Source organism: Lepidochelys kempii, chromosome 2, assembly GCF_965140285.1.
Source record: "Lepidochelys kempii isolate rLepKem1 chromosome 2, rLepKem1.hap1, whole genome shotgun sequence".
In the NCBI taxonomy this organism is placed as follows: domain Eukaryota; kingdom Metazoa; phylum Chordata; order Testudines; family Cheloniidae; genus Lepidochelys; species Lepidochelys kempii.
The window spans coordinates 227,080,291-227,152,379 of record NC_136381.1 but is presented as its reverse complement, the minus strand read 5'-3'; positions in this window follow the sequence as shown (position 1 = coordinate 227,152,379).

Here is a 72,089-nt window from a genome sequence, read left to right as displayed (position 1 = left end):
CCACTCAGCCATCAAAAGAAACACAAAACAAAACTCAGCAAGAACTTTGGCAAATGAGCCTTGCTAAAAACTGGGTGGAGGTTGGTGACACTAGAGGGATTTTCCAGTTGCTAAGAAACCCCAAGCCAGAAAGAGATTTGGAGGGGTTTTAGGTTCCCTAGTGACAGTTTTGCATAACTCCACTGTGCTCTTGCTGATGAGAGGGAGGACAGCTCATGTGCTTGCCCCTGAAAGAAGAAAGGAGACAAACATGGGGCTGGTTTGAAGAAGAGGGAAATGCAGCCACTAACAGCTGTTGGTAGCTATTGAAACAGAAACCATGTTTGAATGATTTCCCATAGTTTCTAAACAGAGAGTAAGTCAAGTTCTTGCTGATGTTGATTTGCAGTACAATAGTCCTTAGAGGACTCAGTGATTCCAGCATATAATTTTACATAGGAAACCACCCTGCCCACTCTCCCACATGCTCTATTTATATATTTTCTTTTGATTATTTCTTCACATTTAATGTTTAAGGACTCCTACCCTGTGCTGTCAGTGCTTTTTGCCAAACTACAAATGCATATTACCTTAGGAAACAGTCTCAATAAAACACCACCTATCCTTTTAAAAAAAAATACAGTAAAGCTGACTGACTTTTACAGGTGCTCAATACCCTGTGATAACAAAGAAATCCATTAATCTCTTGGCTCATCCACCCTAAATGTCTGAGAGAAAAAAAGGATGATCTTTGCATCATACATGAAAGATTAACAAATTCTGGTTCTGTCTGACCAAGGAAGGAAGCTACTTCCAAAACCAAGGCCATCTCCTGGAGAATGCCCTGCCAAAAAGACCTTCCCAGTGAGTGGGTTCCAGCTTTGGTGCATATGCTGAGTGCAATTGTGATTAAAAAAGGTGGCGAGCCTTTTGGTGCACTAGATCCATGTACAAACAATGCTTTTGACCCAGAAAGATCCCAAAGGCCTTTTCAAACTGTTATGTACTCTATGAAATATGCAAATGGGGCCCAATTCTGATCACAGTTATGCCAACATAGATACAGAGGAGTCAGTGGATTTATTCTAGATTTACACTATCCCAGGGCAGCGGTTCTTCACCCTGGATTCTTCTCTGCAACGGTCCTCATAGCCTCCTGTGGCAAGTTCAGCACCAAGGGCTTTCTTTACAGTGTTCTAGACAAGTCCTTGTGCCTCCACAACATGAGGCTTTTACCTTCTCCCAAGGCACAGGGTGAGAAGGGAGAGATCTCACTTCCCTGTAATCCTGAGCTTCTTTGCTCCTTCCTTCTGGCCTTCCCCCTCTTCTTCCTGCCTCTCATTTAACTGTCCTCAGCTGAGGAGCTGAATCACCTTGTGAATTGGTTAATTATCTCCTCAGTTTCACCCAGGTGGGGATACTTGCCAAGTTTACAGAACAGTGAGTCAACCTTACACTGCTGAGGTCTGATCTACACTAGACTGGTTTAACTACGTTGGTCAGGGGTGTGAAAAATCCACATCCCTAAGCTGTGCTGCTATGCCGACCCAAGTCTCCACATAGACAGTGCTAGGTCAATAGAAGAATTATTCTGTCCACCAAGCTACTGCCTCTCAGGGAGGTGGATTACCTATGCCAGTGGGAAAACCCTTTCTCTCAGCACAGGTAGTGTCTACACTGAAATGCTACAGGAGCGCTGAGCACTGTAGCATTTTTAGTGTAGACAAGCCCTCAGTATCACATACACTGACTTCAGTGAGAACAGAATCTGGCCCATCAAATATAGTGCATGAACTGTATATATTTTATATACTTAGTACATGTGTTTAACGATACATATTGCTTTGTCTAAAAATGTCTACACTTCATATACACAAGGAAATGCATTTGTAATGTTGGTTTAAAATTAAATCCATCTAATTTTAATTTACTATAAATGTATCACTGTGGTGAAAAACAAGCCATTCAATATATAAAAAGCAATGTAACAGCCTAAAATACTGTGGGGTTTAAAGCAGGATCCTCTTTATCCTGAAAGAAATAATTTAAAGAAACAGCACAGCAATTATCAAAAATTGAACAGACAAATAAAAATGTATAAGAAGTTGTAAGAGAAAAGGAAAGAGATGGTGGTGTAGTCTAACGGCATTGCTCATTTCAGCAGTGTGTTAGCAGGGAATAAGATCAAGATTTTTCCAAGGCCAAAAAGTAGCAAACTCAAAGAAGGACAATAAATAGCAGTAGCATTTGGTGTCACCTTTTGCAGGCAGCTGTTGATATTAATTTGTTTATGGCCCTGAAATATCATGGCTACCGGTATCTCATAGAAATGCCCTAGAGTCTCTGGTGAAGAATGTAGATTGGCTAGATCTGGCTATTATAGGCCAGGCAATCAGCCAGCCTGACACAGGGATGTCATTCTTTGAAATACTCCTGTCAGGGGCAGTGCTTATAGATATGTCTCAAAAGCTATACAGTATGTTATTCTGAAAAAGTAGATCTAGGCAATTGGCCTTCACTTGCTTATGAGGCTCTTTGTGATTCTATTAAGTTAGTCTGGAAAGTAATTTGTTTCTTCTCTTATTGCTCTATCAACGATGTTGTCCAGAAGTCTCTTATAAAAGCACATTTTAATCTGTATTTAAGATCCATTGTGACCTTTTGAATTCTGTGAATGAATCCCATAGAATAGATTCTATTTGCAGTCAAGGTGTCAGTGAAGTCTCCTGCCCTACCCCTTTCCTTTCAGTATCTTTTGGCTTGGAGTAATACCATCTCTGTAGAGCTTAGGTAAATATGTCCTGATTTTCTCCAACAGCACATTTCCTTTTCCCCAGTATATTCCAAAATGAGAAAAATTCCTCATCTTTCCTGTTACTAATATTTAGTATTAAGATCAATAGGAAAAACAAGGAATACTCTCATTCATTTCTCTGCTTTGGGGTTTTACCCAAACTAGTAAGTGGTTCTGTCAACACCTACCCTGTAACCAGGGGTGCTTCTGTGCTGTGCAGCTTTGGCTCAGAGCCCTGACACCAGCAGCCTGCTCACAGCACGATGGCAACCCTGGCTGCCACCAGCCTGGTTACTGCTTGCAGGGAGTAACAGCCAACAGCCCTATCAATCCCGAGTCTCCTCGGAACCATCTCCCCTACAGCGTCCAGTCCCTCTAGTTGGATACTCACAGAAGTTCCTAAGTTTGCTGCCTCCAAAGAGACAGAACACACAGCAGCCTGTGAGTTTAGCTGAAAACTTTGCCCTTCAGTAAATATACAACACTGGCTTTGTAATAAAACAAGAGAGATTTATGTGATAACAAGATAGACAAGTTACAAGTAAAACAAAACAAAACTCACTTTCTAGTCACTAAAACTTAATTTCAGCAAGTTACAATCTTTGTCTAAGCAGGTTTCTCACTTGCATTAATGCCAGCAACTCTTGCCTTCCAGGACTCAGCATTTCAAAGGCTTGAAGGATGTATTGCCCTATCATTCCCTCAGTGATGGATGCCAAAATGGCCTTCTGCCATTGCTTATATTTCCTAAAGTCTGTTGTGTCTGTTTCAAGAGCAATGATGGCTTCTTGGGGGTTCAGGCTCCATCCCCTGTTGTGATTGTTAAGCGCGTTTCCCCATCATTCATTTAGCTTAATGGCTTTGTTTCTCTTACACGTAGATATACTTTTCACTGTCCTCTGAGGTATTACCTGACTCAAGTTACTTCGGAGACGCAAGAAAACGGGCAAAACAACATTCCTTTGTCTAGGACCGGTTGAGGTTATGCACTGCTGGCAAAATATCTTTTAAGAACAGATTTCCAGCACACATCTATAATTCTTTATACACCACCCGTGCACACATCATACGATAACATTAATGACTTGCATAATATTGGTTCACATATGACACCTTACATGACACCTTTTAGAGAAAGATTATGACAGCAGCATATTGGGGCAATGAATGCGTCAGGCCTAACGAGAGTTATGGTATGGGGTGCCCTCTGCCACTTGGCACGGAGGGACTCCTTTGGTCACACTGCCCCCCTTAGTCATCTCATTGGAGTTGCTGTTATGGCAGCTGAACTCATGACAACGAGACTCATCCTCTTCAGAAAGCAGACAATGGACGTTGGGAAGTATCACCAGAGACCTTTTGTACAAAGCAAAAGTCAGAGATTAGTCCCCTCAAGTGGGGGGCAGGGGAATACAAGGCTGAGGAGAAGCAGTGCTGTAGTTTGGGAGTGGCAGCCGGGGGGCTCTGAGTTGCATGGAGAGCTCACCCAGAACTCTAAGCTTATCCTCCACAAACTCCAGTCCCTGCTGTGGAGACTGGTCTGGCAGGGGGAAAAAAGATGCTTGGATGTATTTTGTTCGGGAGATAGAATTTCACAATCCATGTAGAGTATTAACCCATAATAAGGCCTTATTATGCATGTAACGTGGCGGGACTCACCCCTGCAGTGCCTCCTGCTGGTCATCCTTGGGAATTAGCTCTTCCAGCCTCCGGAGCGCCTTCTGCAGGCCGGTGTCCCGCTCGCCGCTGGTCCCCGTGTCCCTCCCAGACCACCATACCCCTTTACCCGGGCTGCTGCCCCCTGCAGTACCCCACAGATTTGGGTCTCCCCTCCCCAGGGAACCTCCACCCTCTATCCCCACCTCGCCTCAGTCTATGGCCAGTGCCAATTCTCAACTAGCCCCCGTTCCCTGGGGTCGACTGAATGTGAATGCCACTCACTATAAACAAGGGCGGTTTGGATCTGTTGCCTCTGCCTACCCCTTGGGCTACCCTCTACAACCCCAGTACCTATTTGGCCTTCTACTAGGCCTGCAGCCTGGGGGGTTTCCGGGCCAGAGCTCCCCAACTCCTCTGGCCTTCCCCCAGCCCATTTCCACCTCAGGTACTATGGTATGCTCCCCAGCAGCCAGGCCTATCTCCCTCTACAGATGGAGGGAACTCTCTCAGTGCCTGGCCCTAAGCCCTTTTATAAGGGCCAGCTGTGGTCTGCTTGGGGCGTAGACACAGCTGAGGTTGCCTCCTAATCAGTCCAGCTTTTCCCCTGCCCCAGCCCTCTCCCAGAGCTGTTTTAAGCCCTTCCAGGCAGGAGTAGGTGACCACCCCGCTACACCCCACCCCCTCTAAACCTCCATCCCTGGGGGTAGAGGGGCCTCTTGGCATGGGCTCCTCGAAATTAGCCCTCCAGGGTCACCCCTCCAGGCTCACACACTTTTTCTCTGAGGCCTCCCAGGCTCGGGCCATCTCCCAGGCCTGGGCTTCTGCCTTCTGCTACAATGCAGTATGCTGAGTGCCCCTCCCAAGATCCATTTAAGTCAATGGAAGTTATGAGAGGGGGTGTTCAGCACCTGGCAAGAGACACTTGACACTTTTCAATATTAGACTCCTAGATCCCTTCTGCATGGTGCACAAATCAGGGACAAAGCCATAGACTGTAAGCTCTGTGGAGTAGGGGCTGTCTCTTTGTTATAAGTTTCCATAATGCCCAGTGCAATTGGGCTGGGGCCTCTATATGCTACAACAATACAAATATTAACGAAAGAACATGTACACAGTGTTGCTGTAATCGTGTTGGTCCCAGGATATTAGTGCAAGGTGGGTGAGATAATATCTTTCATTGGACCAACTTCTGATAGTGAGAAAGACAAACCTTCGAGCTACACAGAGCTCTTCTGCAGGTCACCTGAAGAACTGAAGAAGAGCTCCGTGTAAGCTTGAAAGCTGGTCTCCCTCACCATCAGAAGGTGGTCCAATTAAACATATTACATTACCCAACTAACAGACATGACAGTCTATGATTTATTAAACTGAATCCTCTAAAAGTCCATCTGGTATTATTTGAAAACAATGGCTTAGATCCACTGAAGTTGATGCAAGTCTGCTGATTCCAGCTGAGGTTCTTTCCCAGTGCATTGATTTTACTTTTCCTGTCTGCAGTCGCTTGCACACAGAGAAAGCCAAGTTGCTGAATACCAATCTGTGTGTAAAAAAGATAAGTATTACACATGCATTGCCAGATTGTAAAGCCTATAGGAGCATAAATAGCTTATGGATATCGTCCTTTCTGGAAATGATTAAACATTTGGAATATCAAACAGGACTGAGAATCAGTTGAACTCTCCACACTCAAAAAGCTTTATCTTAACTTTGTCTACTGGTAATTCAGTTCTTATTTGTATTGTTTTTTCCAATCACACTATGGAAGAAATGTGCTGAAACTTCAACCCCTATATCATATGTAGCTTAAGAGGAAGCTGGGTGCTGTCGAACAGTGGCCATACAAAAGAATAGGACTTCTTCCAAGGTTTTCCTTTTTCAATCCCAATGAGTTGGTTTGATCAGACATTCTTTTTTAATGCATGTCTTCCTTTAAGGGACTGAAAAGGTTATGACTATTCAGACATTCAGTCCTGGTTCACTCTAAAGCTGAATAAATAAGTAAGTATAGCGTTTTATTATCGCCTTTTCTATCATCCTCATCACCTTACCTGATCACTCTTGTTACAGTGTGTATGGTAACACCCATTGTTTCATGTTCTCTGTGTATATAAAATCTCCCCACTGTATTTTCCACTGCATGCATCTGATGAAGTGAGCTGTAGCTCACGAAAGCTTATGCGCTAATAAATTTGTTAGTCTCTAAGGTGCCACAAGTACTCCTTTTCTTTTTGCGGATACAGACTAACACGACTGCTACTCTGAAACCTCTCATTATCTTTGAAATTAAAACAGATATGAAAAACAGACATTTCAAGGACAAATAATTCTTTAAAGTGGCCTGTGTTGTCCAACCATGATAGCAATTTTTCAATTCCTGTAATTCACAAATAATGAACAAAAAAGAAAACTGCAGGAGAAATTTTCTATCTGTTCAATTAAAAGAAGTTGAGTCAGAATTAACTGACAGAAAAGGAATGTTACTAATGTGTGTGGGTGAACAAACAAACAACAGAAAGTGGCACGAACAGCAGAATTTTCAGGGTCTTGAGGATGGAGATCAAGGCATAGAATACAAATAACTTGTACTTAAAATATTTCTAAACTGCTTATAAACAATTTACATTGAATCTGCATTTTAGTCACAGTTGCAAGAAAAAATATGGAGGCTATGTGCTGTATTCTTTCTGAATAGGAGAGGAAAATAATTACTATATGCTTGTCCACAATATACAGAATCAGATTTTCAAAAAGAAAAGGAGTACTTGTGCCAGACTAAGGTGCCACAAGTACTCCTTTTCTTTTTGCGAATACAGACTAACACAGCTGTTACTCTGAAACCAGATTTTCAAAGGAGTTTCAGATAAACTGCTGAACTTGGGCCTAAAATTCTGTATAAGCATCTTTTAATGCTTACATTTTTGGATGCAGAAACCTTGATTTGTGTGTGCACCATGTCCATGTTAGAACACTAGCAGTCACTCTTTCCGAGATCTGGTTAATTCTCTATTATTTCAGCAACCAACTTAGAAGAATGAAGTATTTGGCAATAAGTGTACAACGCAAACTCACACATACCGTCTTATTGTTAATATCAGGGGCAAAGATTGGGGGAGGGCGGGCATTGCCCCCCCAAACTAGAGGAAATACAAGGGGGGCAAGCAGGTCATGTGCCTCCCCTTCACCCCCGATTTCTGCCTTTCATTTAGCACAGAGGTTTTCAGACTGTGAGGCAGGAACTCCCTAGCAGCTTAGCCTATTGCTATAAGTAGAGCAGAGAAGGGATGTGGCTCAAGAGCGGAGAAGAAGCAGAAGCTGAGTTTGGAAAGCCCAGGGGAATGAGCACCTCATCAGACTCAAGACACATGTAGAGTTGGGTGACATTTTTCAGCCAAAGCTCTATCTTGGTGCAAAATGCAGATTCCCCAGCACTGAAATGGTTTGTAAATTCATGTCAGTTTCATCAACTTGTTTCAACTGGGGAAAAAAATTCCCAAAAGATGAAGTGGCTTATTTCAAGAGTTTTGAATCAGAGTTTCTCTGAGTTTGTTTCAGATTTCCTTCAGTTTAATTTTTTTAAACAAATAAAAATATTAAAATGCTCACAATTGAAACAAAACATTGTTTGACCCCACACAATTTTTCCAATTTTTTGGAATTGCCAAGGAACCCAAAAGTCAGTTCTTCACGCAGCTCTAGACACATGGTCCTTGAGCCATGTAACCACATCTCCCTCCTCATCACCCCAGTGACATGCTTCTTGCCTTAAATTTCAGAACATGATGATGGAGCCCTGAGGTTTCCCAGTCCTCCTACCTTTTTTGTTTGTTTGTTTATATCCATGTATTCTTAGAGACCCCATATTACAGCAATTTCCATCCTGCCCAAGAAGGACTAGCTGCAACTTCCTCTCGGGATCCATTACCGCAGCTCATGCACCCACCACAGGGATTGCCACTAGAGTCTATGAATTGGTCATAGATAAGGGGTGACATTCTAGATCCACTGAAGTCAATGTCAAAACTCTCCTTGACTTTAGTGGGGCAAGGGTTTTCCCCATAGGATATTTTATTGAGTAAAACTAACATTCACTTAAGAGAGGGTATATAACAAGTCCTCTCTGTTACATCAGAATTAATTATGTTCCCCATGTCTTTAAGCTTTTAAATCGGTCTATAGATTTTATATCCCAGCAGCAAAGACTCCTTGGTCCAAAAAGTGATTTACCTTTTAACATTCTGAAATCAAAATGAAGAGGTATTGATGAAATACTCACTTCCAATGAACAATATGTTGATTTACACTTTAAAACACCAGTCTCAAAAATCCAAGGCTTTTATTTATGTTCCCGTTGGTGATTTTCATATCACTGAGATCACAGCAACAGATAGCCACAGTACCCTTGTGTCAATAGCCTGTGCAAAGAAAAATCATAGTTTTAAACCATTGCTGATGTTTACATGATATGGCAAATTTACAAAGCACTCACACACCTACTACTGTTTTTAAGAATTTCTGGTCACACACCATGTTTGTCAGGAGAGTAAACAAACTAGCTAATGGTTGAGAAATATCAAATCTTCCCAAGCCAAATAATCTTTTGATTTGCATGAAATCAATGACTTGCTAGAATGATTCATGAGGCTGTGTGACAAATTTTTACTGCATCCTATAAACACTCTATATGCCATGAAAAGCACAGTAGAAAGTACTTATTTAAAATTCTAAATTTTTGCTTTTGGTACCTTGCTGTATAAATGATGCATTTGTCCACTGATAAAACAGATTTATGTAAAGCAGAGCTAATGTCTGCAAAAACCCTAACTCTTCTGCATACATTGATTAGAAACTAGGAAATTGATCTTGATTAAGCACCAAGGTTTTCCATACTGGCTAGCTTTAGGTTGTTAAGTCATTAGTGTCCTTCTGTGACAGGACAATTTTTTAAACAGCACACAAATGCCAGGATATAACGTAACACTCTTAGCAAATGTTGTTGCATGAGCACTGATCACTAAAACACTGTGTGAAGCATTCTGAAGAGCTCTAAATATGCATAAAAACAGTCCAGATTAATTAAAGTAACTCAATTCACCTAAATACATGGTAGCTGTTCAAACAATCTGGCCTCTCTGCGGGCAAGTATTATTTTTATCAGCACCTTTCAACAGTTACAATTAACGTTCTCTCCATCTGTCTGCTTTCCTGGATTAAGAGCATCTTATCCTTTGTCTACATGATCATTAGAGAGACAAGGTGGGTGAGGAAATATATTTTATTGGATCAACTTCTGTTGGTGAGAGAGACAAGCTTTTCAGCTAACAGAGCTCTTCTTCAGGTCTGGGAATCATCTTTGAGGGAGTGTATTTCCAGCAGAGTCCTGCAGGGATGGGTTCTTGGCCCGACACTATTTTATATTTTTATCAATGACCTGAAAGGAAACATAAAATCATCACAGATAAAGATTGCAGGTAACAAAAATTGGGAGAGTGGTAAATAGCAAAGAGGATAAGGCAATGATGCTGAGATCGCTTTATAAACTGGGCACAAGCAAACAATATGCATTTTAATCAGATCTAAATGTAAATAAATGCATTCAAGAACAACGAATGTAGCCTATACATACAGGACAGGGGAAACTATCTTGGGAAGCAGTGACTCAAACAGATATGGTGGTTATGGTGGATAATCAGCTGAACATGAGCTCTCAGTGTGATGCTGTGGCCAAACTATGATTCTGGGATGCATAAACAGGAGAATCCCAAGTAGGAGAAGAGAGGTTATCTTACTTTTGTATCTGGCACTGGTGTGACTGCTGCTGGAATACTTCATCAGGTTCTGGTGCCCATAATTCAAGGAAGATGTTAATAAATTGGAGAGGTTCAGAGAAGGGCTACGAGAATGATTAAAGGATTAGAAAACCTGCCTTATAGAGTTGGACGCAAGAAGCTCAATCTATTTAGCTTAATAAAGAGAAGGTTAAAGGGTGACTTGGTTACAGTTTATAAGTAACTACATGGGAAACAAATATTTAATAATGGGCTATTCAATCTAGTAGAGAAAGGTATCAGATCCTCCACTGACTGGAAGTTGAAGCTAGACAAATTCTGGCTGGAAATAAGATGTAAATTTTTAACTGTGAGGAGTAATTAACCATTGGAATAATTTACCAAGAGTCAGGGGTGGATTCTGCGTCCCTCACAATTGTTAAATCAAGATTGGCTGTTTTTCTAAAAGAAATGCTCTAGCAATTATTTTGGGGGAAGTTCTATGGCTCGTGTTATACAGGAGGTCAGACAAGATGATCACAATGGTCCCTTCTCGCTTTAGGATTTAAAGAATTACTTCATTATAGTAATCTGGGGTTGGGTTTCCTGGTAGGGAATTGAACCCAGAACTACTGGCTATAAAACCATAAGACTCTACTACTTATGCTGAAATACCAGGGACCAGAGTCACCAATGGACTTAGGTACGTAACTCCAACATTTGGGCACCACTGACATTCACCAAACCACCACTCATCTTCTGCCTTACCCTGAAGGTGCTTAAATCCCCATGGATGCCTAAATTTCCATTCATGGGCATACACAAAGCTGCCTAAGTCCTGATACCACCCCACAGTTAATGAACTGCTAAGAGCCCTCACTCACACTGAAGTCCCGGCAGGATTTTCAAACTAGCTATTTCCCACCTAACTCCCAAGCAGTAGCTAATCCAGTAGGTGTGCTCAGGGCATACTTAACCCATACAAAAGACAGTGTCAAGGTTCCTTCCCCACTCTGAACTCTAGGGTACAGATGTGGGGACCTGCATGAAAGCCTCCTAAGCTTACTTTTACCAGCTTAGGTTAAAACTTCCCCAAGGTACAAATTAATTTTACCCTTTGCCCTTGGAATTTCCACTGCCACCACCAAATTTTAACTGGGTTTACTGGGAAATGTAGTTTGGACACATCTTTCCCCCCAAAATCCTCCCAACCCTTGCACCCCACTTCCTGGGGAAGGTTTGGTAAAAATCCTCACCAATTTGCATAGGTGACCACAGACCCAAACCCTTGGATCTTAGGGCGATGAAAAAGCATTCAGTTTTCTTACAAGAAGACTTTTAATAGAAGTAAAGGAATCACCTCTGTAAAATCAGGATGGTAGATACCTTACAGGGGAACTAGATTCAAAACATAGAGAATCCCTCTAGGCAAAACCTTAAGTTACAAAAAAGACACACAGACAGGAATAGTCATTCTTTTCTCAGCCATTTAAAGAAATCATATACACACACATACCTAGCTAGATTACTTACTAAAAGTTCTAAGACTCCATTCCTGTTCTGTCCCTGGTAAAAGCAGCATACAGACAGATACAGACCCTTTGTTTTTCTCCCTCCTCCCAGCTTTTGAAAGTATCTTGTCTCCTCATTGGTCATTTTCGTCACATGCCAGCGAGATTATCTTTAGCTTCTTAACCCTTTACAGGTGAGACGATTTTTTCCTCTGGCCAGGAGGGATTTTAAAGGGGTTTACCCTTCCCTTTATATTTATGACAGACAGCAACTGGTGAGCAGCTTAGGAATGTTGGGGGCTGGCTATTATAGATGTGTGTGTGTCAGTGAGTGTCAGAATCCCCAATAGTCCAGTGGTTGGGATATTCACCTGGGATGTGGGAAACCTGTATTTGAATCTTCCCCCACTCTATGTGATTTAGAGCTAGGATTTAAACCAAGTTCTCCCCTACCCCAGGTGAGAGCCCTAGCCACCAGGCTAGAGAAAGCAAGAGACTGAGTCTTTAGCCCATTAAATATTGAACATTTTGTCTAAATGCTACAATCTGGTCATAAGTACAGTGCTTCTGTCTGAGGTAGAGAATAACCTATTTTTTCTCTATACTCTAGTTTTCATAGAATTATAGAATATCGGGGTTGGAAGGGACCTCAGGAGGTCATATAGCCCAACCCCCTGCTCAAAGCAAGACCAATCCCCAACTAAATCATCCCAGCCAGGGCTTTGTCAAGCCTGACCTTAGAAACTTCTAAGGAAGGAGATTCCACCACCTCCCTAGGTAACACATTCCAGTGCTTCACCACCCTCCTAGCAAAAAACCTTTTCCTAATATCCAACCTAAACCTCCCCCATTGCAACTTGAGACCATTACTCCTTGTTCTGTCATCTGCTACCACTGAGAACAGTCGAGGTCCATCCTCTTTGGAACCCCCTTTCAGGTAGTTGAAAGCAGCTATCAAATCCCCCCTCATTCTTCTCTTCCGCAGACTACACAATCCCAGTTCCCTCAGTCTCTCCTCATAAGTCATGTGTTCCAGTCCCCTAATTATTTTTGTTGCCCTCCGCTGGATGTTTTTCAATTTTTCCACATCCTTCTTGTAGTGTGGGGCCCAAAATTGGAGGCCTCACCAATGTCGAATAGAGGGGAACGATCACATCCCTCGATCTGCTGGCAATGCCCCTACTTATACAGCCCAAAATGCCATTGGCCTTCTTAGCAACAAGAGCACAATGTTGACTCATATCCAGCTTCTCATCCACTGTAACCCCTAGGTCCTTTTCTGCAGAACTGCTGCCTAGCCATTCGGTCCCTAGTCTGTAGCGGTGCATGGGATTCTTCCGTCCTAAGTGCAGGACTCTGCACTTGTCCTTGTTGAACCTCATCAGATTTCTTTTGGCCCAATCCTCTAATTTGTCTAGGGCCCTCTGTATTCTATCCCTACCCTCCAGCGTATCTACCTCTCCTCCCAGTTTAGTGTCATCTGCAAACTTGCTGAGGGTGCAATCCACGCCATCCTCCAGATCATTCATGAAGATATTGAACAAAACCGGCCCCAGAACTGACCCTTGGGGCACTCCGCGTGATACCAGCTGCCAACTAGACATGGAGCCATTGATCACTACCCATTGAGCCTGACAATCTAGCCAGCTTTTTATCCACCTTATAGTCCATTCATCCAGCCCATACTTTTTTAACTTGCTGCCAAGAATACTGTGGGAGACCATATCAAAAGCTTTGCTAAAGTCAAGGAAGAACACATCAACTGCTTTCCCTCATCCACAGAGCCAGTTATCTCATCATAGAAGGCAATTAGATTAGTCAGGCATGACTTGCCCTTGGTGAACCCATGCTGACTGTTCCTGATCACTTTCCTCTCCTCTAAGTGTTTCAGAATTGATTCCTTGAGGACCTGCTCCATGATTTTTCCAGGGACTGAGGTGAGGCTGACTGACCTGTAGTTCCCCGGATCCTCCTTCTTCCCTTTTTTAAAGATGCGCACTACATTAGCCTTTTTCCCGTCATCCGGGACCTCCCCCGATCGCCATGAGTTTTCAGAGATAATGGCCAATGGCTCTGCAATCACGTGTGCCAACTCCTTTAGCACTCTCGGATGCAGTACATCCAGCCCCATGGACTTGTGCTCGTCCAGCTTTTCTATATATGCTGGTTCCATGGTGTAATGGTTAGCACTCTGAATCCAGTGATCTGAGTTCAAATCTCAGTGGGACCTTGTTTGTGGAAGAGATAGCTCAGTGGTTTGAGCATTGGCCTGCTAAACCCAGGGTTGTGAGTTCAATCCTTGAGGGGGCCATTTAGGAATCTGGGACAAAAATTGGGGATTGGTCCTGCTTTGACCAGGGGGTTGGACTAGATGACCTCCTGAGGTCCCTTCCAACCCTGATATTCTATGATCTTATTGAATACGTCCAGAGCTCTCCCAGTCAAGTAGTTTTAGAGTCCCTTCCCTGACCCCCAGAGAGTTCGAGTCTATGGTAGAGCCACTGCGTTTGCATCTACTTCCCTGTCCAATCTGTTTGACACTCAAAAAATAACTTTGCTCTGCAGCTGTTTCCTGTATGTGCTTGTTGATTCTTAGGGTATGGAGGGCTTTAAATGCATTCTATACACCTACCCAGGCTTCCAGTTGCCTGCAATGAGTTTATTCTACTGAAAAGATTAGGAGTTATGACATGAGACCATAGCTGTCACTTAGAATATAACAAAAGCAATGATGACCATGTGTGGATGGGTGAGTAGAGAACTAGATGGATTGGGGAGCGAGGGAGGATATATGGTTGGATGACAGTATGTGTGGGTAGGTGGGTGAGTGAGAATATGTCCTGTTTGCTTACATTGCCTTAGTTATGGTGTCACAAATGATGTCTCATTTTGACAAGCTGGTCACTGCCAGCAGCAGTCTCAGAAATGCCAACTGTAATTAAAACCTTTATTTTCTACAACACTTCAGATTTTATATGCTAAAATGGGCTGCTGACTGAATTTAAAGGGCCAGCTCTTGCTCTGGTATTCACAAGCCTCCTACTGCAGCCTGCTGAGGTCTCTACATATCAGAAAATAAAATATGAACCTAAGAATCTTAGTCTGAACAAAATGGGTGCATTTTTCCTCTAGCCAGGATGGAATATTAGATCTGCATTTTATTATAGCCATAGGACAGGGATGTGCACAGGACATTTGTTTTTATTATGACATTTGGATTGATGTATATTTGTAAATAGCAAAATTAGAGGCAGTAGTAGACAAAGAAGGAAAATATGTCACTTTTTAAAATTATGTGCCTTTCAGTGCCTCTCTGAGATACTACGACATTCTCAAGGTATCTTTTTTCAACAACAAATTTAGGGACAAATTGTGCAAGATAATGTTGCTATAAAGATGCAACTCTTTAAAGACACTCTATCATAAACTGAAAATCCCAGCATTGCTGGAGAACATCCTGTTCCATGAGCTGTTAGAATTAGGGCCAGACTCCTGCAGCCCTGCTAAAAAACCATTTGCTACATACCGATCTCCCTTCTCTTTTGCTCCTGCCATTCACAAATGTCATCCGAGATTTATCAAGATGAGGTAGATGAGGTAATATCTTTTATTGAATCAACTTCCGTTGGTGAGAGAGACAATCTTTTGTGCCACACAGAGCTCTTCTGCAGGTATGGGAAAGGAACGCCCAGCATCACAGCAAAATGCATGATGGAACAGATTGTTTAGCATAGGTAAAGAGGCCTGTGGCATCTTACAGACTAACAGACGTATTGGACCATAAGCTTTCATGGGTGAATGCCCACTTCATCAGACGCATGTAGTGGAAATTTCCAGAGGCAGGTATAAATATGCAAGTAAGAAACAGGCTAAGGATAACGAGGTTAGTTCACTCAGGGAGGATAAGGCCCTCTTCTAGCAGTTGAGGTGTGAACACCAAGGGAGAAGAAACTGCTTTTGTAGTTGGCTAGCCATTCACAGTCTTTGTTTAAACCTGTGCTGATGGTGTCAAATTTGCAAATGAACTGAAGCTCAGCAGTTTCTCTTTGAAGTCTGGTCTGAAGTTTTTTTGCTGCAGGATGGCTACCTTTAAATCTGCTAGTGTGTGTCCAGGGAGGTTGAAGTGCTCTTCTACAGGTTTTTGTATATTGCCATTCCTAATGTCTGATTTGTGTCCATTTATTCTTTTACGTAGGAACTGTCCAGTTTGGCCGATGTACATAGCAGAGGGGCATTGCTGGCACATGATGCGTATATTACATTGGTGGACGTGCAGGTGAATGAACCGGTGATGGTGTGGCTGATCTGGTTAGGTCCTGTGATGGTGTTGCTGGTGTAGATACCATCAGCTCAGGATTAAACAAAGACTGTGAATGGCTAGCCAATTACAAAAGCAGTTTCTCCTCCCTGGGTGTTCACACCTCAACTGCTAGAGGAGAGCCTCATCCTCCCTGAGTGAACTAACCTCGTTATCCCTAGCCTGATTCTTGCTTGCATATTTATACCTGCCTCTGGAAATTTCCACTACATGCATCTGACGAAGTGGGTTTTCACCCACGAAAGCTTATGCTCCAATACATCTGTTAGTCTATAAGGTGCCACAGGACTCTTTGCTGCTTTTACAGATCCAGACTAACACAGCTACCCCTCTGATACCTAGCTTAGGTAGTGTTAAGGAAAAGTTAGTATATGTGACTCCATTTTGGGTTTGGGGCCCACCATTGTCTAAAAGCAAGCACATCATGCACCAGGTGGAGTGTTCCTTAGATACTCTATTCCTGTGAAAACCCTCCTCCTTGTTTCCAGCTTGTCTCGACTCCCGGTTTCTGTTCTTTCTCTGTTCCTAACTCCCTGCCTCCTGGCCTTGTGATGTGGGCCTCCCATTCTGATAAGAAAAGTTACTGATGCATTGCTTTAGGGCTATGTTGTGTAGCTGAAGTAATGGTTTAGCACGGAGAATGTACCTAGCAGGGATAGGTGGTAGATAAGGAAAGGGTTTGTCTATTGGCTAAGGTTTCCAATGCATGAGGGCTACATGCTGTGCTAAAAGGTATATAATCTTTATATAACCTGCATTCGGGGTCCCCTTCTGGCTAGCAGGGGGGCACCACGCTCGAGTGTAATAAACTTAATATCTTTGAGAACTCTGCAGTTGTGGACTTTGTTCGTGTGCCTCAGCCTAGACTCGAACTGCGCGTGACCTATCAGGTATAATTCGCAACAGTAGTTAGCACAGATTGTGAGGGACCATTCAAGGTAGTGTGACCCATTAACACCTCTGCAGTCATAGGACAAAAGGAAGGAGTTAGTGGGTTACAGATTGTTCTAATGAGCCATAAATACAGTGTCTCTATTTAGTCCATGATTTTTGGTGTCTAGCAAAGCAATGAATTTAAGCTCCCAGGCTTGAACACTTTTGAAAGTGTTGTGCAGGTTTCTTTTGAGGATGAGGACTGATAGGTCAGATATAGAGTAAAAAGAAAAGGAGTACTTGTGGCACCTTAGAGACTAACCAATTTATTAGAGCATAAGCTTTCGTGAGCTACAGCTCACTTCCTCAGATGCATATCGTGGAAACTGCAGCAGGCTTTATATATACACAGAGAATATGAAACAATACCTCCTCCCACCCCACTGTCCTGCTGGTAATAGCTTATCTAAAGTGATCATCAGGTGGGCCATTTCCAGCACAAATCCAGGTTTTCTCACCCTCCACCCCCCCACACAAATTCACTCTCCTGCTGGTGATAGCCCATCCAAAGTGACAACTCTTTACACAATGTGCATGACAATCAAGTTGGGCTATTTCCTGCACAAATCCAGGTTTTCTCACATCCCCCCCACCCCCATACACACACAAACTCACTCTCCTGCTGGTAATAGCTCATCCAAACTGACCACTCTTCAAGTTTAAATCCAAGTTAAACCAGAACATCTGGGGGTGGGGGGGTAGGAAAAAACAAGGGGAAATAGGCTACCTTGCATAATGACTTAGCCACTCCCAGTCTCTATTTAAGCCTAAATTAATAGTATCCAATTTGCAAATGAATTCCAATTCAGCAGTTTCTCGCTGGAGTCTGGATTTGAAGTTTTTTTTGTTTTAAGATAGCGACCTTCATGTCTGTGATTGCGTGACCAGAGAGATTGAAGTGTTCTCCGACTGGTTTATGAATGTTATAATTCTTGACATCTGATTTGTGTCCATTTATTCTTTTACGTAGAGACTGTCCAGTTTGACCAATGTATATGGCAGAGGGGCATTGCTGGCACATGATGGCACATATCACATTGGTGGATGTGCAGGTGAACGAGCCTCTGATAGTGTGGCTGATGTTATTAGGCCCTGTGATGGTGTCCCTGTTTCCTCTTGTTTTTTCCTACCCCCCCCCCCCAGATGTTCTGGTTTAACTTGGATTTAAACTTGAAGAGTGGTCAGTTTGGATGAGCTATTACCAGCAGGAGAGTGAGTTTGTGTGTGTATGGGGGTGGGGGGGATGTGAGAAAACCTGGATTTGTGCAGGAAATAGCCCAACTTGATTTTCATGCACATTGTGTAAAGAGTTGTCACTTTGGATGGGCTATCACCAGCAGGAGAGTGAATTTGTGTGCGGGGGTGGAGGGTGAGAAAACCTGGATTTGTGCTGGAAATGGCCCACCTGATGATCACTTTAGATAAGCTATTACCAGCAGGACAGTGGGGTGGGAGGAGGTATTGTTTCATATTCTCTGTGTATATATAAAGCCTGCTGCAGTTTCCACGATATGCATCTGAGGAAGTGAGCTGTAGCTCACGAAAGCTTATGCTCTAATAAATTGGTTAATCTCTAAGGTGCCACAAGTACTCCTTTTCTTTTTGCGAATACAGACGAACACGGCTGTTACTCTGAAACCAGATATAGAGTGATCACTTTGTGAAAAGTGTTCACCCACAGGTAATGTGGTGTTTTTGTCTTATTATTTTCCTGTGTGAGTTCATTCAAGAGCATAGTGATTGTCTGGTTTCATCTATAATAGTTGTTGGGACGGTTAGTGCACTGGATGAGGTACACCACATGTTGTGCTAGGCATGTGTAGGACCCGTTGATCTTGAAAGGGGTGCTGTGGGGAATGCTGATCATTGTAGCAGTGGGGATATGTCTGCATGTTTTGCATCTGTTGTTCTGGCAGGGTTTGGTGGCACTCTGAGGTGGGGTATCCTGGTTTATGGAGAGTCTGCTTCTGATGATGAGCTTGGAGAGTTCGGGGGATTGTTTGAAGGCCAGAAGTGGGGTTTCAGGAAGCATTTCTTTCAGGATGGGATCCCCCTCGAGTATGATTTGTTGTTTGATGATACCCCATATGGGTTCCAGTGTAGGATGACAGATGACAACTAGGAGTGAACAATGAGAGGGGGCTTTATTTCTATACTGAAGTGGGTTCTCTGGGAGTATTTGGGTGGCATATTCCATGTTGCTATCTACTTCTCTGGTGGAGTGTTCTTGTTTGGTGAAGGTGGTTTTGAGTATGTTAAGGAGTACACCCCAGGCTTTGTCTTCAGAGAATGTTCTGTGGAATGTGAGTGCCTGGCTGTAGATAAACAAATTTCTTAGTGTGTTTGGCGTGGTTACTGGATCTGTGAAGGTAAGTATGGTGATCTGGGGGTTTCTTGTATATGGTTCTCTTTAGGGTTCCATTGTTCAAGGTGATTGTGGCATCCAGGAAGTTGATGCTGGTGTGGGTGCGTTCAAGAGAGAGTTTAATGGATAGGGAATAGTTGATGAAGTTGTGGTGGAAATCTATGAGGGAGTTTAAGCTGTCTGTCCAGAGGATGAAAATGTCATTCATGTATCTCAGGTATATCATTAGTTTTGTGGTAATAAAAGACAAAAACACCCTATGACCTGTGGGTGAACAACCCCCTGTGTCTCTAATATCCTGGGACCAACACGGCTGCAATTACGCTGCAATTGTGATTTATCATCCAACAATACACCTGGCACAGGTGGATATCTCCTTTAAAAGGTCCCTAGAGTTCTGACTCACCACTTCTCTCTCTCAATAAAGGGGGTCTAAAATATTTGTCTTCAGGTGAGCAAGTCAAGAATCATGGGTAATAGTGAACAATTTTGCTACCTAGCACTCACATATGGGTTTGGTGACTTGTCTTCGGCTATCCCTTGATGCGAGGTTGATGTCTGCCAAGGGGGTTCATTGGTGGGTTTTTAAGTGGTTGAGGAGCCCAATTCGTTCCCTACAGATTTTCCCACAGAAGTGACAGGTGTAATCTTGGAGGAGACATAGTTATTGGCTGCCCTTTCTTTCCTCCTTTGTCGCTTCTCAGTCTCATGAGAACATCTGTTCTCCTCAAAGTGAGTTGTGTCTTGGTGTATGGTGTGGCACTACTGTGTTCTGTTCTGCACCGAGTCCTCCCAGTTTGTTGGAATGATGCCTCCCTTTTTCAGATGTACTTTCACTATGTCTTTGAAGTGCTTCCACTGCACTCTGTGAACCCTTCTTCCCTGACAGATCTGAGAGAAGAGTACATGCTTTGGGAGCAAAGTGTCAGCCATATGTACACAGTGACCGGCCCAGTGGATTTGGTGTTTCATGACTTGCGCTTCTATACTGCTGATGTTGGCTACAGAGAGAATGCTCATGTTAGTGCGTCGGACTTCCCAGCTAATCCTAAAAATCCTCCTGAGGCAGTGCTATTGGAACCACTCCAGCTACTTGAGAGGTCATCTGTAGGTTACCCAGGTCTTACACCCTAGAGAAGGGTGGGGATGACAACTTGTAAACCAAGATCTTGATGCCTGTTTGCAGATCCCTATCATGGAAGCCTCGTTTGAGTAGTCTTCCAAAAGGTGTGCTGGCACAGCGGATCCTGTATTCCATTTCTGTGTCAATGCTGGCTGTTTAGGAGAGGTGGCTGCCAAGGTATGGAAAATGGTTCACATTTTCCAGGGATTCTCCACTGATGGTGATTTGTGTAGTGTGAAGAGTAGTTTGTGCAGGTGATGCCATCTGGACCTGGTGTCTTGTGATTTTTTGTCTGTGTGATGGCACACCAGATTTCCTCAGAAGATGGGGGATCAGCATTGCTAACCGTTGTGGAATAGACTAGATGGTGTCTTCAGAGGCTGTGGATTCGCAGTTTAGCAGGCTCTCAAAGTGCTCCTTCCAGCTTTGTTTAATGGCGACACTGTCCTTGAGGAGGGTGGAGCCATCCTGGGAATGTAAGCAGGTTGGGCCTTTGGAGCTTGGCCCATATATAGCTTTTATTGCTTGAAAGAAGCTTATGTTATCCTGGTCTACGAAACCCTGGATCTTAGAGTCCATCTCTTGCCACCACTTATTTTTTATGTCACCTCGCCTCCTTTGGACTTCAGCTTTGAGCAGGTGATAAGTTTTTGTTGGTTAGAGGAATCATTTTGCCAGTTACAGAATGCAGTTCTTTTCTGTTGAACTAATGCTAGGATTTTCTTATTATTTTTGTCAAACCAGTCTTGGTGCCGACGAGTGGAATATCCTACAGTTTCAGCCCATGCACTGTAAATGGTATTTTTAAGTTGATCCCAGTGCTATTGAATGTCAATGATATTATCAAGCAAGTTAGAGTTTTTCAGATCAGTGTTGCTGGAACATCTCACAGCTAGCTTGGTCTTGAAGTGCTTTGATGTTATACTGCTTTCATTTAGTCTTTGGCTGTTTGTGGTGGAGCGAGCTGCAGGTGACTTGTACCATGAAATCAAAATGCAAGATAATCAAAATTGCTCATCAACTAAGTTTTGCGGGACAGCTCTACTTTTAGACTTGGATGAGCTATGGCATGAGAGTCACATGCACTAGACGTAGAAAACAGAGCTGTACTCCCTGATGGCTAAGTCTCAAATAATGTAACTGAGTTGCAAAAGGGATGCAGAAGTTCGGTAGGTAGTATCTCCGAGCAGAGATACTCAGCTTGCCTCTTCATGGCGCAATTCCTCTCATGGATAATACAAGTCAAAAACCAAGACAGGAAAAGAAAAATACATCTGCTGTGGATAAGGAAAAAAATATAGCCAAGATGCAAGAACTCTGGGTTGGTCAGGCAATGGCTAGAGAAGGTGATACTGACCAAGAGAGGTTGATTGAAGGATGGCTTTTGCATGGCTGAGCTGCAGTGGCCTGACAGCAGCATTAGAAGAAAAAAAAATCTCTCCAGGACAACAGTAGCATTAATTGGATCATTCTTGTGCAAAAGAAGACTGCACAAAAGATAATGCTGTGAAGAGGAAATTGGAAGCCAGAGTGAAGAAGCTGTGACAAAGTAGACAAATCCTAATCCCAGACACTCCCAGATGTGCAGAGTCTTGTAGGTCTCTGCTCCTTCCATAGAAGGTTTATTCACAGATTTGCCAATATTGTACAACCAAAGATTGGCCAAGAAAGGGGACCCAACCGAGCACGACCTAGCATTTTCAGAAGTTGAAAGGCCCTTGCAACTGATCCTGTTTTAGGATTGGTCTATGCTAGAATTTACTTCAGTATAATTTGTCACTCAGGGCTGTGATTGCTGCTGTTAGTGAAATATATAAATAGTGAAGCTTGCATAATTTGTTCTTTGTTAAATTATTTCTTTTCTTTCTGTCTGGAGAGAAGTCATTCAGGATGTCAACATTTTAATCTCCATTGGGATAATGGGCAGAGCCAAGATGGGGGAGGGGAGTGTTCTTAGACTGGAAGGTCTTAAAAGCTGGTTTTTGAGCTATACACAATCACCAACCACGTTAAAGCTGATGGGCACCCTTCTTTCAGACAATGGAAGGAGCAAATGAATATCTCTTTATGTAATGATAGCTGGAAACACTAGGAATTCACCACCTTGGCAATGAGCCACATGGCAAGCCCTACCAGAAGCTAAACTGCTTGGGCTGAGGACTGGATGCAAATTACAGGGGCTAGGGGATTGATTGGTTGCAGCTATGTGTGTTTGTGTGAGAGAGAGGCAGAAAGACAGCAGGAAGGCAACCAAGAGAAGCATAATGAGAGTGGCCCTGAGAAATAGCAGAGAGACAGAGCTGGTGTGGCCACAGAACCAGCTGGAAAAGCAGGCTTGGAAATTGCCAGCAAAGAAGTTGCCTGCTATTGTTTTTTTCTCCTGTGTTTGGGAATTTGTGTATATTTTTTAAAATGAAATAAGCATGCAAAGAAATATCCAACTAATATCCAGCATGATCCTGAATATTGAATAACCACGCAGGCCTAACACTGATAGCAACGACAGACAGAAAAAACAAATTGCTGTTGGAGGAACTCTGGTTTGTATTGACAATACAGCAGAGAAAAGACAGAACCAGGCAGACGAATGCATCCTCCACCTTACAGTCTGGTTCATTAAGAAATACCAGAGAGGAAAATAAGCAAGTTCTTTATGTTGCACAAAACCACAAAAGATCCATGAAGTCTGTTGATGGTAAAATTCCTTCAAATCTGGATTAGAGACACAGTTTTGTTTGAAGACAAAACTATAGCGTTATTAGCCCTTGGACAGTGCGTAGAGCATTGGAGTAAGGATATAATAATTGTCTTTTTAAAGACACTATATCATAACCTAAGAATGCCAGCCCTGTTCAGGATTTGTTTAGTGAAGCAGTCATTAAGAATTTGGAGCAGGCTGTGGAGCTGTACAAGAGACCATTTACCCTGAGTAGAGCTGGTTGGGAATTTTTCTACAAAACATGTTTTCTACTGGAAAATGCCAATTCATCAAAACTGAAACTTTTCATGGAAACGTATTACCTTTGACAGGAATATTCCTCAGAAGTGTCTTCTCCAATAAAATTTCTGGTCAGAATATGGTGGGTTAGGAGGACAGTTAGAGTCTCAAAAGTAGCAAGGCGGTTAGGCTGCTGACCTAGGATATGGGTGACTTACGTTTGAGTTTACCTGATTTAAAACAGGGGTTTAAACCCAGCTCTACCAAATGAGATCCCTAGCCACTGGAATATTGGCTAGTCTGAGGTCAGTCTCAGTTGTGTGTGTTTCTCCATGAAAAAATTTGAAAGGTCTTAATTTTCATTCCAAAAGCAAAACAAAATGTTGAAACCTCAACATTTTCCATGAGCTGGAGTTCTTGTTTATCAGCCTGTCCTAACCTGCATGTGTGTACCTGGATTTACTTCCTCAAGACACTAAAGGAGAAGTTTGGGCCTCAGGAGGGATTGTTCTTCAAGAGGCACAAATACTACCCCTGTTTTCTTGTGCTCTTGTTACCCCAGAATTAGACATTTCTGTGTGTACCCCACAATTTGACAGTACTGCAATAAGCAATTTTGTTTGTTCAGTCACTGCCAGCTGAAAACCAAACATCACATAAGTAGGAAAATCTTAGGCCTTGAGAGGCAAGGCCATATAAATGCATGTTTGCAGTTCTGCTATCAGAATGGGAGGATGGACTAAGAAGTGAATGTAGTGTGAAAATAGAAGGAATGTTTGGATGGCCAATTTTGGTCTTGAGTGCCACTGACACCTTTGATATGTAAGTTTTATTTTGTTGTTATGACTAGAAATGTTTTGATAAGAGATGAGTAGTTTTGCTGAAATTAGGAGAATTGGTAACCCACTAGGGGTTACGATGGTGACCCACTAGGAGCCACTGTAGGTTATGTGCTTTGTTTGGAGTTAGCTATAAAAGATTAGGCGAAAGAATTTGCTTTGGAGCAGTCCAAGGAAGCTTTCTTTGGCCAAGGATCTGGCAGCTAAATTCCCTAGCGCCTAGATGGAAGGCAGGCAGCTGAAGCCTGGCAACTGATCCCTCAAAATCATCTTTTGACTTTAGGTAGATATAAATGTTTTGAAATGCTCTAAACCTACTGTGACAGTGCGTGTGTGTGTGTGTGTGTGTGTCTGCTTAAGAGCTTATAAAAAAGTAGTTTTAGATGAAAGCACTCTGGTTTGTATCAATTATATAGCAGACGGATGAGCTATGTCCCCCTTGATTTATTCCTGACACTGCCTGAAGAGAAACAGTTAAGTTACCACTGCTTTGGGTTCTGAAAACCCTAGGTAACACTCTGGGTGAATCCAAATGCTACAACAGCTGCTGGAGGATGCACACTGCTCCCACTAACATGCCCAGCCAGCTATGTGAACCAGGGGAAAGAGGAGGCAGGGACTTGGCCTCATCTCCTTCAGAGTGTCTTGTGCTCACTGGGGCATCCATCCCTCTGCTCCCCCAAGCAGAGACAAAGCTGTTGTGTGTTGAAGTAGCTAAGAGAGGGAAAGGCTTGTTGCATCCTCCTTGCAAGGGCCAAGAAATGACTGACATTCGTGTTTAACAAAACAAGGATGGCAAGTTGATTTTGATAAATATAAGGAGTCCCACCCTCGAACAAGGGCTCATCAACATATTCCTGCTGAGGGCATGCTCACTGGTTGACATGCAAATATCATTCGACCCAGGGGTGATGCCCAAGAGGCCAGTATTGTAGGTGAGAAGATACTAAAATATTCTAGTAGCATTTCAACATGTTCAGCGAATGTTTGGCTGAAAGTATTGCCTGCTGAGCCTCTCTGTTTTAGCATTATTCTCCAAGCTGTGGAGCTCACCTTGAACATTTGGAGAATGTTTCATCAGAAGCTGTAGTAGAACTACAAGTCGATATTATGCAGTTCCATTCAAGATACCATACTCATTCTGCCAATAATGTTTTCTAGAGGGTTAATGTTTTCTTTCATTTTAAAACCTGTTAATTTTACCATGTTACTTACAAGTCAAGTCATTGTTTATAATTGGGAACATGCACTTCACAGAAAATCTACTGCTCCAGCAGTTTACAGTTTAGCAGTGTTGGCAAAGTTACTATTTTGTTGTCCTGCTGCAGGGTTCCACTACTTATTTTATAGTGTTTTTCAGCAAATCCTGCTTCATATCATAGTGTTGCCAAAAAATCCCTTGCAGATGCCTGTTATGTTTATGGCACTATAAATCTGAATATTTGAATTTATGGTGGCCCAGGGCTGTGCTTTTTTATTGTTATAGATCGGAACTTGCTTGCATTGAGTGTGACTTTGTAAGTTTGCATCAATCTGCTTCAGCAGTTCAAGTTTCAGTATTGAGTCTTACTTCTCTGTGCACCAAATTCTGGATCCATTATTCACTTGTTACATTTGGAATTTTGTCTTTTGCCTTTCTTCAGGGCTTTACTACACTGAGAGTTTGCTAGAGTAAGGACTGAGTAATATCTGAATAAGGACCTTAGGATTTAGATCTATTACAACAGGGCAATGAATTTTAGACATATTTAACAGATATCTCCAGCTTTACTATTCATTCTGTGCATAGTGCAGCTTGCAGCCTTTGTTTCCAAGGGAAAAACTCAGGGGGCTGTCTGGAATAACCAGTTGTCAGAAGTAGATTGGTTATCCCACTGGATGTGCTCAGACTGTTAACCTTAAAATCAATGTACTATGAATTGTGAGTATTTCACTCAGCCCTTGCACAATTACATTTGAAATGTGAGGGTTTTATATTTCATTTGAATTTGTGAAAATGATCCAGTTTCACTTTTTAAAAAACGTGAAATTTTATTTGGCTTTTTAACAGGAAAAAAGGGAAAAATTTTGAGTGAAAACAGGTCAATATTCATTCGAAAATGGTTGTGATTTTGAACAAAAATCCTGGTGTATACTTCATTTTGCAAGCATAGCGATGTTGGTTAGGAGTACAAAGTAAAAAAAACCCACCACCCCCATCACCCTACACCAGCAAAAGCCCTAGTATAGGCATGCTATACCATCAAAGAAGTCCTTTTGCCCGTATAGCTTCTTTCATCTGGAGAAGGGGTGTGAACTATACTGGTAAAGAGTCTTTTTATCAGTGTGTAAGTTGTGTCTCTAAAAAGGTATAGAAGAGTTGGTTCACTGGCTGATGCACCCTCTCATGGCTGGGCACGACATAGCAGACTCTCCTCCACTAGCGCTCCCTGCCCGCAGCTGCTTTAGTCCTGTGGTGGTCTGCCTTTTCTTGTGACTCTGCCCTCCAGGCTCATCTTTTTAGTCCCAGTCTTTCTGGTGTAAACAGAGTCCAATAAACAAAACTTGAACAAACATAACTCTTTGTCCCTATCCAGGCTCACTCCTCTGCAGAGTCTTCACCCCTTTCTGGGCTCTTGTCCTCCCACTCTTGGGCAGAGTGATGCTTCCCCAGGCTTTGTCCCTGGAGCCCCAACTCCAAACTCAATAGTCCTTCTCCCTTTTGTGTCAGGGCATTTCTGTACCACCTTTTTCTGTAGACAGGTAGGGAAATCTGGGTCCTCCCTCCCCTCTGGGTTCCCATCCAGGGACCCAGGGTAAGCAGCTAAAGTCTGCTCACTCAGACACCTCACTGCCTTCCTGGACTTCTTCCCAAATTGTCCTTCCTTCAGGCTCTTTTCTATAGTACTTCCCTGGGTTCACAGTATGTCTGCCTCTCTTTAGGACTCTCTCTCTCTAACAACCAGAGAAAAACTGTGGAGCTTTCCCTGAAGCCCCCCTTCCCATCTTGGCTTCCTCCCTTTATGCTCACCACCCAGCTCTCTCCCAACTGAGCTTCATCTTCAGTTGGGCCTGGCTTACCATCCCGGTGCAACCAGGTGCATTAACTATGCTCTGTCTTCAGTTAACTCTTTCATTAACTGTGTGAAGTACATACCCCATCACAGAGTGTTTGCCATTATAACTCTACTAGTACAGCTATATTGGCAAGCCCTTTCTAGTGCAGGCAAGTTCAGAGGTCTATAGTACATCAGAAAAGAAAGGTCAAATATATGGTATTTTTCTTGTCAAGTGAAAGTAAATAAAAGCATCATTGTCCAATGTTTCTTCCTGGAGATCCAGGAGGATTCAGAGATCCAATAAGGCCCCAAGCTTGAAAAAAACTGTTTACAAAACTCAGGCATATCCCATCAGACATGGGACCAGATAGCACCTCTATCTTCACTGTTGGTTCCCCATCCAACCAACATACCTCCACTGAATTTCAGCCAATTTGATTTTATCCAAGCCCTGATCTTGGTCAAGCACGTGGTCCAGATCCTACTGAAAAGGCAGGTAGACCTGAGCATCACCAGTGTAAAGATGGCTCAAGAGCCAAAATACTCTGACTACACGATCACTTCTGGCCCTACATAGACCTTAAGCTGGAAGGGAAACAAAATAGACTCTGCACTAATCCATGCAAGAAATCTCTCTCAGAAATGAGCAAGTATGCAGTATCATTTCCAGTGGAGACAATGGAGCCACACAACCTCAGCTCCTTCTCCATCTGGCCAGAGTTCACAGATGTGTCAGCCTTTCATGGACAAAGATATCAAGGATTTCTCAGAGATCTAAAAATACCAGTATGGAGTCCGACCTCCTTCCAATCAACGGAAGTAGAATAGATCTGCATAGTATCTCTACTATACCATATACTTGAAACCATGCTACCAAGAGTGGATCCAGTTCCCCCCACACACACACACTGTATTTTACAGCCATATAGGGCAGGACTTCAAGTCATAGGACACAACCTGTAGCTTCACCAACACCTATCAAACCCTAGAAAGAGAGAGACTAGCTGAATAACAGCCAGAAGTGACAGGACATTTTCCCCCTCCAGTTATAGACTTGCTATCATGGAGGCAGCCGAGCTGTTACAGCTGGTGTAGGGGCCACACATCAAGGACAGTAGTTGGTGAGCAGGGGTCAGAGAACTCTCTAAAGCTGGGTTCAATAAGCAAGGGTCAGGGTCAGGATGGAGTAAGAGACCAGACATCAGGAGACGAGATGAGGTCTGGAGTCGCAGCAGGCCAGAAGTCTGTGTGGTTGTCCAGACAACTTCTTGGGGCACCCGCCAGGGTTAAATATGGTGCTTGGCCAATCAGAGAGCCCCAAGGTAATGTCACTCTTGGTCTCTTGGGTGGTACTTCCTGTAGCACCTACTCTCCACAATGCTCCCTGGCTGTGGCTCTGCTTGGCCTCCCAGTAGCACTGTAGGAATATCAGCTATCCCTGGCCCTACAGATCCACGTTCTAATCCAAAAATGCTTACAGAAGGGTCGGATTAAATTCATTTTAGGATACTTCAGGAACTAGCTGAAGCAATCTCACAAGTATTACAATTATCTTTGAAAACTCATGGAGGATGAAAGAGGTTCCAGAGGACTGGGTATGGGTGAATGCACTACCTATCATAAAAGTGAAACAAAGAGGACCTGAGGAGTTATAGACCAGTCAGCCTAACTTCAATACCAGGAAAAATACGGAAACAAATTATTAAACAATTGTGATGTCCCACTCAGGTTACCCAAAAACTGCAACCCACTGTGTTAGAGCTCTGCCTCACCCAGCGCAGCTTTGCTGCTGCTAAAGCAATGTGTCAGTGCCCTGACACACCAGTTTGTCTGCCTGGCCAGCTAACGCTTCAGGACTCTGCCAGCCCATACCTTGCCTTGCAGATAACAATGAGTGAACCCCCAATTCCTGAGTTCCCCAGAGATGTTTTCCTGGGGTGTCCAGTCCTTCTGACTGAACACTCATGGAAGTTATTAAGTTCACTGCCTCCAAAGAGACAGAACACGCATCAGGCTGGTAAGTTAACTGAAGACCCACACGTCACTTCAATATAACAGCACTGAAAAGTTTTTAAACAAACAGGAATAAACAGAGCATGAGTTTAAGTGATTTCAAATAAAAGTGAAAGAGATATAAAGGTTATAAACAAAACAAAATTCACTTTCTAGTGACTAAAACTTAACTTCAGCAAGTTACAATCTTTGTCTAAGCAGGTTTCTCACATATAATCAGTTCCCTTAGTCGAAGGATCCATCTTTCTCAGATTTCAAGAGCTCTGGTCTTGTGTCCCTCAGGTGACGGATGCTAAAATAGCTTTTCTGTTTCTGCTTATATCTCCCAAAGTCCATTGTCTTTGTTTGAAGAGCCAGGATGGCTTCCTGGAGGTACAGCCTCCATCCCCACTCAGAATTATTAAGTGGTCATTTCCCCCACTTGCTAGTTTGAGAGCTTTGTTTAGCTTCTATTTAAATATACTTCCATTGTTTCTGTCTCACCTTGATCAATTTACATTAGAGACAGGTGAAACAACATTCCTTTCTCTAGGACCGGCTGAGCTTTTGCACTGCTTGCTTTTAAAAACTTATTTCCAAGAGAATTAAGGAGTTCCATCAAAAAATGTGGCCCTCAATTTCCCTTTGAATAAGATGTAAAAAATCTCAATACAATTTGGAAATTGAAGAGAGTAGATATGTTCCTAAGTCTTTCAAGTGATTCTTGAAGTTTCAGGAAGCAGCAACAGTAGCTTTTAGTTTCTGTCTCTGTTTCTAACTACAATAAATTAAACCACATCAATTGTTTTTTAACCTCAAAATTATAAAAAAAAGGTCATGATAAAAACTTAGAAAAATATCAGTTATTCTTGCAAGACCTTAGAGTTCAAGATGCTGCACATGAGAGCAGAAAAAGCTTACAGTGCAAAATTATGGAAATTATACCCTTTTGCCTTGTCCATACCGTACACTTTGTATCAGCTATCTTTAAAATCATAGGTTGTTCAGAATTTGCTTATATTTTTCCTTGTCTGCAGCCTGTTGCAGCCCTAATTTCTAGAAAAATAATAATAATAAAAGTGCCAATTTAAATCTCATAAGAAAAACATGCCATGGAAAGTGTTAGGAGCCAAAAAAAATCAGTAAGTGCTCTGCTTTTGTTGTGCTTTTCTTTTCAGTGAAAGGTATCTACTAAACAGAAAATCTTTCAGGGTGAAGTCCTCCATTCATCCACAGAATAGGTGCAACAAGAGCAGTAAGTGCCACATGCAGCCCCACCATTGTGCCTCAGTCCTAACCTTAAGAGACTGCCTATGGGGGATGAGAAGCTAATATGGAGCAATGGGTACTGTAACCAGTGCAGGAACTGGACTAAGACCAGCAACTCATTTTACATAGCTCACATTCTGGAGGTAACAACTTCCAGTCACTGGTGACCTGAACTACTGCCATAGAGGAGAAAGAACATAAGAATGGCCATATTGGGTCAGACCAGTAGTTCATCTAGCCCAGTATCCTGTCTTCCAACAGTGGCCAATACCAGATGATTCAGAGGAAATGAACAGAACAGGGCAATTATTGAGTGATCCATTCCCTGTCATGAACTCCCAGCTTCTGGCAGTTAAAGGCTTAGGACACCCAGAACATGGGGTTACATCCCTGTCATTTGCAAAATCTTGAACTCTAAAGTCTCTTGCAAGAATTACTTATCTTTCTCTGTTTTTATCATGATTTTTTTTTATAATTTTTATGTTAAAAACGAATTCCACAAGTTGAGTTTAACACTTCCTTGAGCCATCCATTGTCTCAGTATAGTTTATTTTAACACCACTATTTACATTACTCCCATCTCTCTCATCCCCAGAAACAAATCTAGTGTAGCAATCTTCATTTTTCACTTCCGTAGCCTTTCTTGGTACCTTTCCACATGCTTATTTCTAGTTATTTCTAACTTTAAAATTGTATTCCCTGTTATCACAGTGTGAAAAGTGTCTCTCTTATAATTTTGAAGAGTTTTATTATGCTATCTTGACATCTTTTCTCTGTGGAAAAAAAGTACCCTTAATCTTTCTTTTCAAATTAGATTCTTTGGAACTTTTATCATGAGCTCTTCCCCTTGGTAGGTAACTAGTACTGCACAAAATGCTGCATATGGAGCCTGACAAGTGCCTTATATTTTGTTTTGTATTCTGTCTTCCTATTAATGCAACCCAGTGTCTTTGTTTTCTACTACTGTTGCGTACTGGACAGATGATTGCTCTCATTTTCCTTAAGAACCACCCCAGAGGATTTTCATATTCTCTGACATTCTTCCTCTCCCAGACTTATTTTGTATTTCTTAATATTGATATATATTTAACCTCTATTGCTACGCCATAACCACTTAAGAAGCAAAATGCTTTTGAATCTCTTTGCATTGCTCCTCGTATCTGCTCTGTCTCCAGTTTTAGCACCATCTGTAACTTGGACATCTTCCACTGAATTCTCTGTGGTCCCAGTTTCTGATGGTGCGGCAAGGAGCGTGGGCTCGGAGCATGAGTGGCACAAAGGAACTGTTTGTGGCTTGCTGATTCTCAGACTTGTTCTACATGTTTCTGGTCACAATGTAGCATAGAGCAGCCTTGGAGTTGCTCTAAGTTATGCTAGCTGGCTCCCAAAGAAAATACCAAGAATACTTTTTACCACTCCTATTCTTGAAAAGCTCCCTATGCTGGGGACTGTAGGCAATGAGGGATCTCATGTAGGAGCTGGCTATGTCTACCAGGTGGCGTGATCTGTCCACTTTCCAGCCCTTCTAGGATTGTAGAGCATCACAAAGAAGCCAGAAGAGGAGGATCTGGCTCTTATTTTCAATTGACCAATCCAAACCATGCATGTTACATACACAATAAAGGAAAAAATGATTGAGATAATTCTCATCTACTAAAAAATAAGTTTAGAATAAAAATGCCTTAAGATTGTGCTTGCTGCCAGGGAATGCTTTGATCATTTACAATTTAGGCCCTCGTTTTTTTAAGTGGTTATTCTTCCCAATTTTCCATCTACCACATCTTTTTAAACTATGTGTCCTATTCCATGGCTTGTTAGCATAATCATTAATCTGTTAAGAGGAATTCTGACAAATGCCTTTTGAAATGTTAACTATAGCGTCATCACTTTAAGATGAAGGGGACCTGGATATTCCATGAAACTTTGCACTGTGGAAGTCTCAGATTCCCACTCAGACAATCTTTGGGAACTACCTATTCATATTCCCTCCACAAGTAAAGACATCTCTGGGATTGTTTTATTTTGGGGTTGGTCTTTTTTCAGACATCATCTTTGACCATAAATGAAAAAGGATTGTTCCCTCCTTCTTCCCTACCCCATGTCCAAGTCACATGTTGGATACAAGGTTAATTAATTTCTGGAATTCTGGACGAAATGTCAGTAACCTAATGCACAGGAAACAAATGGAAGTGAAGCCATGAAGTGCTTAATAGTTACTAGAATACACCACTTGCAAGCAAACTAATAATCATCATACCAGTTTCAAAAAAGTGTAGCACTCACTATTCAAATTAATAGACTTATTTCCATGTGTATATGTCGGGGGCGGGAGAGGGGGAGAGCTATAAAAATTGCTAATTAAATGCTGAGTTAGGCCTACTCACAAAAATCAATGAAAACATTTAATTTTCAATATTTTAGAAACATTTTGATTATATAACTGTAAAAGATATAAATATACATACCCTCAATAAATAAATAGCCTTTCATTAAAGTGTTTTTTCCCCTTTGCTCCACCATTATTAAGAATAATGTAATACATAATCCCTGTGTGGTTAACGAGAAGTCACAAACAAACAGCACTTTAAATGGAATGCTAATTTCCAGCAGAAAAGGGACACTTCCAATTTAAATATAAGATTTTCACATGAGGATTATTAGCTGTGTTTTAATCTACAATAGTCGGGTTAAAAATATCCAATTTCCTTTTTTGTCCTGTGAGTTTACCAGCATTTCTTCAACCATTAGCAAGAGTAATAGCAATTAGTGACACCACTTCACAGCTCACAGCAATTTCAGTTTCAGCCATGCAGGTTTCATGTTTAATGAATCCAAACCCAACTAGGAAGACATGAAATAGAAAATGTAATAATGAAAGAGGAATGGCAATAATACCCCATTACCCACCAAAGATAGATATGATAGGCCTGATGCTTGGGGCTCCCTGGGCTTGGCACAGGACCAGACGGAAGGGAGTGGGGAGTAGGCAAATTGGCATTATACCACCTTACCAGGTCTCCCTCAATCCTGGGAGCAGTAGGGGATCAGTTTTGCCCTTTGCACCATTTAAAAAGGAGCCTCTGGGCTTATCTAAATTAGTCCAGCTGGTAGGAGCCCCTAAGAGGGCATTATGCAGCTGGAGAGCGTCAAAGCAAGATGCTCCATAGGGGCAGGGTTTGGAGAGGGCATCATAGCTGTATGGCAACTTTACATCATGTGCAGATTTATACACACTGGGCAAATTCACAGCTGGCTGATTAACCAATTTTCCAGCTCCTTTCACTGGAGGTGCGAAGAAGTGGGCAGGAGAGGCAGAATCTGGCTGTGTGTGTTTAATCCTGAAAAATCTTTACTCACATGCATAGCCCTGACTCATGCTTATAGGTTTACTGAAGTCAGTGTGATTAGATATGTGAATAAGAATCACTCACATGGCAGTAGGTGCTTGCTGAAAATGTTAGTTTTGATTTGTTAAATATTTCACTCCAAAGTGTGCCACTTGATGCTGTCTTTTTCTAAGACTATTAATAGGCTTCTGTTAATTTTCAGGTTTTATTTCCAATAAAAAAAATCTTCTTTTGGAAAAAAGCATTGTGTTTTAATCTGGGATACTATCTCGATAGGGCAAGACCCAGTTGCCCAGGCAACAAACAGATTGCAGACTCTGGTGGACCTACAGGTTCAACAATCCCATGCTTACCTCCCCCTGCAGCTCATTGAGAGCTCAATATCAGGACCTCCCTATACCTCCCCACACACAATATTCTATTTGGCATCAGGGATAAGTGCACTACCCCAACCACGCCACTCTAACGGACATTAAAGACAATCACAGCTTCACATACACTGGTCTAGTCATGTAGCTGAAATGGATATGAAAGTTCTTTCCCCTTAACAAATTAAGAGAACAGAATTTATGAAGTTGTATTAGTTTTTAATGTATTTGTTTTAAAATTGCACAGGGTTTTCCTCTTTTTTTGCACTGATTACGTTATAAAATAAAATTCCATTATTCATCCTTATTAGTTCACAATATATGCTGCCAAGTGCTCAGCAGTTCTGATAGCAACCAATTACCTGATACTGCACAATCATAGAACTGGAAGGAACCTCGAGAAGTCATCTAGTCCAGTCCCCTGCACTTGTGGCAGGACTGATTATCTAGACCATCCCTGACAGGCGTTTGTCTAACCTGCTCTTAAAAATCTCAAATAATGGAGATTCCAGAACCTCCCTAGGCAATTTATTCCAGTGCTTAACCACCCTGACAGTTAGGAACTTTTTTCCTAATGTCCAGCCTAAACCTCCTTTGCTACAATTTAAGCCCATTGCTTTTTGTCCTATACTCAGAGGTTAAGAAAAACAATTTTTCTTCCTCCACCTTGTAACACCCTTTTACATACTTGAAAACTGTTATGTCCCCTCTGAGTCATCTCTTTTCCAGACTAAAGAAACCCAATTTTTTCAATCTTCCCTCATAGGTCATGTTTTCTAGACCTTTAATCATTTTTGTTGCTCCTTCTCTGGACTCTCTTCAATTTTTCCACATCCTTCCTGAAATGTGGCGCCCAGAACTGGACACAATACTCCAGTTGAAGTCTAATCAGAGTAGAGCAGAAGAATTACTTCTGCTGTCTTGCTTACAACACTCCTTGTAATACATCCCAGATGTATTGATGTTTGTTTTGGCAACAGTGTCACACTGTTGACTCATATTTAGCTTGTGGTCCACTATGGCCCCCAGATCCCTTTCCACAGTACTCCTTCCTAGGCAGTCATTTCCCATTTTGTATGTATTGTGGCAGAGCTCCGACCTTGTCCCTGTGGGTCCCGCACTTTCAGGCGGCTTATGCTAGCTTCAGAGGCTCACTGCAACCCTCCATGTAGCCCTTCTCTCTTTAGGGCCAGGAATACAGTCTACTGATCCCTTTTCATCATAAGCCAGCAAGGAGGTTGGTGAGAGAACTCCCACAGTCTCTGCTGCTCCTACGGCCTCATGCCAAAACAGTTTAGCCTCCTGTCCTGAGAGGGGCCTATTTTCCCCTCCCAGGAGATGTTTCTGTAGTGGTGGGTTGGGAGGAACCCAGGCCCACCCTCTACTCCAGGTTCTGGCCCAGGGACCCTAATGGTAGCAGCTGTTGGCAGCCAACCTTTCACTGCCAGAGTTGCTACATTTCCCTGGGCCACTTCCCCACAGTTCTCCTGTTTCTTCCTTTTTCACTCTTACCTTAGGGCTCCCTTACCAATGACTTGGGGGTGTTTTCATTAAACCAGCCCTTCAACCACACTTCCTCTCCTCTACCTGACTGGAGTGAGCCCTTTTATAGTATCAGAGGGGCCTTAATTAGAGTCAGGTGGTCACATTAGCTTAATGACCTCACCTGACTCTTTGCAGGTTAATTGGAGTCAGGTGTTCTCATTAGCCTGGGGCAGCCCATGCTCTGGTCAGTAAGGGAACAGAAAACGGTTCATCCAGGGGCCAGTAGACCCGCCTTCTGCTCCTCTGCTGAACCCAACTGGCCTGGAGGCAGACTGCTGCTCCTGGGCCTTAGGCTCTTGCTCCTGCTGCTGCCACCGCTCCAGCTGCTCCCTTGGCTGGGCCAGACACGACCCATCCCCCTTCTCTGTGCAACCCTTCTGCCAGGCCGAGTTGATAGCAGCAAGGGCCGGGTTCAGTACACAGGGGTTCCCTTTCATCAAAGCAAATGCAAAACTGGCTCGAGCCCCCACCCAGTGACCTGGGAAAATCTTACACACACCCCTGGGCGCCTCAAAGAGGCAATACTTCCCCTCTCACAAGCACAGAGTCTTGGTGTAGCAGAGAATCTTTAATAACATGAGGTAAACGACAACAGCATTAAATTGGGAAAACACCACAGCTAGGGTTCATCAACCAAACCATGAGCAAAGACCCACCCCAGCAAATTGGGCCACGTCCTTTCCCTTGGGTTCTTGAGTCCCACAACCCAAACGTCTCGAGTCCAGCAATCCAAAAATCACCCAAAGTCCAAAAAGTCCAACAACCCCAAAAGTCCACCCCCAGAGTTCAAAAGTTTATCTGCAGAGTGTTACTCCCCAGTCTGGGTAAAATGTGCGTGTGGGGGGGGGAGAAGAGGTAAGGGGCATGTCAAGGTTCCTTCCCCACTCTGAACTCTAGGGTACAGATGTGGGGACCTACATGAAAGCCTCCTAAGCTTACTTTTACCAGCTTAGGTTAAAACTTCCCCAAGGTACAAATTAATTTTATCCTTTGCCCTTGGATTTCCACTGCCACCACCAAACTTTATCTGGGTTTACTGGGAAACGTAGTTTGGACACGTCTTTCCCCCCAAAATCCTCCCAACCCTTGCACCCCCCTTCCTGGGGTAGGTTTGGTAAAAATCCTCACCAATTTGCATAGGTGACCACAGACCCAAACCCTTGGATCTTAGAACAACGAAAAAGCATTCAGTTTTCTTACAAGAAGACTTTTAATAGAAGTAAAGGAATCACCTCTGTAAAATCAGGATGGTAGATACCTTACAGTGTAATTAGATTCAAAACATAGAGAATCCCTCTAGGCAAAACCTTAAGTTACAAAAAAGACACACAGACAGGAATAGTCATTCTATTCAGCACAGCTCTTTTCTCAGCCATTTAAAGAAATCATATACACACACATACCTAGCTAGATTACTTACTAAAAGTTCTAAGACTCCATTCCTGTTCTGTCCCTGGTAAAAGCAGCATACAGAGAGATACAGACCCTTTGTTTTTCTCCCTCCTCCCAGCTTTTGAAAGTATCTCGTCTCCTCACTGGTCATTTTGGTCAGGTGCCAACGAGGTTACCTTTAGCTTCTTAACCCTTTACAGGTGAGAGGAGTTTTTTTTCTGGTTAGGAGGGATTTTAAAGGGGTTTACACTTCCCTTTATATTTATGACACACCCCCTCAAATCTCAGCTAGGGTGAAATGCTGGCTGGGATTTCTTCCTGGAGCTCTAGGAAAAACAGAGTTAATAAGACCTCTAAATATACTACCAAGTACATAAAGACTAACAATATTTTTCACATCTCAAGGACGATTTTAACCAGTTGATTCTGGGAAACTTTCATGGGAGAGTGCATCAGCCACTTTGTTAGAAGCTTCTGAGATGTGTTGGATGTCAAAATCAAAATCTTGGAGAGCTAAACTCCACCGAAGAAGTTTTTTGTTATTTCCCATGGCAGTATGAAGCCACTTTAGTGCAGCATGGTCGGTTTGCAGGTGGAAACGCCGTCCCCAAACATATGGGCGTAGCTTTTCCAGGGCATAGACAATGGCATAACATTCTTTTTCAGTGACTGACCAGTTGCTTTCCCTCTCAGACAGTTTTTTGCTGAGAAACACTACAGGGTGGAGTTCTTGATCAGGTCCTTTCTGCATTAAAACTGCTCCCACACCACGCTTGGACACATCTGTGGTTACTAGGAACAGTTTGTCAAAGTCTGGGGCCCTTAGTACAGGGTCAGACATGAGTGTCGCTTTAAGGTGGTTAAAGGCCTTCTGACACTCTTCGGTCCACTGAACGGCATTTGGCTATTTCTTTTTGGTTAGGTCTGTCAGTGGGGCGGCGATTTGGCTGTATTGCGGTACAAATCATCTGTATTAACCGGCCAAGCCTAAGAAGGATTGAACCTGTTTCTTTGACTTTGGGACAGGCCACTTTTGGATAGCATCCACTTTGGCCTGTAGGGGGCTGATAGTTCCTTGACCCACCTGGTGTCCAAGGTAAGTCACTCTGTTTAAGCCTATTTGATACTTCTTAGCCTTAACAGTTAGTCCTGCCTCCCTTATGCGCTCAAGGACTTTTTGTAGATGTTCCAGGTGGTCTGCCCAGGAATCCGAAAATATGGCCACATCGTCAAGGTAGGCGACTGCATATTCTCCTAATCCTGCTAGGAGACCATCTACAAGTCTTTGGAAGGTGGCAGGTGCATTTCGCAGCCCGAAAGGGAGGACATTAAATTCATACAGCCCGAGATGTGTGGTGAAGGCTGACCTTTCCTTGGCAGATTCATCTAGCGGTACCTGCTAGTACCCCTTGGTTAAGTCCAAGGTAGAGATGAACTGGGCCCGTCCCAGTTCCTCTAATAGTTCATCTGTGCGTGGCATTGGATAGTTGCCTGTGCGAGTTACAGCATTTAGCTTACGGTAGTCCACGCAAAAAAGTATCTCCCCATTTGGTTTGGGAACTAGAACCACTGGAGATGCCCATGCACTTCCAGAGGGGCGGTTTACACCCATCTGTAACATATCCTGGATCTCCCGTTCTATAGCAGTTTTAGCTTGAGGAGACACCCGGTAAGGTTGGACTCTAATTGGGTGAGCATTACCTGTGTCAATAGAGTGGTATGCCCGTTCAGTCAGTCCTGGGGTGGCTGAGAACGTTGGCGCGTAGCTAGTGCACAGCTCCTTGATCTGCTGTCGCTGCATACACCCAAGGGTTATGGAGAGGTTCACCTCTTCCACACCACCAGCACTTTTCCCTTCATAGTAGACCCCTTCAGGCCACTCAGTGTCGTCTCCTCCCTGGGCTGTAAACTGACAAACATTTAATTCTCTGGAATAAAAGGGCTTTAGAGAATTAATATGGTACACCTTAGGCTTTTGGTTGGAGGTGGGGAATGTTATGAGATAATTAACAGCTCCCAGGCGCTCCTGGACCGTGAATGGCCCTTCCCATGGTGCTTCCATTTTATGGGCCTGGAGCGCCTTTAAGACCATGACCTGGTCCCCTACTTTGAAGGAACACTCTCTGGCATGCTTATCATACCAGGCTTTTTGCTCTTTTTGAGCATCCTATAAGTTTTCTTTAGCAAGGGCTAAAGAGGTTCGGAGGATGTTTTGTAGGTTGGTTACAAAGTCCAGAATGTTAGTTCCTGGAGAAGGTGTAAATCCCTCCCATTGCTGCTTCACCAACTGCAATGGCCCCTTAACCTCACGGCCATATACAAGTTCAAATGGGGAAAACCCTAAACTGGGATGTGGTACAGCTCTGTAGGCAAAGAACAACTGCTGCAACACTAGGTCCCAATCATTGGAGTGCTCATTTACGAATTTACGTATCATGACCCTCATAGTCCCATTAAATTTCTCCACCATGCCATTTGTTTGATGGTGGTAAGGAGTGGCAACCAAGTGATTTACCCCATGAGCTTCCCAGAGGTTTTCCATAGTTTCTGCCAGGAAATTAGTCCCTGCATCTGTAAGGATGTTGGAGAGCCAACCTACCCTGGCAAAAATGTCTGCTAGTGCCTGGCACACACTTTTAGCCCTGGTGTTGCTTAGAGCTACTGCTTCTGGCCATCGGGTGGCAAAATCCATGAAAGTCAGTATGTACTGCTTTCCTCTGGGTGTCTTTTTCGGAAAAGGACCCAGAATATCCACAGCTACTCGCTGAAATGGAACTTCAATGATGGGGAGTGGCTGGAGAGGGGCTTTGACCTGGTCTTGGGGTTTCCCCACTCTTTGGCATACTTCACAAGACCGGACATAGATAGAAACATCCTTGCCCATTCCCTCCCAGTGGAATGACACCCCTAAATGGTCTTTGGTCCTGTTCACCCCAGCATGGCCACTAGAGTGATTGTGGGCTAAGCTCAAGAGCTTGGCCCGGTATTTAGTTGGAACTACCAACTGTCTCTGAGGATGCCAGTCTTCCTGGTGTCCACCAGAAAGAGTTTCCTTGTATAAAAGTCCTCTTTCTACAACAAACCTGGATCGATTAGAAGAGCTGAGAGGCGGTGGGTTGCTCCGTGCCACCGTCCAAGCTCTCTGGAGGCTTTCATCTGCTTCCTGTTCGGTCTGGAACTGTTCCCTTGATGCTGGAGACATCAGTTCCTCACTGGATTGTGGACCTATGCTTGGTCCCTCTGGAAGCGATGTAGGGGATGGGGCTGTTTCCGTTGACTGTGAACCGCTCTCCGCTGGGACACTCTGTTGGGGTTCAGGCTCTGGCTGAGCTTCTTGTGTAGGGTTATGGGCTGCTGCCGGTTCAGGTTCAGTGGGGCCCTCTGGTGTTGAGGTTGTAAGTACTGGATTCAGTACTGGCAGTGGGTCTGGTGCTGGTTGTTCTGCTGGTTCTGGTTCTGGGACTGGTTCCATCTGGGTCTCTGGGACTGGATACACTACTGCTGTTGCAGACGTTGGCCTGGGGTCCGGGTCCATCACCTCTGACTGGGTCCTGATAGAAGTTTCCGGAACAGAGCTAGGCCTCATGGCTTGTTTAGCCTGGCTGCGGGTGACCATTCCCACCCTCTTGGCCCGCTTCACATGATTGGCCAAGTCTTCTCCCAACAGCATGGGGATGGGATAATCATCATAGACTGTAAAAGTCCACGTTCCTGACCAGCCCTGGTGCGGGACAGGCAACTTGAAAGAGTTGGACTTGAAGGGTTGAATCCTCACTTGGATCTCTGGGTTGATTAAATTGGGGTCCACTAGGGAAGCATGGATAGCTGACACTTGTGCTCCGGTGTCCCTCCACGCGGTGACCTTCTTCCCGCCCACACTCATAGTTTCCCTCCACTCCAAGGATATCTGGGAGGTATCTGGGCCTGCGGATCTTTGGTGTGATTCCGGTTCAATGAACTAATCTGTTGGGGTTCTTGGGGCAGTTGGCCTTTACATGCCCCAGCTCATTATATTTAAAACATCGTCCAGCTAACGGGTCACTGGGACGAGGTGGGTTGCTGGAGAATGGGGTGGTGGGACAATAATGTGTCTGGAGAGTTCTTTGGGAGGTAGGTGGGGCCTTGGGCGGCCCGCGGTAATAGGGTGTGGTCTGGGGTTGTCCCTTCTGGTCTCTGCTCCAACTGCGACCAGTTTTCTTCTTCTCTGCCACCTCCACCCATCTGGCTCTAATCTCTCCTGCCTCGATTACAGTTTTGGGCTTCCCACCTAGGATCTATCTTTCCTCAGGAACACCCTCTAAGAATTGTTCCATTTCCATTAGGAAGGGCAAATTTACTTGCAACACTTGCTTCTGACATCCCAATGTTTCACAATGTGGTAGGCATGTCAGGTAAATGACACGTCTGGTTTCCACCTTAGGGCGCTGAACCTCTGACAACAATGCTCGGATGTTATCCGCATTCTGACTCTCGCCTTGGATTTAAACAGTTCATACTTGTTCATGTGTTCTTTAGGCATTTCAGCCGCCACCTCAGCTAAGGGTCCACTGAGCTGCAGCCTCAGCTCTACCATGTATTGGTCGGTAGAGATGCTGTACCCAAGACAGGCCCTTTCGAAGTTTTCTAAGAAGGCCTCCGTATCATCACCTGCCTTGAAGGTGGGGAACTTTCTGGGATGGGAAGTGGTACCTGGAGAAGGATTGCTAGGGTTTGTTGGTATATTCTGCTGAGCCTTTACCTTCTCCTCCTCCACATGCTTCCTTACTTCCATTTCCCTCCTGTGGGCAGCCTCCTGTACCTCCTTCTCCAGCTGCATGAGTTCTATCTGTCTTTCATGTTCCTTTTGTTTTTCCTCAGCCTGAAATCTGGCTAATTCCAGCTTTTGTTGAGCCGTGGATTCTGTCATCCTAACCTCTGTTTTTAACTAACTTTACACCCGAGGTTTAGAAATAAACAAACAAACTTGGCTGTAAAATTTTGCTGTGCTGGAATAGGATACCTATTCTCTGATACCGATTGTCAGCCTACAGAAAAAGACAATTCCCTTTGTCTCTGCTCTGGCCCCAAATCAAAGCAAAAAACCTCCAACTACTTGGAAACCTGCTTACCAGCAGCCCAAAGGAAAAAAAATTCCTTTTCAAACCTGTGCTCCTTGTAAAAAAAAAAAAATCAAAATCCTAAAAAAAAACACCCCTGCCACTTTTGTCTCCAGGCAAATGGGTAGAACACCCCCCCTATTTACTTTTAGGGGGGAAAACACCTCTGGTTTGCGAAGACTGTGAATTTCCCTACAGGAGGTTAACTACTCTGCCCCCAGGCAAAGAAAACCTGCAATTCACAGAGATAATCCCCTTTTGTCTCTGCTCTGGCCCCAAAGCAGAGAAAAAACTAGTTGCTTTCAGTTGGACCTCCTTTCCAGCAGCCCCAAAGGGAACAAAATATTTCCTTTTTAAAATCTGTTTTTCTGGTTCAAAAATTTTCAGAATTGATCTCAAAAGGATTTCAGGTTAATCCCACCACTCTGCCACCATATCAAGGTTCCTTCCCCACTCTGAACTCTAGGGTACGGATGTGGGGACCTGCATGAAAGCCTCCTAAGCTTACTTTTACCAGCTTAGGTTAAAACTTCCCCAAGGTACAAATTAATTTTACCTTTTGCCCTTGGATTTCCACTGCCACCACCAAACTTTATCCGAGTTTACTGGGAAATGTAGTTTAGACACATCTTTCCCCCCAAAATCCTCCCAACCCTTGCACCCCCCTTCCTGGGGTAGGTTTGGTAAAAATCCTCACCAATTTGCATAGGTGACCACAGACCCAAACCCTTGGATCTTAGAATAATGAAAAAGCATTCAGTTTTCTTACAGGAAGACTTTTAATAGAAGTAAAGGAATCACCTCTGTAAAATCAGGATGGTAGATACCTTACAGGGGAATTAGATTCAAAACATAGAGAATCCCTCTAGGCAAAACTTCCCTCCTCCCAGCTTTTGAAAGTATCTTGTCTCCTCATTGGTCATTTTGGTCAGGTGCCAGCGAGGTTACCTTTAGCTTCTTAACCCTTTACAGGTGAGAGGATTTTTCCTCTGGCCAGGAGGGATTTTAAAGGGGTTTACCCTTCCCTTTATATTTATGACAGGGCACCTTACGTGACCTGAAGCTGACTGCCCCACTGCTCCACAGGGCTCCACCAGCCGTCCCACGAACGGCTCCGCTCCACCAGCTGTCCCACGAACTCCTCCTGCTGTCCCACGAACTCCTCCACCAGCCCATCCACGAACGGCTCCACTGTGCTCTAGATCTTCAGGCTCCCCACTACTTGACACAGTGCTCAGTGATTTCAGCTCTTAGTAATTTTAGCTCTTTAGTGATTTCAGCTTGTAGTAGTGGGAGCCGATGATGCCATGGAGGGCTAGGCCCTAGTCCAGGGGAAGCGGGGCAAGCAGAAGGCTCGAGCTCCGCTCCTTTCCACCGATGCGGAAGCCCCCCGGAAGACCAGAAAGGGGGGCACTGATGCCGAGCCCTCTGCCTTGCCTGCAGGCGCGTGCCATCCCCCGGTACCAGCTGGGGAAAACATGGCAGCACGGGAGGGCAGTACCGTCCCTTCATTGGAGTCCCTTCCCTCCAAGGCCCCCGATGGAGCCCCTCCTGCCTAGTTACCATCCGGAACCCCTGTGAGCCCCGGGGCGAGCGTCGCTTCGGGCTCTGGTGGAGAGACCTCTGGGGTGGTGGAAGGAGAGCTCCCCTCCATCTATGAGGCAATCGAGGCCCTGGGTCTGACCCTGGTCACCCAGGGGGAAGACGAGCCTCTGCTAGCGGGCCTTGATCTGAGTGACCTCACCTCGGCCCCGCCTTCTCCATGCTCCCTCCCCTAACCGCTGCTTCTGCTCCCGCCTCCAAGGGTTCCCTGGGCTCTTCCATCTACCCGGCTGCAGGTGGCACCCTTCTGTTGGCCGCCATGTCTACCGAGGCGACTGCCAGCGCCATGTGGCTGGGACCCGAGCCCCACGGGCTGTCCCTCGTGGGCGTGGGGCAACTGACCTCCTTCCCGGGCGGAGACCCCACTGAAGATGCCATGGCTACTACGCCGGCCATGGTGCCGGAGCCCAGAGTCACGGAGGGTCCCCTTCCCCACCCCCAGCTCTCTGAGCTCAATTGAGAGAGGCCATTTCCCAACGGCCTGGCTACTGGGGCCCAGGATCCTGCCTTTGCCCCTCTCCCTGACTCTGCACCCGACCCCTGCCTTGCCCCTACTCTGGATCCCTGCCCTGCCCCTGAAGTCAACCCCATCCGTGCCCCCTCCACCTCCCATGATATCATTGCCACCCCTGGGGCCATCATCTCCTTGTTCCTAGATAGCCCCCAGGGAGCGGCCTTTGTATTTCCCAGTTCCGACTCACCAGGGGCTGCTATCTTCCCTCTGCCGCCTCTAATCGAGCCAGGGTTTGAGGGGGGCTGCGTGGCGCCGGCCCATTGGACGCCACATCGGGGGTCCGCCCCTTGCCTGCATGTTTCGGTGGGCCACAGGGTTGTGTCAGTGGTCCCTCTGGAGGAAAGCCGGGGGCTAGTGACCCCGGCCCCCCATACGCTGCGAGAGGAGCTACGGGAGTTCCTTGAGGACGTCCGGGGCTCCTGTAACAAGGTGCAGCTCACTCTCCAGCGATGGAGGGACTTCCATCAAATCCTCCGGGCTGCATGGGGGAGGGTAAAAGGACCGGGAAGCAGGCTGCCGCAGCCTACCAACGTGTCCGCCTCTTCCATGACTCCTTACTCACCTAAGGGGTAGATCACTGATTGTTGTGCGCCCCGTTGGGAGCCACGAGCATCTCTGCCGGCGAGGATCCCCCCAAGCCTCCTCATGGCACCTCTCACCATTGCAGCGTTGAACACCCGGGGCTGTAGGATGGGTGTCCGAAGGTGCCCGGTGCTCTCCCTCCTTCGCGGGGGGGTACTCTGTGGTTTTCCTTCAGGGAACCCATACAAATCTGGCCGCCAAAGACAACTGGCAGCTGGAATGGGGGGACAAGGTCTACTTTAGCCATCTCACTGTTAGTACGGCTGGAGTGGCGACCCTGTTCTCCCCCGATCTACGGCCCGAGGTGCTGGGGGTCGCCGAGGCTGTGCCGGGCCACCTGCTGCACCTCCGGGTCCATATGGAGAGGCTCGTGGTCAACCTTGTTAACGTCTATGCCCCGACATCGGGCCCGGAGCGGCTGCATTTCTTTCAGCAGGCGTCCGCCTTCCTTGGTGCCTTGGATCCTCGTGAGTGCCTGGTCCTGGGCGGGGACTTTAATACTACCCTTGAGGAGCAGGACCACTCGGGGACCGAGCAGTGCCCGGCCGCCGTGGACGTTCTCCAGGAGATAGTCGACCATCACTCCCTGGTGGACGTCTGGTGCAACCACCACCCAGACGATATCTCGACGTTCACCTTTGTCCAGGAGGAGGCCCATTGGTCGCGCCACTCCCGGTTGGACCGCATCTACTTATCATGTTTCCACCTTTCGCGGGCCCACTCCTCTAGCATCCGGCCGGCCCCGATCTCAATCATTTAGCCACCATGACGGCCTCTCTCTGTGCAGAGAGGCCGGAGCTGGCCTATTGGCATTTTAATAGCTTGTTGGAGAATATGGGCTTTGTGGCATCCTTCCGGGAGTTCTGGCTGGCCTGGCAAGGGCAGCAGCGTGCCTTTCCCTCGGCACAGCGGTGATGGGACCTGGGGAAGGCGCGCGCCCAGCTCTTCTGCCATGACTACACCCAGGGCACCAGCTGATGGAGGGATGCAGTGATAGGGCAGTTGGAACAGGAGGTCTTAGAGCTGGAGAGGCGTCTGACCGCCAGCCCCAAGGATCCATCCCTCTGTGGGGTGTGCCGGGAGAAGCGGGAGGAGCTCCAGGCCCTCGAGGACCATCATGCCCAGGGTTCCTTTGTTCAATCCCGCAATCTGCCTCCTTTGGAAGATGGATCGTGGCTCCCGCTTCTTCTATGCCCTGGAGAAAAAGAAGGGGGCCAAGAAGCACATCACCTGCCTCCTAGCAGAGGACAGCACCCCCCTCACGGATCTGGCGGAGATGTGTGAGAGGGCCCGGGCCTTCTACGCAGGCCTTTTCTCTCTGGATCCGACCGATCCTAATGCTTGCAGAGTGCTCTGGGACGAACGCCCGACGGTCAGCGCGGTCAACCGAGACCAGCTAGAGCTGCCCCTCACTCTGGCAGAGTTCTTGGAAGCCCTCCACCGCATGCCCACCAATAAATCTCCGGGCATGGACAGGCTGACTGTGGAGTTCTACTGCGTGTTCTGGGACATCCTCGGCCCAGACCTAGTCACCATCTGGGCCGAGTCTTTGCAGGGCGAGGTCCTCCCTCTTTCGTGCAGGCAAGCTGTGCTTGCCTTATTGACGAAGAATAAATCCGTGATTTACAAAATTGGTGTCCCGTCTTGCTCCTCAGCACGGACTACAAGGTCATAGCGAAAGCCATCTCACTGCGGCTAGGGTCCATGCTGGCGGATGTGATCCACCCAGACCAGACCCACACTATCCCAGGCTGCACCATCTTCGACAACCTGTATCTGGTCCAGGACCTCTTGGAACTCTGGTGTAGGGACGGTCTGTCGTGCGCCCTCCTGTCCCTGGCTCAGGAGAAGACATTCGACAGGGTGGACCACGGGTATCTCCTGAGCACTCTGCGAGCGTTTGGCTTCGGACCCCAGTTTGTGGGTTTTCTCCGGGTGCTGTACACCTCTGCAGAGTGTCCGGTCAGGCTCAACTGGACCCTGACAGAACCGGTCAGCTTTGGGCAAGGAGTATGGCGGGGTGCCCCCTGTCGGGCCAGCTGTACGCTCTGGCGATCGAGTCCTTCCTCTGTCTCCTCTGCAGGAGGTTGACGGGGTTGGCGCTGCGGGAGCCAGAGCTGCAGCTGGTCCTGTCGGCGTATGCCAACAATGTGCTCCTCATGGTCCAGGACCCAGGTGACTTGGAGCGGGTGGAGGCTTGCCAGGCCATCTACTCGGCAGCCTCCTCAACCCAGGTCAACTGGGTCAAGAGCTCTGGCTTGATGGTAGGGGACTGGTGGCAGGCAAGCTCCCTCCGACCTGCGCTTCAGACCATCCGGTGGAGCGCGGGTCCACTGCTCTATCTCGGCGTTTACCTTTCTGCCACGCATCCCTCTCCGCCAGAGAACTGGCATGGTTTAGAGGGCAGGGTCGTATAGCGGCTCTGGAGATGGACAGGACTACTCCGGTGCCTCTCCCTTTGAAGGAGGGCACTGGTGCTTAATCAACTAGTCCTGTCCATGTTCTGGTACCAGCTCAACACCCTGGTCCCGGCCCCGGATTTCCTGGCCAACCTCCAGCCATTGATTCTGGAGTTCTTCTCGTCAGGACTGCACTGGGTCTCTGCAGGGGTTCTCCATCTACCCCTGGAGGAGGGAGGGCAGGGCCTGAAGTGTCTCCACACTCAGGTCCATGTTTTCCGCCTCCAGGCCCTGCAGAAGCTCCTTTATGGTGCAGGTAGTCCTGCATGGAGCGTACTGGCGTATGCCTTCCTGTGCCACTTCCGAGGTCCCTGATATGATTGGCAGCTCCTTTATCTCCATCTGAGAGGTCTTCCGCGAGACCTCTCTGGGCTGCCGGTCTTCTACCAGGACCTCCTCCAGACCTGGAAACTGTTCACAGCGATCAGGTCCATGGCGGCCTCTGTGGGGGAAGATCTCCTCGCGGAGCCCCTGCTACGCAACCCCCAGCTCCGTGTGCAGGTGGCAGAGTCCCCCTCGGTGCACCAGAGGCTGGTCCTGGCGGAAGTCACGAGAGTCAGAGACCTCCTGGACTATGACTGGGGAGACTGGCTGGATCCCCTGATGCTCGCTCAGCACATGGAGCTCTCCAGACTTCGTACTCCCCTGCACATACTTCAGGAGATGAGGGCCGCTTTGCCGCCTGCTGCTCAGGTTTACCTCGACCGGGTCCTAAGAGAGGGCATGCCCCGCCCACCCCCCACCCCAGGCCCTCCAGACCTTTTCAACGGGCCCCTGCCCCGTGGCCCAACCGACCCCCCCTGCCCCTTCACCATGAGCCAGCTACACGAGCTGCAGCCAGTCCATTTTCGGACCGCGCCAAGGAAACATCTATACACACTTGTGCTCCACACCCTTCACATCCTCACCCTCGCATCCTGCCCTGACACAAAGGGGCGGGACCTCCTGCCACCTCTAGAGGGTGAGGAGCCCTGGTGGGCCGGCCTATATGCCACCCTGGTCCCGAGACCCACGGGGGATATCAGTTGGCGGCTCCTTCACGGGCGTGTACTTAGCGTGGTTCACCCCAATCCCAGACACCTGCCTCTTTTGCGGTGTGAGGGAAACCCTGGGTCACATATACCTGGAGTGTGCCAAGCTGCAGCCCCTATTCCGGCTCCTCACCAATATTTTGTTCAGATTTTGGTTACACTTTTCCCCTCACCTCCCTTATCTATGCACTCCCTATCCATGGCCCCACTAAGTCACGGGACCTCCTGGTCAACCTCCTTTTGGCCCTGGCTAAAGTGGCCATCTATAAAACCAGGGTGAGGAGGTTGGCCGATGGAGTTTCCTGTGACTGTGGGGCCTATTTCTGATCCTCCATCTGTTCACGTATCTGGGCAGAGTTCCTCTGGGCGGCATCCACTGACTCCCTTGATGCCTTTGAGGAGCAGTGGGCGCTGTCTGGTTCCCTTCATTTGACCCTTTGACCGCACTCCTGTCCCTGTTGTTCATTAGTTGTCCCCTGTAATTATTTGTTTTTCCCGGTCCTGTGGACCCCCCCTCTTAGGCTGGGGTGGGGGATCCTTTACACACCCACTTCCTGGATCCCAATAACGCTACTCTGCTATACCCAACTGGCCTGGGTCTATCACAGTATGCAATTGATTGTGCCTTCCTAAATGGAGTACTTTGCATTTGTCCTTATTGAATTTCATCCTATTTACTTCAGACCATTTCTCCAGTTTGTCCAAATCATTTTGAATTTTAATCCTATCCTCTGAAGCACTTACAACCCCTCCCAGCTTGGTATTGCCCGCAAACTTTATAAGTGTACTCTCTATACCATTATCTAAATCATTGATGAAGATATTGAACAGATCCGAACCCAGAACTGATCCTTGCGGGACCCCACTCATTATGCCCTTCCATCATGACTGTGAACCACTGATAACTACTCTCTGGGAGTGGTTCTGCAACCAGTTTTGCACCCATCTTATAAGTAGCTCCATCTAGGTTGCATTTCCCTAGTTTGTTTATGAGAAGGTCATGCAAGACAGTATCAAAAGCTTTACTAAAGTCAAGATATACCTTGCCTACCACTTCCCCCCTAACCACAAGGCTTGTTACCCTGTGAAAGAAAGATATCAGGTTGGTTTGACGTGATTTCTTTTTGAAAAATCCATGCTGACTGTTACTTATCACCTTATTATCTTCTAGGTGTTTGCAAATTCATTGCTTAATTATTTGCACCATTATCTTTCTGGGTACAGCAGTTAAGATGACTGGTCTATAATTCCCTGGGTTGTTCTGATTTTCCTTTTTATAGATGGGCAAATATATTTGCCCTTTTCCAGTCTTCTGGAATCTCTCCCATCTTCCATGACTTCTCAAAGATAATCACTAATGGCTCAGATATCTCCTCAGTCAGCTCCTTGAGTATTCTAAGACGCATTTCATCTTGAGTATTCTAAGACGCACCAGGCCCTGGTGACCCGAAGATATCTGATTTGTCCAAGTAATTTTAAACTTGTTGTCATAAATATAAAGGGAAGGGTAACCACCTTTCTGTATACAGAAAGTGCTATAAAATCCCTCCTGGCCAGAGGCAAAACCCTTTCACCTGTAAAGGGTTAAGAAGCTAAGGTAACCTCGCTGGCACCTGACCCAAAATGACCAATGAGAGGACAAGATACTTTCAAATCTGGAGTGGGGGGAACAAAAAGTTAGTCTGTCTGTGTGATGCTTTTGCCAGGACAGATCAGGAATGCAGACTTAAAATTCCTGTTAAGTTAGTAAGTAATCTAGCTAGAAATGCATTAATTTCCTTTTGCTTAATGGCTGGTAAAATAAGCTGTGCTGGATGGAATGCATATTCCTGTTTTTGTGTCTTTTTGTAACTTAAGATTTGGCCTAGAGGGATTCTCTCTGTTTTGAATCTGATTACCCGGTAAGGTATTTACCATCCTGATTTTACAGAAATGATTCTTTTACCTTTTCTTTAATTAAAATTCTTCTTTTAAGAACCTGATTGATTTTTCATTGTTCTTAAGATCCAAGGGTTTGGGTCTGTGTTCACCTATACAAATTGGTGAGGATTTTTATCAAGCCTTCCCCAGGAGAGGGGGTGTAGGGCTTGGGGGGATATTTTGGGGGGGAAGACATCTCCAAGTGGGCTCTTTCCCTGTTCTTTGTTTAAAACGCTTGGTGATGGCAGCGTACGGTTCAAGGACAAGGCAAAGTTTGTACCTTGGGGAAGTTTTTAACCTAAGCTGGTAAGAATAAGCTTGGGGGGGGGGTCTTTCATGCACGTCTCCACCTCTGTGCCCTAGAGTTCAGGGTAGGGAAGGAACCTTGACACTTATTCTTTCCCTATTTTAGCGTCTTCTAAACTTACTTCATTTTCACTGGCATTCAGTACATTAGATGTCCAATCACCACCAACCTTCTTGGTAAAAATCAAAACAAAGAAGTTATTAAGCACCTCTGCTATTTCCACATTTTCTGTTATTATTTTTCCCCCCTCATTGAGTTATGGGCCTACCCTGTCCTTGGTCTTCCTCTTGCTTCTAATGTATTTGTAGAATGTTTTCTTGTTACCCTTTTATGTCTCTGGCTAGTTTGATCTTGTTTTGTGCCTTGGCCTTTCTAATTGTGTCTCTTCTTACTGCTGTTATTTATTTATATTCATCCTTTGTAATTTGACCTAGTTTCCACTTTTTGTATGACTCTTTTTTTTTTATTTTTAGATCATTGAAGATCTCCTGGTTAAGCCAGCATGGTCTCTTGCCATACTTCCTATCTTTTCTACACAGTGGGATAGTTTCCTTTTGTGTCCTTAATAATGTCTCTTTGAAAAACTGCCAGCTGTTTTCTATTGTTTTTCCCCTTAGACTTGCTTCCCATGGGATCTTACCTACCAACTCCCTGAGTTTGCTAAAGTCTACCTTCTTGAAATCCATTGTCTTTATTTTGCTGTTCTCCCTCCTACCATTCCTTAGAATCATGAACTCTTTCACCCAAGCTGCCCTCCACTTTCAAATTCACAACAAGTTCCTCCCTATTTGTCAAAATCAAACCTAGAACAGCCTCTCCCCTTATAGCTCTCTCCACCTTCTGAAATAAAAAATTGTCTCCAACACATTCCAATAACTTATTGGATAATCTGTGCCCTGCTGTGTTATTTTCCCAACAGATGTCTGGGTAGTTGAAGTCCCACATCACCACCATTCCTGTACTTTGGGTGATCTTGTTAGTTGTTTAAAAAAAGCCTCGCCCCCCTCTTCTTCCTGGTTATGTGGTCTGTAGTAGACCCCTACCATGACATCACCCTTGTTTTGTTACCCCTTTTATCCCTACCCAGGGAACAAAGGCTCAAACAATCCTCAGACACACAATCCCAACTGAACCAGTAACTGAAATAATTGAAAGTAACTGAAATAATCTGAAAGAGAAAGAAAAATACGAAGAGCCAAATAAACTCACTCACCCCAAAGTTAGTACTTGCACCTTGTTTGTTCAGCAGGGGGATCTCCTTATCCCGCTCTCAAACTCCACTGTTCGCGGTCCCCTATCCACTAGTTTGCGGTCCCCTCTCTCACAACTCTTAGTATCATTAAAAACAAAATTAACAGGTACAGTGACAATGTTATATTTCTAACATGTACCGCAATCACCACACGATTTCTACCAGGTCAAGAAAAAGCAGGGCCATGTAGAGCACTGCAACACACTACTTTGGCCCATTTTTAAAATGGTCTGTTAAAGTTACCCTGAGCCGTATAGCTTTGTGCTCAGCAATTCTATTAGCCCTGTATCTGGATGTTCAAAGTCAACAGACAGCCACTCCATCTCCACCCCTGTGAATACTTTCCCCCCTTTGTTTCACATATATTATGCAGGACACAGCAGATAGGTATAACCATTGGGGTATTTTTCTCACTGAAATCCAATCTTGTCAGTAAACTGCCACCGGCAACCCTTCCATCTTCCAAAAGCATATTCAACTGTCATTCTGCACCTGCTGAGATGGTAGCTGAATCATTCCTTGGTGCTGTCGAGGTGACCAGCGTATAGCTTCATGAGCCAGGGGAGCAAGGAGTAGGCTGGGTCCCCCTGGATCACTACTGGCATTTCAACATTCCTAATGGTAATGCACTGGTTGGGGGGAAAAGTCCCTGCTTGCAGCTCTCTCAACAGGCCTGTGTTCTTAAAGATGCAAGTGTCCTGCACCTTCCCTGACCAGCCAACACTGATGTCAGTGAAGCATCCCCTGTGATCCACCAGCACTTGCATAACCACAGAACAGTAGCCCTTTCTGTTAATGTACTCAGTGGAAAGGTGGTCTGGTGCCAAGATAGGAATGTGTGTTCTGTCTATCGCTCCACCACAGTTCAGGAACAGATTTGCTGCAAATCTATCCACTATGTCCTGCACATTGCAAAGAGTCACAACCCACATAGGAGGTGATTAATGGCTCTGCAGACTGCATCACAGCAACCTCTGTGGTGGATTTCCCTACTCCAAATTGATTCTCAAACTGGTGTTGCAAGTTTCCACAGTGTGATCGCCACTTACTTCTCCACTGTCAGTTCAGTTCTAATTTTGGTGTCCCTGTGCTGGAGAGCTGGGGTGAGCTCTGCACACAGATCCAAGAACTCAACCTTATGCATCCAAAAGTTCTGCAGCCATTGCTCATCATCCCAAACCTGCACTACCATAGGATCTCACTGGTCAGTGTTTGTTTCTCGGGCCCAGAAGTGGCCTCCACCATCTGCAGCTGCTCTGTGAATGCCAACAACAACCTTGAATCGATTCTCTCTATGTCCCAAAGTAATCTGTCCTCCAAGGAATCATCATGTTCCCCACTCATTTGATTCTTTTTTCAACTCTGCAAATACTTCAGGATCATTCACCCTGTGCTTGCAATGCTCATGTCAATAGTGCAGAGCTGTGCAGGCTTCATGGTTCTTTCAGAGAAGGTTGACAGTGAGGAGGGAAATGCGGGTTTGTGGGAGTTTGGGGGGGAAAAGTGAAAAACTGTGGGGTACAGATAACATTATGGGATGGAGACAGTTGCAAACCAGGAAGTTGACTCCATGCTCACAGTCAACTTGGTACGATTAGTTTCGGCCAAAACATCCCAAAAGCCATGTGCTGGATGGTGGTGAGTTGCACAATGGGATATCTATCCAGAGTGCACTGCACTCTGTATCAATACAAGCACTCCTGATGAGTATGCACACTGCCAACACAAGGAGCCAAATATGCATGCTCATAAGCAATGTACAAACTACGGCAGCTGTATGCTGACATAACTTGAGTCGGCATACGTTTGCAGTGTAGGTGTGGCCATAGTGATCAGCTTTTGTCTGGTCTTAGGCAGATAGCGTTGGCCGACTATGCTTATCATGCAGCTTTAGAATTGCCAGGGGCTCTTCCTTTGCCACAACCCAATGGCTCCCTACCCTTAGGGAGTCCCCTGAGAAGGTAGATCAGCACTGTGTATTGCTCACGCTGTTGCAAGCATCACAAAGCATTTTGGGGAGGGCAAAAGGTGTGTGAGTGGAGAGTGGAGTGGCAACGGCCACAGCAGAGCTACTGCCAGGCCCATGAGGGTCCTGTACCAATGCTGCCTGGACCAGAGGCATAACCGGTTCTGCCGAGTCCTGAACAGATCGACCTGGGGAGTCCCCCACCTTTGGAAGAGCAGGTGGGCCACTTCCGGGTGGAGGGACTACTCGTGTTGTGAGGAAAAGTTCCTGCTCAAGCGATCTGCCCTCTCATTCCAGGAGCCCAGTAGGTGGAAGGCCTTCAGGTGGATATTGTGGGCTATACAGAAGTCCCACAGCCTGAGGGCTTCGTAGCAGAGGGCAGAGGTTCAGGCCCCGCCTTGCCTGTTGATATAGAACACTGAGGCTGTGTTGTCCATGAGGACCATGACTACCTTGCCCTCCAGGTACGAGCAGAAGGCCATACACGCCAGCTGCACCGCCCTGACCTCCTTGACGTTTATATGTAAGGTCAGGTCTTGAGTCGACCACAGGCCTTGGGTCTGAAAGTTCCTCACATGGGCCCCCCAACCCAGGTCCGACGCATCGGACACCAGCTCCAATGATGGGGCCCTGTCCCTGAACGGGACCCCTTGGAGCATGTTGTTTGGGGATGACCACCACCGTAGGGAGGTGATCACAGAGTCCAGATGGTGAGGACCTTGTCCATCCTGTCCATGGCCTGGGAGAACTTCGAGGCCAACCAGAGCTGGAGGGGCCTCATCCTGAGTCTAGCGTGATGGACCGCATCTGTGCACACTGATATGTGACCCAAGAGTTGTAGGCAAACCCTGGCTGTTGTCACCGGGAACCTTGTGACCGAGTCAATGAGACCTTTCAGGGTCTTGAATCTGTCTGGCAGGAGAGAGGCCCTGGCACTATACAGGAATGCCCAGATAAACTCTATGTGTTGGACAGGGACTAACATGGACTTGGTGTTGTTTACCAACAGGCCCAAGGTGGTGCACGTGGACAGGAGGAGCGCCACGTGATCCCTCACCTGTGATCGGGAGGTGCCTTAGACAAGTCAATCGTCCAGATAGGGAAATATCTGGACCCCGCCCCCATCTGAGGTAGGCCGCCACCACCGACATGCATTTTGTAAACACCCTGGGGGCAGCGGACAGACCAAATGGGAGGACCGTGAATTGGTAATTATTCTGTCCCACCACAAAATGGAGGAAGCGCTTGTGCCCCTCGAATATGTGGATGTGGAAGTACGCGTCCTGTAGATCAAGGGCAGCATACCAGTCCCCGGGATCCAGGGAGGGCATCATGGAGGCCAAGACCATGCGGAACTTGAGTTTCACCATGTACTGGTTCAGACCTTGGAGGTCCAGGATGAGCCTGAACCCCCCTTTGGTCTTTGGGATAAGGAAATAACAGGAGTAATACCCCTTGCCTATGAACTCCCTCATACACCGCCTCTATCATTCCTAGACCTGGGAGCCACCCTACCTCCTGCTCGAGCAGAGCTTCGTGCGAGGGGTTCCCTAAGGGGGGAGGAGGTTGTTGGGCGGGGAGGAAATAAACCTGAGGGTGTAACCCCGGGAGATGGTGTTGAGGACCCATCGGTCCAAGGTTAGCCACGACCATTCTGGGAGGAAAGCACACAACCAGTTGGAGAAGGGAAGCTTTATTGGGAGTGGATCCCTGGTGAGGTGCCCCGAGCATCCTGTCAAAAAAGGCTTTTCCCTGCCTGCTTGCCTTTGGAGGACCCAGGCTGGGGGGCAGGCCGAGACTGCCTCTGAGGGTGTCTCCTATAGTCCCGCTGCTTCTTGTGGGCAGCCTCATACTTCAAGAGGGCGGCCTGGGTGGGAGTCTGCTGTGGCTTGAACTTAGGTTTTGCCGGAGCTGGGACATAGAGGCCAAGAGTCTGGAGGGTCGTTTGGGAGTCTTTCATACCATGCAGCCTTGGATCTGTTTCCTCCACAAACAGAGCTTTCCCATCAAATGGGAGATCCTGCATGGAAGACTGCGCCTCGCTGGACAGCCCAGAGAGCAGGAGCCATGACGCCCATCTCATGGACACTGCAGCGGCCATTGATTGTGTGTCCACAGCATCCGAGGCTGCCTGCAGGGACGCCCTAGCAGCCGCTGCCCCTTCCTCCACTAGCACCTTGAACTCTTTCCTATCACGCTCCTGGAGGGAGTCCTCAAACTTGGGCAGGGAGCCCCACAGATTGAATTCGTACCAGCCCAGGAGAGCCTGATGGTTTGCCACTTGTAACTGGAAGCTCGAAGATGAATAAACTTTCCTTCTGAAAGAGTCCAGTCTCCAAGAGTCTTTGTTCTTTGGGGTCGGGGCTGGCTGACCTTGCCATTCCCTGCGGTTGACTGACTCAACCACCAAGGAGTTGGGCCCCAGGTGGGTACACAAGTACTCATGACCCTTAGTGCGTATAAAGTACTTGCATTCTGCCTTTTTAGAGATGGGGGCCAACAAGGCCGGTGTTTGCCACAGGACATTTGAAATCTTAGTCACCCCTTCATGGAGAGGCAAGGCCACCCCACCTGGTGCCGATGGGGACAACACATTAAACAGGGAGTCTGAGGGCTCCTCCATCTCCTCTGCCTGGAGGTGGAGGCTTGCTGCCACCCTCTTTAAGAGTTCTTGGTGGGCCCTGAAGTCCTCCTGCAGGACAGAGGGGGGCGGTGCCGCAATCGCCTCCTCTGGGCAAGGCAAAAAGGTCGGTGCAGTACCCTGGGTGTTGGCCGGCACTGGAGGATCCACCACCTGGTCGGACTCTGGGCACAGTGCCAAGGACACACGTCCCACTGCCTCCTTTCTCGGGGGTCTGGAGAGGGAGGCCGATGTTGCCTCCGAAGCTCTGGCCACCGAGCGAGCTCCCGCCGGGGACTGCGCTGGAGGCCACGGTGCCCACTGGTACCACAGGGCCGGCCATGACGCTTGGTGCCACTGCACCTGCTGTGGCACCGGCAGGGCCGGCTGTTCGGGTTGGCTGGTCCGGGGCATCGAAGGACGGCTACAAATGGAGACTGGGCTGGAGTAGGATCCGCTGCTGCCTCTGGACCAGGAGGAGCAGAGGTGCCGGGATCGACGATGGCCACGGGACCACGATCTCGACGTGGAGGACTGGTACCGGCAGTAACAGCTGCTCCACAAATGACCTCAACAGGCAGACCCACAACAGTGAAACACCAGCGATCGACGCCCGGGCGATGTCTTGGAGGAGACTTGGAGCAGGAGTCTGAGCGGGAACGGCATCAACAACCGTGCCATAATCAACCGCGGTACCCTCTCCGAGACGAGGGCGAATGGCAACACCTGCCACGGTCCCGCCGACATTCGCTCCTTGAGGATGAGTGGTGCTGTGAGTGCCTGCGGGCCGGAACCCAGCCAGCCAGTCTGGTCGGCGTAGAGGGCGATTCACCTGGACTCTGCCCTGAGCAGCATCGGGAACATTCCCTCGACCGAGACCAGTACCGGGCCGGATGCGACTGAAGAGATCCCAGCGGCAGGTTGCCTCTGGAGCGCGGGGCTGACATTGGCGGCGCTCCAGGCACCAGCATGGACATAACGTTCCAGGCCACCTGGAGGGCTTCAGGCATGGACGGCATCCTGAGAGGCCTGTTCCAAAGGGGCCAGGCTACTCCGCTCAACTTGAGTCAGAGGCCTGGGCCCGGTGGGGATCAAGGACTGCCTGACATGGGCCTAGCTTCTGTCCCAGACTTCCCTCAGTGCCGCTGCAAAGAGAGAGTCTTCCTGGCCCTCTTGGCATGCCCCATGGACAGGGAGCGGTGCCGACCGGTCGATGGCACCAGAGGGTCACCGTGTACTGATGCCATGGTGCCAGGTACTGGTTCAGAGCAGCATGCCGGGGTCAGGGTCAGCACCGACTCCATCAGGATGGCCCAGAGCCTAACCGTCTCTCTTTTGGTCCGAGGCTTAAATGACTTGCAAATCTTGCACCTTTCACTGATATAGGTTTCTCCCAAGCAGCGCAAACAGTCTGTGTGCGGGTCACTTCTTGGGATAGAACGCCTACAAGAGCTGCACGACTTAAACCCCGGGGTGCGGGGCATGCCCTGGTCTGGGCTCACTGACTAACTAAACAGCTAACTAACTACAGATTCTAATGCTGAATGAACAAACAGTTCTGGGGATGAGCTACAGCAAAGCTGGAGCAGAGCAGTTCTGATGCACCTTCAGTGGCGGCAAGAAGGAACTGAGGGTGGGAGGAGAGAGCAGCTCCCCTTACACTGGCTCCAGGTAGGCGCCACTCCAAGGGTTTGCGGGGGAGGGGCTCCCCTCTACGGGTACTTCTAGGGGGGAAACTTCCGATACTGGTGCACGTGGCGAGCACGCACACCTATTGTGGAATACACATGAGCAATCACTCGAAGAAGAGAGAATGTTGTTTTTCCCTACCCAGTGAGCATGTGAGACTGATGGAAAGCTAATTAATTGTAACTGTGGCCCCCTCTCACACATAGACAGGGCTGAGGCTTTGTAGAAAGGACTACGGTTTGGATTTGGTCTGGTTTGTACCCAGCCAATGGTAGCCTCTCTTTTAATGGAAATTGCATGTTCAAAGTCATGGCACTGCAGTTGTGGCTAAAAGACTATTGCACACCTGAGCTGCATTAGATAAGGGAGAGAGTCTACAGGAAGGGAGGCCTAATAAGTTTCCAAAGGATGAGTAAGTCATTAATAACATCCCATTTAGACAAACATTTTCACCAAATAAAACTGTTAGGTACTTAAAGTATTCTAGTCTTTTCAAAATATGATACAGCCCCCATCCCAGATGGCTCACAGGGTGGATAATGCAATACAAAGCCTTGGGGTCACTGGCTCAATGAAGTCCCAGGCTAGAAAAGTCTGAAAGTCATTATGATTTGACGGGTGGTTTTTTTGTTGCTCTCAGTCCAGTTCCTCATACTTAGGGACAAGTATCAACAGCCCCAACGAAAACCACATATTTCTATTAATTGGCACTCTCATGGGCAGTCACAGCACTGAGGTCTGGAACTGAACAGTTCCCTCACTTCCAGAAGTGCTCCCTCCAGGGCATTGCTGACAATGGGACAGTGTTGGGGCAGCAGGAGGAAACTTGCATAGCCACTGCCTCTGCGCTGCATGTGTTCTGTAAATAAGGAGAGCCTCATTCTCCAGCACTGTTGGCCTTTCACAAGCCCTCAGAACTCCCTTTAGAATATTTGTGATCGCTAAAGCAATTCTTTCCTCAATAGTTTTGTTGTTACGTGGCATTTTAATAAACACCTCACAGAAATCTACAGGGATGGGGGAAATCAGATTACTAGGAGAATAGGGTTTTCCACAAATTTTACTTTATTATCTAGAAGATTTATTGACGAACTCCCCCCCCGCTTCAAAAAAAAAATCTCATTCCTTCCAGATGTGAATAAAGGGTCCTGTTCTGCCCTCAACGACACCTTTGGAATTCCATTAAATTCAAAGGAACTGCATGAGTTTAGAGGGGCAGAATCTGACCCAGAATCTGTAGTCTGCTGCCTTGTGACATACACAGTGGAGAAATAGAATAGATAGTAATGGGAGCATCATACATTCAACCAGCTGATTATTAACTCCAAAGCCTAGTTGAGTAAAATATCCAAGACATAAGCAGCCAACTTATACTATTGCAATTTAAGCCAATTTATTATACTATAAAATATGTTTTTAAAATTACTTTTTTTCATCATTTGCTTATTTTTTAATATGTTCCTCTCATAGCTGGGTGAATGCTGCAAAAGAAGTGTTCATGCAGATTGCAAACAGCTGTTTGAATCAAACATGTCTGAGCCACATTATTCAGGAGTATTCATGCGAACGGGTTATTATATGCCCTAGGGTCTGAGAAATTGCAGTTTTCTGTCCCAAAACCTATATTCATAAATGGGAAAGGTATTTGTATATGAACAAGAGTTTTCACTATTCGCCACTTGTTATTCTCCTGTTTAAAGTTTTCAGTCTTCAAATCAGGTATACAAGTCAATCTTATAGAACTTAAGTAGCCAATCACACAACAAAGTAATGAATACTCCTCACGAATACCCCCATTGAAACCAGTTAGTTCAAAATTATTTGTCCAAAATATTCAGAAAATAATTGTGAACAAATATTTGCAGAACATGGCCATACTGAGTCAGACCAATGGTCCATGTAGGCCAATATACTGTGTTCTGTCAGTGGTCAGTATCAGATGCATCAGAAGAAATTAACAGAATAGGGCAATTTCAAATGATCCATCCCCTGTCACCCAGTTCCAGCTCTGGCAGGCAGAGATTTAGGGACACCTAGCATGTTTGCTTGCCTCTTAGCTAATAGCTATTGGTGGACCTATCCTCCATGAAATTATCTAATTCTTCTTTGAAACCAGTTATGCTTTTGGCCTACACAACATCCCATGGCAACAAGGTCCACAGGCTGACTGTATTCTGTGAAGTATTTCCTTTTGTTTGTTTTAAACATGCTGCCTATTGATTTCCTTGGGTGATCCCTGGTTCTTGTGTTATATGAAGGGGTAAATAACACTTCCTTATTCACTATCTCCATACCATTCATGGTTTTATAGACCTTTACCATATCCTCCCTCTCCACAAGCCCTAAGTCATCTCTTTCCTAAATTGAACAGTGCCAGTCTTTTTAATTTCTCCTGATATGGAAGCTGTTCCATACCCCTCGTTATTTTTTGTTGCTCTTCTCTATACCTTTTCCAATTCTTATATATTTTGAGATTGAGCAACCAGAACTGCATGTAGTATTGAAGGTGCAAGTGTACTATGGATTTATATATTGGCATTATGCTATTTTCTGTCTTCTCATCTATCCCTTTCCTAATGGTTCCTAACATTCTGCTAGCTTTTTGACTGCCGCCATTATCATTGAGCAGATGTTTTCAGAGAAGTATCCACAATGACTCCAAGATCTCATTCTTGAGTGGTAACAGCTAATATACAACCTATTATTTGGTATGTATAGTTAGGATTATGTTTTCCAATGTGCATTACTTTGAATTTAAAAACGCTGAATTCCATCTCCCATTTTATTGCCCAGCCACTCAATATAGTGAGACCCCTTTGTAACTCTTCGAAGTCAGCTCTGGACTTAACTACCTTGAGTAATTTTGTATCCTATGCCAATTTTGAAATGTCACTGTTTACCCCTTTTTCCAGATATTTAGGAATACGTTGAATAGCACTCATCCCAGTACAGATCTTTGAAGGACGCTGCTATTTACGTCTCTCCACTGTTAAAATTCACCATTTATTCTTACCTTTTGTTTCCTATCTTTTAACCAATTACTGATCCATGAAAGGACCTTCCCTCTTATCCCATGGCTGGTTATTTTGCTTAAGAGCCTTTAGCGAGGGACTTTTTCAAAGAATTTCTGAAAGTCCAAGTACAGTCTACCAACTGGATCACCCTTGTCTACATCCTTGTTGACACCTTCAGAGAAATCTAATAGATTCGTAAAGGGAAATCATGACTCACCCAAAGCCACATTGACTCTTCCCCACTGTATTGTTCATGTAGGTGTCTGATAAATCTGTTCTTTTCTATAGTCTCAACCAATTTGCCTAGTACTGGAGTTAGATTGACCGGCTTGTAATTGCCAGGATCACCTCTAGAACTCTCTTTTTTTTTAAACCGTGTTCATTAGCTTTCTAACAGTCATCTGGTACAGAGGCTGATTTAAGCAATAGGTTACATACAGAGGTGAAAGTAAGCCAGTACAGCATACCGGCAAGAGCCGGTGCACCGTACTGGGGCAGCCCAGCTTCCCCAGGGGGCAATTTAAAGGGCCTGGGGCTCCAAGCAGTAGCTGGGAGCCCCAGGCCCTCTAAATTGCCTCCAGAGCCCCGCTGCTGGAGCCATGGGGTAGCAGGTACAGGGCTCTGGCAGCTATTTAAAGGACCTGGGGCTCCCCTGCTCCTACCACCCAGGCCCTTTAAATAGCCACTGGAGCCCTGTTGCCGCTACTCCAGAACTCCGGCGGCTATTTAAAGGACTGGGGTGGTAGAAGCAGGGGAGCCACGGGCCCTTTAAATAGCCTCCAGAGCCCTGGAGTAGCGGGGGCTCCAGGGGCTATTTAAAGGGCTGGGGCTCCAGCTACCTCTGCCGCCCCGGTCCTTTAAATAGCCGCCGGAGCCCCACCACTTCCCCAGGGCTCCAGTGGCTATTTAAAGGGCCAAGGTGGTAGAAGAGGGGAGCCCTGGGCCCTTTAAATAGCCCCCCCGGAGCCCCGGGCTGCTGCTGCTACCCCATGGGGGGGTACTTACCTTACAGGGTGGGCTGGGGCTGGCTTTGACCCCCTCAACCCCGCCCCTTCTGCCCTAGGCCCCACCCCTTCCGGGGGCCAGAGCTGGCCCCAGAGTACCAGTAAGTCACTCGACTTACTTTCACCCCGGTTACATACCACAGTTAGTAATGTTGCAATTTCATATCTGAGTTCCTTCGAAACTCTTGGATGAATACCATCTGGTTCTGGTGACTTATTACTGTTCAATTTATCAATTTGTTCCAAAACCTCCTCTATCAATACCTCAGTCTGGGACAGTTCCTCAAATTTGCCACCTAAAAAGAATGGCTCAGATGTGAAGACCTCCCCCAAATCCTCTGTAGAGAAAACTGATGCAAAGATCTCATTTAGCTTCTCTACAACTGCCTTGTCTTCCTTGGGATCAGTTCATGAAAAATTTATGAATAGGCTAAATTTGTTGGATCATTTATCCACAAGTATCTTATCGTTGAAAGATAAACCACTTTTAAGGCATGAGCCGTTATTCCAGTTGCTCTGCTGAAATACCACATGAAAGACAATTTCATGAGATTTTTGGCAAAAAACAGATTGGATATTGCTGTGGATGCTGGATTTGACCATGTCACCAAGTGTTCACCCTGGTCAGCGCAGACTCATTATTGGACCATACAAAGTGAATACCCTCAGTGCCCGAGTTTCTGGCCCATTTATGTCTGGAACAGTATGATAAACTGCTGACAAACTACCATTTCTTCCATATAAATACACACACAAATACACAAGCATATGCACATATTAAGGGCCAGAATCTCTGGCCCGTTAAGTCTGCTTTATGTTGCTCTGGCCGCAAAAGCCGACTTACACCTGACATAATTGGCTAATGGAAAAATAGGAGAATATGAGAGCATAGAGTTGGTGTAATGGTTCTTATACAACCCCCCTTCTAGCCTCTGGCCTAGAGGTTTGGCTGGAGGAGGGGGTGTGGGAATATGGCCTCTGTGACTGGTTGATCCCTAGCTGGTGAAAAGGCTACTGTGGAGTTTGGTGTTGGCAGCTGACAAAAGATAGAGCATCCTACAGGCTGTTCTCTCCTATGCTGTGTATGAGCCTGGCATCCTACCATCCCATGATTGGGGAACGCCAACAGCAACTTAGTATCACCTTTTCTACCATCCCCACCCCAACTCGTAGCAAGTATAATTCAGCTGGTTTCGAGAATGAGCCTAAACAGTTTTGTTAAACAATGATTTTTTATCAGTTGTCAAATTCCTTCCATAAAATGTAATCCTCAAAAATAATCTGATTACTTTTAGGCCCAAATGGAACACAGACTACTTTGTTAATTTTCAAGCTCATCATACAGATCCCAAGCAAGACTGATTATGGTAACTGGCTGTGTAAGCTTTTGCCGTCCATCCCATATTCATAACATAAAAGTAAATCTAAAAGTAATCTACAAGCTTTTACTGTTGTGAGAAAGCAATAAGTCATTTGTAATAAATTCTTTTTCCAAACTATCAATAAGAACAGTGACATGGTATTCTCCAAACAATTGCTGCAAGCAATCCTTCAAACATATAGCTTGAGATGTTTGAGAAGTTAGAGAATCTGGCTCAAAGAAAAAACAATCATGATTTCTCTTTGTGGGGTGTGAATAGTAAATCAAAGGGAATATTATTAGAGTGGCAGGTGAATTATCTGCACCTACCATTGATTCAGGTTTTGTTAGCAGCCGAACAGAACATAATCAATGGAAAAAAACAGAGTAAAGAGACTTGAGAGAAGCACCCTTGGTGTAGTGTAGATCATTTATTGCAGGTGAAGACACTTGAAATCAGATAAATAAGAGAAAGCTGGGGGATAGAGACTGGCTGAAGCAGGAAAGGGAGCTGAGCCTACAGAACTGTATTTCTGGGCATTTATAAAAATGCGCTTTAGGGATTACTTTAAGAAACAATCATTTGTCACTAACTTACTGTATCAGCGTTCACTCACTAACTTGCTTTTAGAGAACATTTACTCCCATTTGTCCACTGCAGTGAAATTCACCCCTGTGCAAGACCTTGACATCACTTGGGGTGAAATCCTCCCATGCAACTAAGCGGTGAGGTTCTACAGAGGAACTGCCCCCAGGCAGTCTCAGAATGGTAGTGGAGCCACTCCACAGAGGCTATTGCATCCCAAAGCTGAAGCAGCTCCTGCAATACCAATGTACACCTGTTATCAGGGGTGCTGGAACAATTTTTACAGTAAGAGTACCGATGATGGAAACCATGTATTCACTTTTTGTTATTACTATTTCAAACCAGGGGGTGCAGCAGCAACCCCAGCTCCCCTAGTTCCAACACCACTGCCTGTTATCACTCTGTATGCCGAAGATGGTTTACAGATATGTTTTCATTCTCTGGCTTTGAAACAGCGGCAATCCAAAGCCAGTGTCAACCTGCATGATTCAGATTCATTATGACTCTTGCTATACTTGATATTTTACACAACCCCCCAGCTCCTAGAGACAAGGGATTATGTGAGACAGAAGCTTCTAGCCCTCACAAATGCAGAGAAAAGTTGGAAAATGCCTTTTGGATGTTGAGCCTGGGAACAAACAAAAAACTTGAGGCTTTTTATTTTAAATGTTTGTTTTAGATGTCATTATTTGTAGGGTCCTAACATGATCATAGTAATTCACATACAGTTTTAATTTTTAATGTTTGTGGTTGGCAATATTGATGAGTGCAAACAGTTTGTAACCCTCCCATCCCCGCCCCCCGGAGTGAATTTGCTAGTGGGACAGTCACGTGGGCAGATCTGTTAAAAGAATTGCTATTTATTCATACAGAAACATGTGAAGTCACTGTTAAGGTTCTGCAGTAGAGTGGAAGTTTGATAAAGTTTGGGTACATATTACTTGGGGTCGCTGTTGGAGAGAGAAGTTAAAGCGCTATGGAACATGCTATCACCAATGTTGTAAACAATATGAAGGTGGTAAGGAATGTACAATTCTTTCCCTTTAGCTTATTCCCACTCCTTTAAAGATTTTAGTGGTTGGGGTATGCTCTGCCTCGGGCCTTGTCTGCAGATCCTTTGTTGGGAGACTCCCCTCATGAAGAAGCCACATAAGTCAACAGAAGGAGTTATGCTGCTATGGCTATACTACCTCCATGAGCAACATCAGCTAATGCTGACAGAAGCACACTTTGGGCCACATAATTGTATCTACGCCAGGGGATTTGCTGGCATAGTTTTGTCTCCCAGAGGATGCAGTTTTGTCACACCCCTGGCTGACACAGATATACCAGCAAAACTTTGCTGTGTAGACCATGCCTTAAACCTAACTGCTTCCAAACAGTTTTTGTTGGTAATATGCAGGAGATCTAACTAACAAACACTCAGTACAGCTGGATCTCCCTGCTTCAGTAGATGGGTTCTAGTTCTTTGAATCCTCCCTGTCAACACTGTCCTTTAGTGCTACTGGGAAGAGAAAATCCTCATTTATCTTTTGTCCTCCCCTCCACCCCCAACTTAGCCAGGAATTCACAGTGAGATTTTGAGAGTATCTTGTGTGTACAGTAAGTTAGCTAATCTGTTCTTCAATTTTAGTCATACAGAACTGCAGCAGTCACTCTCCAAAGAAAGCCTCTTCCAATGTTTAGATCATCTGGAAGTCTTTGGAACATGGAAACAAGCTCACATTAGCGTACAAATGTTAGTCAACAATTTAGTTGTCCATGTAAAATCTTAATACCAATGTGCTTCATGGACACTGCAGTACTGAATGGTCTCATTGATCTAGGACATTATTCCTTCAGTTATTCTGATAGCTTCATTAGATTTTGAAATCCCAAAGTAATTCCTTTTGTATGTGAAGTGACAACGCTTCTGGCTCCCTCTACTAAGTCATTTCGTGCTTTCCCTACTCACAAGTTATACATCCTGATTGCTGTGTTACACTATCAATATATTTAGTATGTAGGGTTGCCAGTTTTGGTTGGAGGTATTCCTTGAGGTTTCCTCACATGACAATCTTTAATTAAAGATTACTTTTTAGTTCCTGGAGGGTTGGCAACCCTATTAATATGATTTTCATGAGCAAAAACTTGACTTTTCCCTTAGTAAAAGTTTGTTCTCCAAGGGGTGCTTCCTCTAGCTAGGAGGAGGAGAAAGTTAGTTTAAATAGAAAAATGAATAAGATCCCTTGTCTCTTATCATTCTTGCTTTCAACTGAATGCCCCCTTCATATACATGTTTAATTTTTAAACTTATTGAGCACCATCCATGTGGTTATCTCTGAACAGAGCATGCAGGAGACCTGATCACTACTCCTTCTACAAAGGGGTTACAATTACACAGGTTTAAACATTAAACTTTTTAAAACAAAGCTTTACTGTAGATTAAGGGGAAGATGATTGTAGGAACTGCTTTGGGAAGTATTATTTAGCACACCACTAGTACTATACTGGATGTAATCATTAAGACCTCTAAGGAGAACATGTCATTATGATTTCCATGAGAATGGGTTACATCTTGTGCCAGCACAAGAGCTTTTTAGGAGAACTCAACCAGTAAGGCCTGGTCTACACTTCAAACATATACTGGCACAGCCATGCCAATCAGAGGTGTGAACAACCACACCCCCTACCAACATCGCTATGCAACAGAACCTCCAGTGGAGATGCACCCATACTGACAGAAGAATACTCCTGACAGCATAGGCAATGCCGTTTGGAGAAGTGGTGTTCCTAGATCAGCAGAAAGACTCCTTCTGTCAGCACACACTAGGGGGTTATGCCTAAGGCAGTCAAGTTACTAGAGATGGGAAACACATCCACCATAATGCTATACCGTCATGGTTGGCAGACTCAACCAGGCATGGAAATTGTGACAGGTACCATTTTGAGAGAGACCAAGCCAACCCACATGGAACTAGGATGAAAAGAAGGTACACTTAATTCTTAAAGCAGCTTCACATTCGTAATACCACAGAGCAGCTCAGGTTCTTACAGTATCATCCATCTATTGCCAGTGCTTGCAATCATAACCACAAGAAGTTTCAGAATACACTCTCAACATACCACTATTTTCCCTTTGAGTTATTACTGACAAGAGGAGCTGCTGAAGCAGGAGCAGAAAATTTAATTTCTCCTCTCACTGGAATTTTATTGGGTAGGGGCCTCACTGGATAGTAGTAACAAAAAGATAGAAAAATAAAAAAGTTTGCTGGTTCCCACTCACATACAGACTGTGTTATTACTTTCTGGTTGGATTGTAATAGCTTTTGGACATCTGTATGTTGTAGTACAAGATGTAGTACATTATTGTTTGTGACACCCCACAAATGCCAATTTACTAGACTGCAGATTGCTCCAAGTCCAATAAATCTTAGCAAAACCATCTAGAGTGGTGAAGCCCCACTCCCACACCGAGCCCCTATTCTTTTTGTGGAGCAGATTTTTTTCAGTTCAGTTATTGTACCACTTTCTATCAATCAGGGATATTGCATTTTTCTATTATATAACAATGGAGAAAGATTCTAGTAATATTGTATCCCTTTTCTCCCATATAACATAGCAAGTCACATGGAAAACAATCAGTTTACGTGATTAACAAAATTTGAACATTCACAGATTAATCTTACCTCATTGGTTAACTATACTGCAGTTATCTTATGTAAGCTGAGCTTATGAAAGCTGTAAGTTAGATCTGTTCCTTCACAGAGGCCTCTAGAATGCAGTAGGCTTAATTTTATTCTCTCTTACACTGTTTTCCTACCTGTTTGAGACCATAGCAGGCTGGCAGGGCTCCCACTAGCTCTAAATAAGAATGACACATTCTTTGTAGAGTTAGTGTAACTTTCAAGTGATGGTGAGTGGCCAGGGCTTTAGGGAGGTGCTCTTTCTGCACGTTATAAATCTCAGTAGTCACCTCAATGGGGCTAGTTTCATTAACAAAAAAGATAACTCCACCATAACATTTTACAAACCCCAGCCTAAACTCTTCCCAATATTTAGCCTCTCCTAACATACTGACTCTCAGAAACTGCCTATCCAGTACACTAGGGCCCCCTGCCATCTCCTTTATGTTGATGATGCAGTTTAATGAGCCACACCTGCCCCCAGTGAACCAACAGTAATTAACCTGTAGCTTCTGCGGGGGTACAACCTGCTATCAGGAAATCACACCAGGAAAATCCTACCATCCTGTAGCATCAATTCAGGCACTCTTGACTTACATCTGTGTGTCTGAGAGTGGAATCAGGGCCAATGAGCCAAATTTAGAGGAGAATCTTCGTCTAAGCAAAACAAGAAGCAAAACTTTCACTTAACTGAAATAGTCTTGTGTGTAACTCAACCTATTTCTCCCCAGGCCCTTTCCACCTGCATGTATAATTTTCTTCTCTGTATTCTCAAGACTGCCAAGCTGTTCCCATCATGCACATCTGCCATTACACCTTTATAAAAGGTGCATAGCCCCTGTGTGTGCTTTATAAAGCACACATTAGCAATGCAAAGTTTATTTTATATAAATATATATATATGCACAAACCTCAGTTCCTCTGTTTTTAGCTATAGAATTTCCCCTGGAAAACTAGTAAACTACTAAAAATCAGGACCATATGACCAAAAGCAATTTGTGGTATCTACGTTCAACTGTTTTGGAGCTAAGCCTTTTGGTTTGCTTGTTTTGGCTCAACAGGAAAATATCCTGGAGGTAAAAGCCAATCCAAACTTTCCAGACAAATTCCACAGTAAGCTAAGACCTGGTGGGTTGGCTGCCCTGTGTGCCAACACAACAGGGATTCACCTGGGAACCTCGAGAGCTAAAGCGTGAGCCTAGGCTCTGTAGCTATGGGCTACACTAGCATACACTCCTCAGTGGTTACACTGATATAGGAGATTTCAGGCAAATTAGCTGTTTTGTGTAAATTAGCAGGGTCATCAAAACTGGATTTATAATAGAAATTTTAACTTGGAAGCAACAAAAGTGCCTGATTATAACTTTTCTTAACCCAGGATCAGAGTAACTCTACTCAAGACAGAGTAATTATATAGGTTTAAAACTAGTATAGGTGATAAAGAGAATCAGGCTCACACATCTCTACATAATTGAGGCTGTGAACCAAACAGCTAATCAAAATGCAAACATACTCAGAGATTATTTCTCAGTAAAAGGGCTTATCTGTTCATTAGAAGACTAGGAGGATATCAGGATTTCCTCCCTTGGAGTTTTATTCTTCCTTATCTTTTAACTCACCATTCCATTCATTACCTAAAACTTAAAAACATGCATTTCACTATAATAATTTCCTTACATAGGCCATCCTCACACCAAACCTCAAATCCTGTATCTTTTAAAAAACTTAATTTTATATTTCATTCTTTTCTGTCCCAATCAAGTATCCCACTTTAACTGTCCCCAAAATATACATTAACCAAAATTCTCTCCATTACCCTCCCAATTCCATTTCAGGACTATATTCATGGACAATGCAGAAAAATGTTAGAGGAAAAAAAGGAAAACTGCCACCAACTATACTAATTGGTAGAGCTGGCTACAAAATAGAATTTCTGTCCCTTGGAAAATTCTGAGGTTTCAGAGAAGAAATTGTCCTGATTCAGGACACAAAGTAAAAACCTCAGCATTTTCACAGGACAGAAATTCTGAAAAACTCCTATCTGTTCCCTGTGGGCAGAAAGTCAAATCGACAAGAACCTTCCAGGGAGCCACTATTTAGGTTTTCCTGACAGAAAATCCATTTAAAAAAATTTTTTTTTGCCAAATTGAAATTTTCCCTTGGAAAATTGTGATTTTTCAAAAGGGGAATTTTCCATTGGAAAATTATGTGGATGGAAAACTCCCAACTAGCTCTACTAATTAGCAGTCTCATTACTGAGTGAGCACAAAGACTTAAATACATTGGCCTTGAATGGACACTAGAAATCAGCACTGAATCATGATCTTGAGACATACCCACTCTATGGATAAATAGATAATTTCAGTTCCCAGCACTGTCAAGAGAATATTATTTTTACAATCACACAAAGAGAGAGAGAATAAAAAGAAAAAAATTATAATATGACTTTTTCTAAGGAAGATTTGTTTAAATCTTCTTTCTTCTGTTCCCTCATGCTGAGCTCAACTATCAGCTTAATTGCTGAGCGCTCAATCGCCACAGTCTCTAAGCCACTTCTTCGCAGATCCAACAGCAGAAATCTGGCCAAACTGCAGAAATATAAGAAATGAAGCTATGGACAAGGAAGTGGATGGTTTGAGAGAAAAGAAATCTTTGTACGTTAATATAAAAATTATTTTGCCACTCAGAAGTAAGTATGGCTGGAAAACAGATTTGCCATCCCCAGGGAAATTCCTACGTTTCAAAATTTGTGTTCATGCTAAATCATAACAAAAACTCAAAGTTTTGAAATTTGTCATGGGATGGAAATGCTGAAAAAAGTCAATTTGGAAACATCTTCAAAACTCTATAACATAAAAGTAGAAACCAAACAAAACACAAAAGTCAAAACAATTTGTTTTGACTTGTTTTTCTGTTGAAAATTTTCATCAAGATAGATAAAAATGTTAAATTAAATGTTTCAATTATGACAAAACTGTTCACAAACATTTTGACCAGCTCTACCTATAAGTCAGTAATGATCATTCCTTTCTGTGATAAACCAGAACCCAAACTGGAAGAAGTAATTTGTCCTTGTCCTCTTGGGGTACATCTACACACAAAGCCACAGCCCACAGCAGTGAGTCTCAGAGCCCAGGTCTACAGATGTAGTAGGCTTGTGGGACTCACACTATGGTGCTAAAAGTGGCTATGTAGATGTTTGGGCTCAGACTGGAGTTTGGGCTCTGAAGCCAACCTGCCCATTTCTCTAGCAGGAGCAGCAGGAGCTCCCTAAAAGTGGGAGTAGGGGGCCACCAGCGCCCAAACTGTGACCCTGCCACCCCACACCGCTTCTTCTCCCCACGCCCCATGCCTTGCACCACACCTTCTCCCTGAGGCCCTGCCCCAACGCCGCCTCTTCCCTCGAGGCCCCCCCCCGTTGCTCCTCTCCACCCTTCCCCACATCGCTCACCCTTACTGCCTTACTGCATAGCCCTCCCACTTTTAAAAGTGATGGGGCCATGGCCCCCTTTCCCCTCCTGTTCCAGAGCCCCTTCTCCCTAGGCTTCAGGGCCCATGTCCCAGCACAGCTATTTTTAACACCATAGCTCAAGCCCCAGGAGCTGGAGTCTGTTGACCCAGTGTTGGGATTGAGACATATGCAGCCCGGTCTAGCGGTCAGAGCCAGAATCAAAGTCCAGATGGACTGAACAGAGACACTGTATTTATGGATTATAACAACAATCTTAGAGACTAACAAATTTATTTGAGCATAAGCTTTCGTGGGCTAAAACCCAACCCACCCACGAAAGCTTATACTCAAATAAATTTGTTAGTCTCTAAGGTGCCCAAAGTACTCCTCATTCTTTTTGCTGATACAGACTAACACAGCTACAACTCTGAAACCTAACAACAATCTGCAACCTGCTTTTTGTCCTATGACTGTAGAGGTGTTAATGGGCCATTCTGCCTTGAATGGTTCCTTACAATATGTGCTAACTACTTATGTTAAAATTTTGCTTAGACTCTGGGAGCACCTTTCCCAGATCTGAAGAAGAGCTCTGGGTGGCTCGAAAGCTTGTCTCTTTCACCAACACAAAGTGGTCCAATGAAAGATATTACCTCTCCCACCTTGTCTCTCATGGTGTGCCGATGGTAGGATTTTGTTAGAATCATAGAATATCAGAGTTGGAAGGGACCTCAGGAGATCATCTAGTCCAACCCCCTGCTCAAAGCAGGACCAATCCCCAATTTTTTTTGCCCCAGAT